Source organism: Mesoplodon densirostris, chromosome 1 (genome assembly GCF_025265405.1).
Source record: "Mesoplodon densirostris isolate mMesDen1 chromosome 1, mMesDen1 primary haplotype, whole genome shotgun sequence".
NCBI classification, from domain to species: domain Eukaryota; kingdom Metazoa; phylum Chordata; class Mammalia; order Artiodactyla; family Ziphiidae; genus Mesoplodon; species Mesoplodon densirostris.
The window spans coordinates 62,202,276-62,274,364 of record NC_082661.1 but is presented as its reverse complement, the minus strand read 5'-3'; positions in this window follow the sequence as shown (position 1 = coordinate 62,274,364).

Sequence of the window (72,089 nt, the reverse complement as noted above, 5' to 3'; positions counted from 1 at the left end):
GTGTTTGAGATTCAAGTTGTTGCAGCATATGTGAGAAGACTCCATTTTTAGTCTTTGTCATATTGAAATCATGCAAATCCAAGCAAGAAATAGCTCCCCTTTAAAATCGGTATCTTTGTAAGTCTTGTTTCTGGTGGTGAGCAGTAAATAACATGATTAAGTTAGCCATGTCCAGCCTATCAATTATAGTTGATATTATAACTAACAGTCATAGGTGAGAAAGACAGTTCTGTTACTGTTTTTACAAGAGATTCTTGGTTTTTCTTCCCTTGACTGAGAATCTTCATTTCATCCTAGAAAATCTTTAAGACACATTGCAAATACTTTTTATATAAAAGCATCACAGGGAAACACAGAGACTTCAGAGGTTTTTCATTTCCCAGAGAGCCGTAGTCAGTTTTTAGAAAGTAAATTGTGTCCCTACCCTTCCCCTCCCTCCAGGTCAGTGCTTCCCCTCCCCCATCCTGATCAATTTAATATGAGTCACTGCCTGGGCTTTCTTCTATGGAATAACATATTCTCTTGGGAGTCAGTTCATGCAAAACACTCCCTGCTGAGAGAGTGGAAATTTACCCATAAGACATTCTTTCAGCAGCAAGACCCTGGAGGAAACCTGATTGGAATGTTTAAAGTCTTGACTTGCCTGTTCTCCTTAACTCTCACCACATTTCTCAGATTAAAAAAAAATACTAAACCACATATTTAAGGTTTATAACACCTGGTGACCACAGACTCAATGAGATATGGTCTAATTTAGAAAGAAAACTGAAAATGAGAAGATTATTTCCAATACTTCTTCTGCTACTCTATATTCTGTTTTCTCTCCTTCCTATTTTGGTTTTTAGTCACTCTGTAGTCGTTCAATAGATCAATGCAAAACTTTGTTCTTTAAACAACTGCCAGATATTCAACAAGTTATGTGCAGCCAAATAGCTATTATTTCACAACATTTTTCTAAACTCAGATGTATTTTCTGTAGTGCAATGACATCGATTTACCACCAAAATAATACATGCATTCATAAATGGCATAAATCATGAGAAAGCTTGGCTGTGATTTCTTTATAAAAAGACTTGAAGCAAGCTCATCTTTGTAATATACACACACATATACATAATAAAATAGAATTAATATTGTAATACAACGTAGTATCTATGCACACATACATGTGTATGCATATGTATATATAATAATCTTTTTTTTTTTTGAAAGAGTAAAGCTAATGATCATGGAAGACTTGGAAAGTAGCCTCGCCCAAGAACTTTGCTTCCCCTCATCATTTACCAGATGATGGTACGGAAAGTTGGAAGGAATATATGTAACATTTCACCCAAGGCAGCTCCCACCTTAGAGAGGGTCTAGACAGAGCTGAAAAGAACTGGCTGACTTGAAAATCACCTGTTTGATGGCCAAAGAGCTGTGGCCCGATGGTCCCTGGGCTAGACATTTTGTCATCTTTTCTCTTTATTGAGAGCATTGTTATCTAGGTTTTGAAAAGTGCACTTATAATACACTTTACTAAATAGTATGTAGAGTTGCATAATGCATGCCTGTGTAAAACCCTGTGAAAAATTTCAAAGTTTGCAAACTGGAAGAATAAGTGAGTGGCTCATTTAATTTATTTTAATCAGTTATATCAGGAAAACGCAATTCTATTGAAGGGAAACCTTTGCAGAAGCAGAGAGGAATTATGTTTTGCGCGCAGAGTACTCTTTTTAAAAAAGACTATATGTGCTGCATAAAAAAAAGCTTAGTAATGTCAATCATCTTGATTTCAAATTCCTTCAGTGCACTCCTTAAACAGTGCAAAAATTATAGAAAGCAAAAGCTATTTCTCTCAAGATTCTGTGCAGCTGTTTTCTGCAATTCTTGAACACTCGATAAAAATGTGTTTTGTGGTTTTTTTTTGCGGTATGTGGGCCTCTCATTGTTGTGGCCTCTCCCGTTGCGAAGCACAGGCTCCGGACGCGCAGGCTCAGCAGCCATGGCTCACGGGCCCAGCCGCTCCGCGGCATGTGGGATCTTCCCAGACTGGGGCACGAACCCGTGTCCCCTGAATCGGCAGGCGGACTCTCAACCACTGCACCACCAGGGAAGCCCATAAAAATGTGTTTCTGAAGGTACTTGTTTGTGAAAGTAAAAATGACTACAATAATGCTCTTAACCTGGTTTAAAATAGATATTCTCACATTATATCTTAAAGAGAGTAACTCACCAGAGGCCCCTTGAGCAAGTAAAATTTTGACTAAATTTAAGTAATGGGATTCCCCCCAATAATTAACATCATAGTATACAAAAGAGTAGCTTCAAAGTTGAGAAGTAGATGGCAACAGTGGAAATGGCAGCCTATTTAAAGGGAATTTGTTAAATTGTTGAAGATATACGCGAGAGGCAGGGAAGAAAATTTTGTAGCAAGTACCACATTTCCAAAGACACATCGAAATGCTGTCCCTGGAGAGAACAGAGATCTCTGTTTTCACAGATTTGGGCAGCTTTAAAAGGAAGTAAATGATTTCAAAAGTAAAAACAAACATGTTTCCTTTCCGCCTAATGTAGGTAAATCAAATGTGAGCTCAATATCGAGTTGAAATCTCTTAAGATACAGTGACTTATAACATGTCCAGATATGATTAACGAAGACCTTTGACTAAAAATGGGAATATAGATGGCTTGTGACAGGTAAATCCCTCTAGTTTCAGTGTGCAAGTTTCCACTGTTTCATATATTCTTAGATTTGGGTCATTTTCTGCTTTGTAACATGGGAACTTGTGTAGATTTCAGTATTATTAGAAATCCCACCAGCAGGTTGAAACTTTGAACAAATATTTCAAGTCTCCTGGAAGAAATGAATAAACTCATGGTACAGTGTCACTTTCATAATACCGGCAGCTCCTAGCTTAGAAATGGACTGCACTCCAGTTCATTGAGAAGTTGATGAGTTTGCATTCAGAATATTTTCCAATTGAAACACTTTCATCATTGTGGCTGGTTTCCTAAGTTAGCAAATAATCAGATTTAACTCACAATGAACCAAAAGAAGGTGTTAATACTAAAGTAGCATTATTTTAAATATACCATTTGACCACTTCTGATACTATAATTGGGGAGAAATATATTTTAATTTTTAAATTAGACTAATGAAAGTAGATACCTCCACCCTACTCCCCTAAAGGGTTGACAAATGACTGAGATTAGGAAGGTACAGCAATCCACCTGGGTCCTAAGAATATGTTTACTCCTGGCAATGCTGCCATTGCAGAAGAACAGGCATTTTAAAAAATGTTATTCATTCCCTATTTATTTTGTATCAGAGAATAAAATGATTGTATATTGGACCACTCATTAGCTGTGTGACCTTGGGCAATTTACTTATTCTCTCTGTGCCTCAAAGGGCAGTTGGGAAAATAAATGAGGTAACTTTTCTAAAGCAAATGTTTGCTCTTTGCCTTGTCCAGTTTCCACACCTCCTCTTCAAGCTCTATCCTTGGTTTTCATTGGAGAATTCTCTTGCCCAGCTCTCATCCAGATGGTGTGAGTGGGGTTCAATCCCCATCCCTGGAGCACGTGACCTAACCCTGCCAATCAGAGTTGGCTGCAGGGATGACTTCAGGGTGACTGTTTCAAGGGTGAGTCACCTACCCAAGCAGGTCCAATAAGATCTCAGAATAATTTTCCCTGGGAATGCTGAGCCATAAATACTTACTTTTCTCTGTTGAGCTTGACTCTTGGAGCTACTCAGTTATCTTCATATATCCCAGTGGTTCTCATTGGCGGGAAGGGAGGGGATATAGCTCACCCTGCATCTCCCACAGGACACTTGGCAATGTCTGGAAATGTTTTTGGTTGTCACAACTCTGGGAGGAAGGGAGCTGCTCTCCTCATCTAGTAAGTAGAGACGAGGGATGCTGCTAAACATCTTACAACGCACAGAACTGCCCCTCACAAGAAAGAATTTTCTGTCCCAAAATGTCAGTAGTGCTGAGATTGCACAACCCTGCTCTAACTACCTGGTTATATCTAAAAACTTCAAAAGAAGCAGAACCAAGAAACAGAGAAAAATTGACTCCTGGTGGTACTGTTTGACCCTGGATCTAATCACAGCTTTTTTGACCTTCTGTCACAGTTAAGATCTTTTTATCTTACCTGATAAGATTGTTAAGCATGGAACATAATGCCTGACATACAGTAGGCACTCAGTACGTGGTTGCTATTTTCATAAAGGTTATCACTCACATGAGAACCAGAACAAGGAATCCAGAATAACAACTTGTTTGTAATCAAATGCTCATGGATCAGATGCCATCTACATAAGAATTACATAATAGTTAGCTCCTTATAGCACACACTTATGCCCTCTGCTGTGCTCTCAATTCATTCCACATTTCTGATTTGTCCTTGAAGAAAAAGGTTGATCCAAAGGATAATGCCATTTTTGTCCAGAATCTACAGTTTTCTCTTGTTCACTTCTCATATTATTTTGAAGTGCAGCATCTGACAGGATACTGAATAATTAAAAGAGAAGAAAAAGTTTCAAGTTTTGTACAGAATCACTATCTTTCTTTTAAAAAATGACTACCAGGGGCTTCCCTAGTGGCGCAGTGGTTGGGAGTCCACCTGCCGATGCAGGCGGTGCGGGTTCGTGCCCCGGTCCGGGAAGATCCCACATGCCGCGGAGCGGCTGGACCCGTGAGCCATGGACGCTGAGTCTGCGCGTCCGGAGCCTGTGCTCTGCAACGGGAGAGGCCACAGCAGTGAGAGGTCCGTGTACCGCAAAAAAAATAAATAATTTTTAAAAATAAAAAATAAAAAATGACTACCAGTCTGTCCCTGTGAACCAAGATGGCAATTTAAAATTGTTTCTTAAAATGAGGTTTAGGGTTAAAGAGGTATTTCATTTATACTCCATATTTTTCTTTTCATTTCTTGTTCTTTTGGATAATTTCATGGAAGTGGACTAGGTGGTATGGATTGCATCCTAAACTTATTGACAACAAAATTTGAAGATCTTTTTGTTTTTGATGTTGCCCCTTCCCCAAAGGTAGATTTAAAAAATAATACGTATATGTATCTATATCTATATCTATCTATCTATCTATCTATCTTATCTATACCATTTGACCAACTCAAAATAATTATCACATTTCTTGATTTCACAATTCTATAGCTTTAAGGGCATAAGTTTCACAGTATTTTCACTCTCTTAACAGTTTGTGCATTTTCTTTCCTCTGTAATTATGAATATATTATACTAAGAGATATTATATAAATGAGACCATTATTCAAAATGAGAATCTTCTCTACTAATAGCATCACTATTTGTAGCATATAAGACTAAATAAATATCTCCCATGAGTGACTAAATGCAAAATAAAAAGTAACCACTCAACTTTAATAGTTTAAAAAATGCTATTAAACATAATGGCTTCTTGACATTCAAGTAGCATTATGTTCTAAGTGATCTTCATTTTTTAAGAACTACTTTATTTTCATTTAAAATATTGATGGCAAATCAAGTTCTCCAGAGTAGGGAACCAGAGGAGCAAGCTTTCCTCGGAAAATTAATTTCTATGGACTCTGGAGTTCCAAGGTGCTATTTTTTTTATTTTGTCTTTGTTTGGTTTTGTTTCTGTGTCTTCCTGAGGCTATGTAATAACACCATATAAATCAATAACCTGAAAAAACTGACGGAGCAAACTTATTTCTGGAGATTTTCTTCAATCCCTGCTGTTGTGTCCTTCTGACCACATCCTGCTTTCCTCCCTTTAACCTTAAGGGGGAGCTCTCATCTCTGTCGAGGACACCAGAAGAACAAAATGGCCCAGTAACACCACCCGTAGAATGAAATTCACTTGAAAGAGATGAGACAGGCAGAGGAGGGAGGAGGGGAAGCGAGCCTTTCAAAGGAAGTAGTGATCCCTTTCCTTTCTTAACCCTCTGTAGAAGATTAGCACTAGAATTAAGCTCTGAGGGAAAAGAAAGCAACAAGAAAGTGCCAGGTATGCCCAGACCTGATTTTAGCCTAGAATTATGTTAAGGACACCTTCAAGGTCTGGCTCTTATCCTACCCCAGTTGATTAGGCTAAAAGGAGAAAACCCTGGATAGGAATAGTGAGTGTGGAGCTGACATTCCCTGTGTTGTATTGCAAGAACATGGTGGTATGTGACCAGGCAAGGATTGGGGATGACAGAGCGGGGAATGGGGAGACAAGGCATAGCTCCCAATTGAGTAATATGTTTAGTTGATTATCGAATGATGTCAGAGCAAAGATCCTAACCTCTGCCTGCTAGACCCTATGCTCTCTGAGGGCAGAACCTGTTGTCTTAGTCCTGACTGTGTTCCCAGTCTCTACCATAGTGCCTGGCACACAACAGAAATACATCCCTCCAACCACTTACCAAGGAAAACGTAACAAAGCCAATACTTGCTTAAAGACTTTGAGCAACTCATCTAGGTTTCCTGGGTTTTAGTTTCCTTATTATCAAAGATGTAAGAGTTAGAGTAAATGATTCTTCTGGTACCTTATAGCCCTGTGAAGCTACAAAATATGCCCCTAAGATTTAAGCATAGCAATCACAAATTTTACAGATGTATGTCCAGAGATATAACAACCAGCCACCTGTTTCTTATACACATCACTTGGAGTCACAGTTGGGAAAAATAAAAAATGTGAAGGTATTTGTCAAATTAAGTTTCTGTCCTATTCAAGGCAATACCAAGGTCCACCCCATACCACCATGAAAGAGATCTCTATTCTGGCTGCCATCCACCTGGAGATAATTTCATCTTGCTGTGGTAAGCAGCATTATTTGTCTGGAACTCTCAGAGATTTCATTCTTGGCTCACTGAACAGCCATATTCGATATTATACAGCAGGAAAAAATTGCCAAACCATAAAAGTCCCATGGAGAACAAGTCCTTTTGAGTGGCATGGCAGCTCAGCCAGACGTGCACAGGTTTTGGAGTCAGATCTACCAGAGCATGAACTCCTAAAGGACACTTGACCTCTTTGAACTATATTCACCTCCTCTGCAGTCTGGTAATGGTTCCTGCCCCATCGAGTTGGGAAGATAAAATGAAACGTTGTATGTGAAATATATGTCCGTAGTTAACACACAATGAATAGTAGCAACTGTTATTGTTTAAGGCCCCTTCAGTTGCTTGGACATATTGAGAAAGAAATGATTTAAAGGATAAAAAAAAAAGTGGATGATGAGCTCTCTTCGGAAGATGGGAAATTGAAAGAACTGAGAAAAACTCTGAATTCAGAGTCAGAAAATCTGGAATACCTCCTCTACTTATAGGGTCATTTTATCTCTCAAACCCAGCTTCCTCTTCTGTAAAACAAGATTAATCATGTGACCCTAGAAAGTACTCTGTAAACTCTAAGGTGCTATTCAAATGTTTAGCGCTAATATTATTATAATGGACAGAATGGTTCAAGGACACACTAATAACACAGGCTTACAGAGCTGTGACATATCTGTGGACAGATGGGAAGCAGTAGCTAAGGATTTGCCACACCGACATTCTGGAACTGTAGAGAGAGTGATTTGTTTAAGTCTCCCTTGGCAATCAGGAAGCAAAGAAAGCAGAATTAGAATTGCAACCAGTTGTAGGTTCTTCCAGAGTAGTGACAGCCTGACCAAGATGGGGTAGAGGAAATTAAAACATGCTTGCATTGTACTCTATTCAGAATTATTTCCTTAGATGTAACCATCACCATCTTTCATTTCAGAAGAAGCTCTTTCTATGATTCTGATGCATTTTATGTCCGTATGCAGATTTAAGAAAGTCACAGAACAGAAGACACTGGGACAGCAAAGAACTTGATTGTCAGCCCCTTTAACCACTTCGCACTGAAATGTGGAATGGCAGAAACAAGCTCCTAGGTATACACTGAATGTATCAAAGTTCACCTCGGAGGTTACTTACAAACCTGTCTTCCTTAGAGATGTCATAAAGTGTTCAAGAATCCACAAATCACTAGTCACAAACCAGTCCTCACCAGCTTTGACTAATCCTGACATTCCCTAGCAAACCGGAGATTGAGACTTGGGGTACTTTTGAGGGGATGAATGACAAGCTGGGAGGAGTTGATGGTCCACTGGAGGGGCAGCTGAGAGCCATTAGGCCTAGCCAGTCATTAATCTCCAGGAAATGCCTGGAGCCAAGGTCGTTATTGCTATTATAAACTAAAAATGAAAATAAAAAAAAGGCACATAGCTCTTTTTTATGGGTGATACAGTTTCAATTGGCACATATTGAACATTTCTAGAGATTTAATTAAGCAATCAGATTGCTTGAGTGGTCTCAATATTCAGTGCCTTTTATAGAGTTCTTTAATGACTATGCATAGAATTATTCTGGATACTTTATGGACCATAGCAAGTGAAGTTTTATGTCTTCCCAGGAATACAGTGAACCTTTCCACCAATGCTCTAGCTTAAACAAAGGTTTTTGTTGTGGCTGTTGTTTTGGGTTAGGGGGATCTTAGACTTGTGTCTGGAAAAGTGTAGCCAAAAGAATTAGCATGAAGATCATTTACTTACCCCAAAAACCATTTGACTTTGCCTCTATGATTCATTCCAGTGAAAAGTAACACCACTATCTAGTGAGGCAAGGAGAGGCAGCACACTTAATACTGTAGCCATTTGTTCATTCACTTTCAAGGGCATAGTGAGATAAACAATATTCTCAGCATGAAGCATATAGCAATGAATAAAATCTATGAGATCCACATCTACACATAGGGCAGCATAGCACAGGGACTAAGGGAACTGGCTTTGGAGCTGACTACCTGGGTTCAAATCTTCACATGTTTACTCGCAAGCTGTGAGACATCAGGCACATTCCTTAAACTCTCTGTTCCTCAGTCTCTTCAACTTTAAAAGAGGGCTAAAATAATTCTTTCCTCGTTGTCTCTTGTAAAGATTTCATGTAACTATACACAAAAGCACTTAGCATCATGCAGAGCATGTAACATGAACTACATAGGTAATAGCTATCATTATTACATCCTTGTGCACAGAAACAAGGTGAAAGGGAACAAATCAATAAACAAGATGTTTGTAAATAGTGATAAGTGGTATCAAAAAATACAACAATACAATGTGATGGGAGTGGGGTTGAATTTGTTGGAACTTTCTTCTCTGACAAGCGACATTTGTGATTAGCCCTGAATTAGTAGGGTCTCTCATGCTGAGATCTGGAGGAGGGCCATTCCCAATGGAGGAAACACCAAATTCAAAAGGCCATGAAGGGGCTTCCCTGGTGGCGCAGTGGTTGAGGGTCCGCCTGCCGATGCAGGGGACACGGGTTCGTGCCCCAGTCCGGGAAGATCCCACTTGCCGTGGAGCGGCTGGGCCCGTGAGCCATGGCTGCTGAGCCTGTGCGTCCGGAGCCTGTGCTCCGCAATGGGAGAGGCCACAACAGTGAGAGGCCCGCGTACCACAAAAAAAAAAAAAAAAAAAAAAAAAAAAGGCCATGAAATGGTATTGAGCTTGGAGTGAGTGATAGAAGAAGACCAGTGTGGCTGGGATGTGCTGGGGATCTGGGGAGATCAGATGAAGTGAAAGAAGTGACAGGGACCAACTCACATAGGGCTATGTAGACAAAGCTAAGGAGAAGAATCTGGTTACATACAAATTATCATCTGGAATCTCTCCAGTACCTTTATGAATATGTCTGGCCATGGATGCACAGCTACTTGACTGCCAGAAACTTAGATACGAATAACTCTAACTTGTAAGGAGTTTAGGTTTCATTTTAAATACATTGAAAACCATGGCAATAGGGGAAGGGAGTAGATGTCTGATAATCAAGTTTTGTGTATCTGAAAGCTACCTCTGAGGGATATGAGGAGAATGAACTGAGTGTGTGGAGGGGTGGAGAAGGAGGGGAGAAGAGTATTTCTGATGAATCAATTTGTGGATTGTGTGATACTGGGCAACTCAATCCACTTCAATGAATTTAGTTCATATTTACTGAATACCTACTGTGTTCGAAGTCTGTGCTGAGTGGGAGAAATACAAAGTTAAGGTCCCTGCCCCAAAAGAGCCTAGATTCAGTGGGGAGACTGGCAATAAGAGTAGTAAATAATTTTACAAGTGCTGGTGATTCTCTGCAAAGGAAAAAAAAAGATCAAATCTACTTGAGGAGAGGAGGGCAAGAAAAGCTTCAGGAAGAAAGTAACACTAGAGGTGAGCCTTGAAATGTAAATAGGTGTAAATGGAAAGCCTCACCAGAGGTTGGTTGGGAACTGCAGGTTGATGAGTGGAGTTGAGACATAGGCTACTCGGACAGAATAATAAAGAGTTCAGCTGCAGAGGTGGGCACAGGTCAGATCCCGAAGAGTTGTAGATACTCCACTAAGGAGTGTGTTCTCCATTCTATCAGAGTTATCGTGTACATGGGGCGTTATTGAAAGGAATCAAGTGTAGAAAGATTATTCTTGGCAGTCTGCACGATGGAGTAGAATGGGGAAGACTGACAAAAGGGATAACGAAAATCATTAATGAACATCAAAATTAGGGTAAGTACAGCGCCGAAAAAGAGATGGGAATGGAGCAAAGAGATTTTAAGGGAAGAGAACCAAATGGACTTAATCTGTAACTGGATCTGCAAAGAATCTCATTGGCTCTGCACGTCAATATTCTTTGGATGAATGAGAGAGTGAATAATTATTTCTAAATTTTATCATTTGGATGGCTGGATAGTTGATCTTGCCTGTTATTAAGACTTGTGAAAATCTTGGAAAAGTGAATGATACAGAAATCCTGCCCTCAACTCTCCTTATCATCTTCTGAGATTCTAGAGGGATTCATATTTATAACAGAGACGTTGATGTCAAAGCCTTAAGTAGGACAGCTAGCTCTGGAAGCTGGAACAGAGTGTGCAGACTCAAGAAAACTTCAGCCTAGCAGCCTAGACAAGACAGAGGAAAGAGGCCTTCTTTCCCTAAACCTCTCTCTGATTTCCTTTTGTATTCTTATGGTTTAGGGATGGGAAATGAGAGCATCTCTTCCCATGCAAGAAGAGGCTCTACCATATTGCCTCCCCAGATGCCTGGAGGATGCTGTGAACTGAATTGTGTCCCCCCACCAAAATGTACATGTTGAAGTCCTAACTCCCAGTTCCTTATTTGGAAATAGGGTCATTGCAGATACAATTAGTTAAGGCAAGGTCATACTGGAGCATGGTGAGCACCTAATCCAATATGGCTAGAGCCCTTATAAAAAGGGAAATTTTGGATACAGAGATAATATAGTGGGAAGGCAATGTGAAGAGACACAGAAAGAAAACGACCACCTACAAGCCAAAGAGACAGGGCTGGAACAGATCCTTCCTTCTTCTCAGAACCAACCTTTCTGACATTTTGATTTTGGACTTCTAGCCTACAGAACTGTTTGAGATAATAAATTTCTTTTGGTTTAACCACCCAGTTTGTGTACTTTGTTATGGCAGCCCTAGCAAACTCATACAGAAGGGATCAGCTAAAAAGCCAGAAAGGTGGGTAGAGGAGGAGAGACAAGTCAAGAGAGATGGCCAGCCCTTCCCCTAGGAAGGAATAGACCCAGTCCTTTCTTATTCTCTTGTTTCCAGGTAGGAAAAGCAATCAAATAAAGACCAGCCCAATGTGGAACTAGGGCTCATTAGAATGCCTCTGAACGTGACCTGTCCATAATAATATTACTAATTACTACTAATATTATATAATAATATTACTCTAGGGCTTTTCATGGAGTTGGAGAGGGTGAGAAAGAGGGCTGCTCAAAACAACTGAGGGAGATCTGTGTTTCCCCTAGTTAGCAGCAGATAACTTGGGAAAGTTTTGAAGAAAAAATACTCTCTTATTCTCAATTTCCTCATCTGTGAAATGAATGGGTTGTCTTGCATGATTCCTAAGTTTCTGGGACTCTAAATTTTCATGATTCCAAGAGACTTCATATTTTACTGGAAACACAAATTACAACATTCCCAAAGAAATCTGGTCATGTACAAAATTACATCTACCATTTCACTTTCCATGAGCCTTTATGAAATATATCTGGCCAAGTAAGTTCTAATTTATAAAGACTGAGACGGGCATGCAGAAAAACATAAATATATTTATAGGCCCACATGTAATTATGAAGTGCTCTAGTCTTCTGAGCAATCATAGTGAGGAATTAGATCATGAATGAACAATTCTTTGTTGGGTACTTCCTGTGTGAAGCACTTAGCTCAGTGTCCTGCACAAGTAGAGCTCAGCACGCACTTGTTAGTGGTAAAAGAATTAACTACTCTTTCTTCTTCTCTTCACAGAGCTTTGCTTGAACCTCTCTTCACGTGGTCTTCACACATCACGTAGAGTGTAAGATTGAGGAACAAGTGGTATCAGGAATGACCTTTGCTCCTTCACAGCACCCTGCAGTTTAACCAACTGTTGAGAAAGTCCACCTTCTTTAATAAAATAGAAGCAGGCCCTCCAGGGTTATACCTGGAATGATGGGGGAAGCTGGTCCCCCCCTGTGAGAGACCCATGAACTTTATGACAATTGCATCCCTCCAGGTGGCCATTGCCATGTACATGAGGGCACATGCTGTACAGGTCTGAAGTCTCAGTAGAGGACTAGAGTTTGGGATTACTGTTGAAAAACCTCCATATTTGCTATTCTTGGGGAGAAGAGGGAAAATGACGGTGAGCATCATTGCCATTATTACTGGGTATCTTTTTCCAGATCAGAGACAGCTATTGTTTTATGAGAGGTTTCAGGTTTCTGCTCTATCATGAGGATACGGTAGAGTCCAGAGACAACAGGACACAATATTAGACACGAAACAACTCTCTTTTAGTTTCAGCTATGTCATTAAGTGACCTGGGGAAAGTCACTTCCCCTTCCTGAGCCTAGGTTTGTGCTTCTCTAAAATGAGGAGATTGAACTCAATCAGAGGTTTTCAGTTTCTCCTTGAGCAGCAGAATACTCACTATATACCATTGACACAGAGGAGTCTCTCAGGTTGAATGGGTGGCCCCCCATTCAGGCTATCTCCTCACTCCCCAAACAATCAGGGCTCCAAGGAAGGGAGTTTGAGTCCCCAGAACCGTAGGATCTCCAACATGCCTTCGGGCACATTGTTGATAATCAGCCCCTTGTTTGTATAGCTGCACCCAGTTTGCAAAGTGATTTCACAAACCCCCTCTCACTTAATCTAGCGTCTAATCATTTTAAGTAAGAGATCAAAAGTGAGAAGTGGTTACATTTCCAGCTTTTAATGCCACAGCGTGTGGACAGCCCAGAAGGTTCGTCAGCTAAAATATTCTGAACAGTGAGATGAATCTTAGAATCCTCAAGCCAGCCTAGGTGCCAGTGCTTTATAAATGTTTGAACAAACCTCTTGTCTGTTCTTGTTTCTTACTGATGTATGAGTAAATGCTATTTTTTAACATTATCATGCAAATTAAATCACAGATCAATATGCCTAGATAAATATAGTAGTAGCAGATAATATACATAATCTAAAAAAAGTTAACTCTAGGAGACCATATTTTTCATATTTTAGGATAACTTTCTTTCATCATATAAAAAATATATGTTCGGGCTTCCCTGGTGGCGCAGTGGTTGAGAGTCCACCTGCCGATGCAGGGGACACGGGTTCGTGCCCCGGTCCGGGAAGATCCCACATGCCGCGGAGCGGCTGGGCCCGTGAGCCATGGCTGCTGAGCCTGCGCATCCGGAGCCTGTGCCCTGCAACGGGAGAGGCCACAACAGTGGGAGGCCCGCGTACCGAAAAAAAAAAAAATTATATATATATATATATATATATATATATATATATATATATATATATATATATTCATGATAAAAAGCACAAAGATAGAAATAAGCAAAAAGAACTTACTAATAATTGCCCCAAGTGGAGATAATTATTGTTACCTATAAGTACACGCATCCCTGTCTTCTTGCAAAATATTAATACTTTAAAATTGGATGATAGTGCACACGCACTTAATCTGCTTTTTTCATCCAAAAATATATGATCATCATTCCAGGTCAAGGAGTACATTTCAAAAACACCATTGCTTTTTCATTGGAATGTGGCTTTCTGATATATGGATAGTCACCATATGTTCAAATAATCACCTATTATTGGAAGTACTGTTTATTTCCAGTTGTTTTCCAATTGCAATGCACATGCTTGTGGTTAAATCTTTGCCTTACTTGAGGAATTGTTGCATCAAAGGGTATGTACATTTTTTTTAAACTTTTGATACATGGAGCCCAAAATGTTGTACCAAATTCATTCTGACCATCTGTGATATGTCAACTTGACTGGCCAAGGAATGTCCAGATTAAACACTGTTTCTGGATGTGTCAGTGAGGGTGTCTCCAGATGAGACTTGCACTTGAATCAATGACTCAGTAAATTACCCTCCCCAATGTATGTGGGTATCATCCAATCAATGGAGGACCTGAATAGAACAGAAAGGAGGGCCAGCCTGAACATCTTCCTGTGGCCTGCTGTGAGTGCCCCTGGCTCTACGTTTGCTGGCCCTGGCTTTCTTTATGACCCATGTTTAAGTTCCTTCTATTGTTTATTCTGTATGTCTCCATGGTCATTGTTATTTGCTCCAGAGTAAACAGCTAGTTTTAGCTCCTGGACTCATCTGATCTCTCATTGGGGCCCAGATGTGCTACATTAATTAACTTTTTCATTCATTCAAGAATCATTTACTCAGCATCTATTATTTCCCAGTCCCTGGTTGTACAAAAATGAATTAAATAAAGTCTTCACCCTTAAGATTTTTACCATCTGCATTAGCTTGCTAGGGCTGCCATAACAAAATACCATGACAGGGTGGCTTAAACAACAGAAATTTTTCTCACAGCTCTGGAAGCTGGAAGTCCAAGACTGAGGTGTCAGCATGGTTGGTATCTGATGAGGCCCCTCTCCTTAGGTTGTAGAAAGCAACCTTCTTGCTGTGTCTTCACATGGTCTTTCCTGAGTGTATGCATGCTCATGGTGCCTCTTCCTCTTCTTGTAAGGACATCAATCCTGTTGGACTAGGGCCCCGCCCTTATGACCTCATTTAACCTTAATTACTTCCTTAAAGGTGTTCTCTTCAAATATAGTCATACTAGGGATTAAGCCTTCAACATATGAATTTTGGGGAGGACACAATACTGTCTATAAGACCGTCTAAGTGAAAAAGTCAAATACATACAGATAATTGCCATATGGTGGACCAAATAGCATAAATGTATTTTGTATATATAGTATTAGAGCTTCTAACCTGTCCAGGTGGGTCTTAAAAGAATAGAGGGAGTGATTCAAGTGGATGAGATGAGGCAGGGAAATCCAGGCAGAGATGATAGTCTTTTTAGAACATGAACATAAAACAGCACAGTTTGCCGGGCAGAGGGCTGAGATACAGAGAGATGGGTTGGGGTATCATGGACTTGGGAGCCATGCTGTGACTTCATGGGAACCCCCGTCCCTCCTTTCACCTCTGTCACAGTCTGTTTCCCATGCTGTAGTCATTGTACCCTCCCTTCTCACTCCAATCAAAAGATTAAAGCCCTGGATCTCAGTCCTAGAAACATTTAAAATACAGTAATAGCCCCTTATCTTTTGTATAACACTTTATAGTACAAAGCACCTTTACTACATCATTTGACCCTTAAAACTGCCCAGTGGAAGAGAAGAAATATTATTATTTCTTATTATGAAACTGAGATTCTAATAATAATAATAATAGTAATAATAATTGACTTGGCCAAGGTCAGAGGGCTGTGTTGGGGTTAGTGTAGGTTTGGTATCCAGAGGGTCTGCACACCGATCTAGTTTCTCTCTTTTACACTACCTGCATTTTTCTCTGCTCTTTGTCTCACATGTCATATTTCTTCAGTAATGCATCTACATTTTGACAGAGCTTTCTGGAAATGATGTGTTAGCCAACAGAAAAAACTCTCCGAGTGGGAATGTTGGACCTGGTTTTTTTGGCTAGGCAGGCCTGTCAAAGTCCATCGAATCACACATTAGCCTCTCAAATGGCCAACAGAGAGCAAAGCCCATGGGGATACTTTGCCAAAAGGAGAGAATTAAAGCACTTCCAAGTCAGGAAATGCCAAGCTAGGCTTTTCTGTGGTGTTAACTTACTGGCCCAAAGTAGACCAAATAGTAATTTACCTACAGCCTAGCCTATTACCCACAATCCTTCACTGGACCTTTGTCAGTGTTGCCAAGGCAACGACTCTCACCACTTTGATAATTTTTAGTTTCAATCACAAACTTCGTATGGAATTGGCTGAAAGTCTGATGCAGCAAAACTTTAAGTCACTGGAATGCAGGAGGAATAAATTCTTTAAGTTTCCAACAAATCTGACACATGAGCCCTTTGAAAAATGCTGCCATTTTGGATGGAAATGTCCCTAAATTCTTTTCTTGTCTCTGTCTTCCTCATGTAATCTATGGAGCCTAATTTAACTGAAGCTTTTCCAGGTGACTCAGGTGTTAGTGGCCTTTCTGAAACACACATCCAACTCCAAGATAAAATCTAAGCTCTTCTAGTTTGGGAAAGTGCCTTCACCATTCCCCCTAATCTACCTTTCTGATCTCATATTCTCTTTCTCTCTGCATACCCTATACTCCAGGAACATGGAAGTAATAATTATTTTTAGAACATTCATAGAACACACCATGTCCTTTCTTATCACTGGGTATTTATACACAGGGTGGCCGTTCTCAACCCTTCATTCTCTTCTCTGCTTAGTATTGAGCCTTGACTGTGGAGCTAGTCTACCACTTCCTACATGAAACCTACCCCAAATCTTTCAAAACCTCCTCCTCACCATAATCCCAAAGTACTTTGCACAAACCCCTTTATTACAAGTATTTACTTGCCTGGCTCCCTCACTTCATCTTTGTGCTACAATGTCTAGTTAGCACTGCCTAATGTAAGGTCTAATATAAGTGCTAAATACATAGTTATTACCACATTATTATTATTACCAAATAAACAAGGATGAAACTCTTATTCATAAATACCATTTACTTGATGTTTACTATGTTCCAGGGACTTTCCATGTATTTCTCACTTAATTCATATAACAACCCAGTAAGTTCAGAACCTGAAATCAAATTCAGCTCTCTTGTCTCCAAAACCCAGGCATTTCTTTTATACTACATGGAACAGCGCATTCTGAACAAATCAACATTTTAAACTAAGAGCAGACTGGTTGTTAATAAATTGGAGAGTGTTTTGTGGCATTGATGCCACACTGCTGTCAGATAGCAAAGGGACAGGGTGGGTTGAATGAGGCCAGGACCAAGGATTTGGATAGATATGAGGGTTTGAGCAGGATTCAGAGGTCAGGAAGGCAATAATGGAGGGTCAAAGGTGGAAAAGGCAAGCAAGTCTTAAAAATCTAGCACCTGGAATTTCTTGGCCATCCAGTGGTTAAGACGGTGCTTTCACTGCTGTGGGCCCAGGTTCAATCCCTGGTCAGGGAACTAAGATCCCACAAGCTGCGAGGCATGGCCAAAATAAATAAATATTTTTTTAAAAAAATCTAGCATCTAGAGAGCAGACCTGTGGTTGCCATGGGGGAGGGTAGTGGGGGAGGGATGGATTGGGAGTTTGGGGTTAGAAGATGCAAACTATTGTATATAGGATGGATAAACAACAAGGTCCTACTGTATAGCACAAGGAACTATATTCTATATCCTGTGATAAACCACACTGGAAAAGAAAATGAAAAAGTATGTATATATACGTATAATTGAACCACTTTGCTAAACAGCAGAAATTAACATAACATTGTAAATCAACTCTACTTCAATAAAATAAATTTTTTAAAAAATCTAACATCTAGAGAAGGAATCCAATATTCAAGTGTTTATAGGGTTAGGAAAGCAACATGATGATTAAAGCAAAACTGACCACTGCCACTGAGAAATCTTTTCTTATTTCTACTGACTCACATGGCACTCTGGGTCTAACTTTGGTTTGACTACTTTTGATAGCAACATATGTGCAAGAAGTATTTTATATCCACCTTACCTCTACTCCAGGAATAACAATAATGCATGTGTGATGAAAACTGGCAGCTGATACTGGACCTCCACTTGGAGACTATCACAGCGCAGAACCAGTGGAAGCATTGGCAGGGTGGATTCCAGGAGGGAGGTGAAGCCCGGTATTTCCAAACAATGTAACTTTTTAAGGGAACCTGGAAAGTTGTATTATTATGTAAATCATCTAAGTTTTAAAAGTCAGAGCCTTATGCTAAAATGTTTAAAGGATTATGGGGGGCCCAGTTAAATCTCAAACTTTATTGGGCCTAAGCCTCAACTGCAGAGCTTGTTAAAACAGATTCTGGGGCCCCATTGCAAGAGCTTCTGATTCAGTGGGTGTCAGTGGGATCTGAAAATGCATTTTTTTCCCCAGTTCGCAGGTGAACTGATGCTGCTGACCCAGGGATCATGTTTAGAACTGCATTGGGCTGGATATGAACGGTACCAACTCCAACATTAGCCAACCTATTTGGCATCTCTGTTCTAGAGATTTAGAGGAGGGAACTGGGAACAGGAGACAGCCAAGCAAATCTTGGTCCCAGGACAGAAGCTGTTGTCTTATACACATTTTAGTGCTTCTCTAGGGAATGTGCTTCAAAATATGGCAGGGGTTAGACATCAGACCTCCAAAGGAGTTCTTATACAATGACCTGAGACTAGGAAGAATTCAAGATGCCAAAAGATGCACGTAGAACTTATTGGAAATCAGAGAACCACAAATGGGATGGAAGTGGAGAAAGTTAAGGACATGACATACTTTGTCTTAGAGAGGTAAAGTCCAAAAGTATCTCACTAACAATTTTTCAGCATAAGACTGGGATTTGGGAGAAAATAGTGGACAGCAGTTCTCTGTTTCCACTGAAACTTGGTTAATATAACCTGAGCATCCAGAACAGCAGGATGGGTTGAAGTAGAAAAAGAATTCCAGCACCTCACAGCTGTAAAGGACAGGCATGGACTGCCATGGGGCCCTGCTGGATTCTTACCATTCAGATCTTTAAAATCAGATAAATAACAGACCCTTTATTCTTTTGACATCTTTATTGGAGTATAATTGCTTTACAATGGTGTGTTAGTTTCTGCTGTATAAAAAAGTGAATCAGCTGTACATATACATATGTCCCCATATCTCCTCCCTCTTGCATCTCCCTCCCACACTCCCTATCCCACCCCTCTAGGTGGTCACAAAGGACCAAGCTGATCTCCCTGTTCTATGTGGCTGCTTCCCACTAGCTATCTATTTTACATTCGGTAGTGCATATATGTCCATGTTACTCTCTCACTTCGTCCCAGCTTACCCTTCCACCTCCATGTGTCCTCAAGTCCATTCTCTACGTCTGCATCTTTATTCCTGTGCTGCCCCTAGGCTTTTCAGAGCCACTTTTTTTTTTTTAGATTCCATATATATGTGTTAGCAAATGGTATTTGTTTTTCCCTTTCTGACTTACTTCACTCTGTATGACAGACTCTAGGTCCATCCACCTCACTGCAAATAACTCAGTTTCATTTCTTTTTATGGCTGAGTAATATTCCATTGTATATATATGTGCCAAATCTTCTTTATCCATTCATCTGTTGATGGACACTTAGGTTGCTTCCATGTCCTGGCTATTGTACATAGAGCTGCAATGAACACTGTGGAACATGACTGTATTTGAATTATGGTTTTCTCAGGGTATATGCCCAGTAGTGGGATTGCTGGGTCATATGGTAGTTCCATTTTTAGTTTTTTAAGGAACCTCCATACTGTTCTCCATAGTGGCTGTATCAGTTTACATTCCCACCAACAGTGTAGGAGGGTTCCCTTTTCTCCACACCCTCTCCAGCACTTATTGTTTCTAGATTTTTTGATGATGGCCATTCTGACAGGTGTGAGATGATATCTCATTGTAGTTTTGATTTGCATTTCTCTAATGATTAATGATGTTGAGCATCCTTTCATGTGTTTGTTGGCAATCTGTATATCTTCTTTGGAGAAATGTCTATTTAGGTCTTCTGCCCATTTTTGGATTGGGTTGTTTGTTTTTTTTTTTTTTGATATTGACCTGCATGAGCTGCTTGTAAATTTTAGAGATTAATCCTTTGTCAGTTGAATCATTTGCAAATATTTTCTCCCATTCTGAGGGTTGTCTTTTCGTCTTGTTTATGGTTTCCCTTGCTGTGCAAAAGCTTTTAAGTTTCATTAGGTCCCATTTGTTTACTTTTGTTTTTATTTCCATTTCTCTAGGAGGTGGGTCAAAAAGGATCTTGCTGTGATTTATGTCATAGAGTGTTCTGCCTCTGTTTCCCTCTAAGAGTTTTATAGTGTCTGATCTTACATTTAAGTCTTTAATCCATTTTGAGTTTATTTTTGTGCATGGTGTTAGGGAGTGTTCTAATTTCATTCTTTTGCATGTAGCTGTCCAGTTTTCCCAGCACCACTTATAGAAGAGGCTGTCTTTTCTCCATTGTATATTCTTGCCTCCTTTATCAAAAATAAGGTGACCATATGTGTGTGGGCTTATCTCTGGGCTTTCTATCCTGTTCCATTGATCTATATTTCCATTTTTGTGCCAGTACCATCCTGTAAATGACAGATTCTTAACACTTTGAGAGACCCACCTCCCTGCCAGTGTTTCTCAAAGTGCAGGACTCAGGCCACTGCTGGTAAAGAAGAAGTTTGGGTGTTGCAGGGACACAGAATTAAGTGACTTTGGGTCACAAAGGGAAAAAGGTATTCCTTTTTCAATTCCCTTTCATTACTTGGTCACATCAAGGAGAAAGCCTCCCCGAGGTTCTGTCTTTCCCAAATCTCTAACACTTACCAGTAACAGAGAATAGTCTTCAGTGGCAGAGCACACAATAGCATTTATGAGGGTTGATTGCCATTGTTTTGTTTCATGGTATTTTTTCTTTGTTTGTTTCCTCTATGGCAAGCAATGTTTTTTTTTTTTTTAAGGTAGCAATAGAAAGTTTCCCTTTTTATGACCGCACTGTGCTGCTTGCAGGATTTTAGTTCCCTAACCAGGGATCGAACCCACGCCCTCAGTAGTTAAAGCACGGGGTCCTAACCACTGGACCGGCAGGGAATTCCCAAAAGTTTCCCTTTAAATAATAAATTTAGGAAGGCAACCTCCAATGAATTATAGTGATCTATCAAGCCAAGGATACTGATGAGTGATGATCATACCCAAAATTCTGCAGGTAGTACATGGAAGGATGATGTTTGGGAAATACTGATCGAATCTAAGCCTCTCCTTTATGAATGAGAAAACTGAAGCTCAGAAAGGTAAAGGACAATGTCAGTTTCACATAGAATTTATAAGTAGAGCTGAGACTAGAGACAGGCTTGGTCAAGATGGGGAATGGGAGGTTGGGGATTGCATCACATGTGTCTAAACCATCCTTTTGTCTAGAAGAGTGCTTGGTCCACCTCAGCTTGTAGCACAGGTAGCTCTGGATAAAATGGGCCATTTTTACCCTAGAACTGTGGTCATCTCTCTGTGTGACTTGACAAATAAGAGCTTCTCTGTCCCATCTCTTAAGTAAACATCTAATGCAGGATGTTACTTAAGCACAGAATGAAGTACTACAAATGCACATATCGCATTAAACTGTAAAAGATCTCAAAATATAAAGGAGATAGAAACCCATATCCTACTGCTACTTCTCACAATCCCCTAATATTAATAATTTAGTGACTAAAAAGCAATCATTGACCTCATCCTGTTTTGAATAAAAAGAAAATAATTAAACTTAGCTTGCAAACATTTTATTTTTTCCTGAATGGACCCTCATGCATAAACTATTGTTTAGCAGTGATCCAAATTATATAATATTTTTATCGAAAGGTAGGCTTATTTCTTCCAAGGCTTTCTTCATTAAAAAAGCAAGAATGCTTCATAATTAACACACCCAAACACCAACTTCAGGGGAGATGACCTTTGATTATGTTGTTTGGAGGCAAATAGGTGTTTCTAAGGACTTAGAGCAGATTAAGTTCTTTAGGAGATATTCATTCTCCTAGAAGTTGGGTTCCAACCATTTTATGATTTATTAATCCCATCTTTCAGAGATCACTAAAGGATGAACTTCAACCCAGGCTTTGTCTAAATAATAATAGATTCCTAATGAATATGGCCACATTAACAGGTTTTTGCTATAAATATATTCAGTGAGATTTGGTCAACGTAAATGTAGTTTAAAAAATTGAGATTATTAACAAACCCTCAAGTTCAGTTCAGTAAAGAACCAAAAGAAAAAAATGCATTTGCAATCAGCCTGCCAGAGATATTACAGAAATGAGTAATTTCTAACCTCTGGTAACTCAAACCTGTAACATCCATCGTATTACACAAATAGATCATTCAGAAAGGTAAAGGTTACCTCCAGAAATAATAGTTGTATAAGGGTGTTCCATTCCCCAGTAAATTAGACACAGCCTCATTCCCACTTTCCATGCTGAACAGAACACTGGAAGAACCTATTAATAGCATCGTTAGTTTCAAGGAGGCAGCTTACATGGAATTTGGATCTTAATGTACAGAAATAGATACTCATTTACTCTCCCAGCAATGCAACAACCTTAATGGAATAATCTTTTCAAAATGAAAACTCTGCCCTAACGAAAGTCCCCTTTCTCACTGAAATAAGAAAGTAAGGCAACAAAGGCAAGTCTCTTCATTTACATAAATGATCTCACGGCCTCACCAGAAATGTATATTTAAGCCTGGGAATTATTTGTTGGAAATGTTCATCTTAAACTACTTGCAGAATACATTTCTCTGTAGATAATACAAAACCAATAGACATTTAAAAAAATTTCTTTCTGAAAATGAAACATAAATATTTATTTTAAAGGATCAACAGGGTAAGTTTTCTGTTGTCTAAGCAAATTTAATACCACCAGGTAAAATAACTGAAGTTAAATAGAATCAGTATATTTAAACTTGTAGTGTGTTAGGATTGATAGCTGAATTTTAGAATAGCAGATTTTTCATGTTTCAGGACCCAATTTTATACTAAACTAATCTGCCCTTGGGAACAGTGTGTGTGTGTGTGTGTGTGTGTGTGTGTGTGTGTGTGTGTGTGTTGTGTATGTGGTGAAGGGATGGCTCTCATCGGGTATCTGAAGGACTTCTTAAGAAAGCATGATGGGATTTGTTCCTCGTGGAATAAATTTACAATGTGACTTCTACACCATGGAATTGTGTAATATGCAGCTGGTGCAACTAAATGTGGTAACCCTGGTCCCAGAAAGGGATGCTTAAGTCTTGATGCTTCAAAGATGGAAACTGACCACCCCAATCTGCATCCATGCACCTTTGCAACGAGACTGTGTAGAATTTCCTACCAAGAGGAGGGGTCTATTTCCTCAATCTTTCAACCTGGGCTGACCTCATGACTTGTTTTACCCATAGAATGTCTCATGGTGATGTTATGTCAATTCCAAGCCTAAGTCTCAAAAACCCTTGCACACTTCCCCTCTTGCTCCTGGAACCCTGTCACCATGACATGAACAAGCTCAAACAGACTGCTGGAGGATGAGGGTCCATAAAGAGGACAGCCAAGCCATTCCAGCAGAGGCCATCCCAGAGCAGCCAGACCTTAGCTGACCTTCAGATGACCACAGTTACAGGAGTGAGCCCTGCCACGATCAGCCTATCCTGGCCTGCTTCAACAGAACCATCCAGCTCATTGATTCAGGGGCAATAACTACTGCTGTTTTAAGACAATATGATGTGGGGTGGTTGTTTATGCAGCAAAATATGTTACTGCCATGATGAATGCTAAGCTATAAAGAGTATTGCTGCTTGAGTTTCACATCAGGCAAATGGATGGATTTTGGAGAATAGAACCTCAGAAGAGACAGGTGTGTCTCTGAAAGGATAAAGTGTAGCACCGAGTAAATAGAGATGCTTTCTCTGAAAAGACCACATGGCTTCGTGGCTTGTGCTGGTACCGGGCCAGTGAGATATAGCAGCAACCTACATGAAGCAACTTTATTCCAGTGTGATCCAGAAGTGCTGGTAGCACAGGGAGGTCCTGTGCTTATTGTACAGCAAGGAGACATAACTGCAGAGAAGAGGTATAGACAACAGGCTCTCCTTGCTTTGGAGTCAAAGTGGGATGGATATCCTCTGTAGGTTGTTCAGTCCCCCAACATTCTCAGGAGGGAAGGGTAATGAGGGCACCCAACTCCCCAAGGGAGCCCACTGGTCTTCTTTTCAATCAGGTAAATGGGACTAAAGCGAGTGTTAAAGTAATTTGGATTAATAAAAATGCCCATACTCCAAATATTGTAGAAGTTCTTACCTGTTACATCAAAATAAAGGATCCCTCTGTGTCTCATTTAACACTGTTGGTCTTGAATCTAATTTGAGTGGTATTAATATTGTTACTCTGCCTTTCTTTTATTAGCATTGGCCTGATATAAATTCGTTAATCTTGTTCTTAAAAGCATGTAATGTAATGTATATTTAAAAGTACATGATAACCAGGCATCACAGACAGAGATTTCCTTCATCTAGAGTGGGGCTGGCATGTCAGCTCTAAATGTTCCATGAGATGTTAATGTACATCCAGGGCTGAAAACTGCTGAGCAAGAGCTCTCCTGTAACCTACCCATAGGGCACCATCTTTAGCGTAGATTTATTTCTCCTCTGTACCACCATTTCCCCCAGGTTTTGTTAAAAGCACCTGGAATTTTACTTTTTTCAGATTTGTTCTTTTTTTTTTTTTTATACTATGCTTCTTATGTTCTGGGAATCCTTTCCATTTAATTTCAGTCTCATTAACAACAATCATTTAGGCATAATTATGAGCTCAGCTGGTTCCTTTGCTCATCAGTATGTCTTGTATTCAACTTACCTTCTATGGAATTTATATGCCAACTGAGATGCTTGCAGTCACGAGAAGCAGACCCCTACCCACTCCCCCACCCCGGCAGTGGTTTGCAGAATGGGGGCATTTTGTATCTCATAACTAGAAGCCTGGACACTGGCCCTTCTAGGTTTTGTTAATTTAGCAACTCTGCCATGTTATCAAGGTGCCAGATGTCCTTCATCTTTCTGCTCTGCCAGGCTCAGCATACCAATGTTTCCCTTTATGGTTTTAAAATGGTGATAGCATTTCCTAGTGTCACTTTCAGATAAACAGCATTTGGGACAGAAAAGATGCCTCCTTACATGGGGCTTAAGGAAAACCTTTTCCAGAAGCACCCTAGCATGATTCCCCTCTCCCATCACTGGCAAGGAGAATGAGATCATTATGGTTGGCTTAACGTAACCATGATTCATCTCTTGTGGCTGGAGAGAGGCTCACCTACTCTGTACATATGCCTGTCTGGTACTGGGATAAAGTCCAAATTCTTTTTTTTTCTTTTAATTTTTTTAAATTTCAGAATAGTTGATTTACAATTTTGTGTTAATTACTCCTATACAGCAAAGTGACTCAGTTATACATATATATGCATTCTTTTTTTTAATGTTCTTTTCCATTATGGTTTATCATAGGATAGTAAATATAGTACTCTGTGCTATACAGTAGGATCTTGTTGTTTATCCATTATATATATAAAAGTTTACATCTGCTAACCCCAAATTCTGTTAGCAAGAAAGAGGGTGAATGACTGTTAATGGTGTTTCCCATCATACATTTAACTTTTTTTTTATTTGTTGTGTTGTATTTCCTCAAAAAAGATGCACAGGTGACAAACTTACTAGGAATTTTTATTTTAGAAAATATCTTTATCCTAAAATGTGAATGATAAGTGTGGAATTCTCAGTTATAAATACTTTCTCACAGAATTTTAAAATCATTGATCTAATTTAGTCAGTGTCTTTAAAATGAGAGGTGTACATGAAAGCAAAAATATGTATGGAATAAAAAACTTCACAAGCAATGTAACAGATAAATGACTAAGTGAAGAAGAAAGTTGCAAATATCAGACAAGAGAACTTTTAAAAATATAGAGGAACAGGGCTTCCTGTGGCACAGTGGTTGAGAGTCCACCTGTCCTCCTGCCGATGTGGGGGACACGGGTTCGTGCCCCAGTCCAGGAGGATCCCACATGCCGTGGAGTGGCTGGGCCCGTGAGCCATGGCCGCTGAGCCTGCGCGTCCGGAGCCTGTGCTCCGCAACAGGAGAGGCCACAACGGTGAGAGGCCCGTGGACCACAAAAAAAAAAAAAAAAAAAAAAAATAGAGAGGAATAATAACAGTGCATATTGTGGCATCTCAGTACCATTTCCCACTACCAAGAACCAAGGATGGCTGGAGAAATAGCTCACTCCTGGTCTGGGACAGAAATGTAAAAGATAAGCCTGAAACATTTTGTTAAATGAGAAAGTAAATAGGACATTAAAGACTACAAAGGTCATATTGAAAGGCTCCTACTGTCCAAATATAGACTAATTTGAATGTGAATAAGAGTACTAAATGCAATGGATTGAAACAATCCATATATTAAAATCTAGCAGTTCACAATGATGCTTAAAAATAAAAAAAAATAAATAAACCAAAAACACTTTGATTAATCATTGGAAGTAGCTAGGGCACAGACAATTTACTCTAAAAATTAATAGTAAAAAAGAAAGTTTAGGGCTTCCCTGGCGGCGCAGCGGTTGGGAGTCCACCTGCCAATGCAGGGGACACGGGTTCGTGCCCCGGTCCGGGAGGATCCCACATTCCGCGGAGCGGCTGGTCCTGTGATCCATGGCGGTTGGGACTGCGCGTCTGGAGCCTGTGCTCCGCAGCGGGGGAGGCCACAAAAGTGAGAGGCCCACATACCGTAAAAAAAAAAAAAGAAAGAAAGTTTAAACATTTATTTTGTCTTTTTAGTACTAACTACACTTCAGGGTAACCCAAAGGTTGATGTGGGGAAGCTTCTAGTTATAGAAATATTTCAGCTAGTAAATGAAGAAAGAATGATTGAGTTGGAGCATCACCATTTTACAATTCTAAGGAAGTAATGGATCTTGACATTGACCATCAACAGCTGACTCACATCACAAAATGAGAATCAGGCTATCAATTCCTTTGACTGAAGAAATTCCTTTTAGCAATTCTTTTACAGTAAATTCCTTACATATGAAACTTCAAGTTGCGAACTTTCAAAGATGCAAACGTGCATTCACATGTCCAATCACGTAGTTAGTTCACGTGTCTGGCGTACATTGTCACGTGCATGCATCCTCTACAAGTGGTTGTGCTTTTGTGTACTTTACTGTACCATACTGTATAGAGTACAGTAGTACAGTATCTTTATTTTTGAGACACAGGACCAAACCAGAACGTAGAACGGTACACAAAGTTTGCAGCAACCATTCAGAATGCAATCCAGTTCTACCATGTCATCTATGATGAGAAAAAAAGAGCTACTACCCAGACACTGGATCGTTTTTTCAAGCGGGTAGACAGAATTGAATCCAGCAAGGAACCAGAACCTGTGCCATCAATGTCAGGCGTGAGTGAAATTGCGGCTTGCACTCCGTCTCCTATTGCTGATGATCCGTCAGCTCTACCATTTCCCACCTCCTCTCCCTCCTCCAGTCAGTAACTCTTCTTGCCTGTTCACTCGATGCCAGCCCTGTATGCCAGCTGTTGTACTGTACTACTGTACTTTTCAAGGTACTGTACTGTGAGATTAAAAATGTTTATTTTTTGTGCTGGTTTTTTATGTATTATTTGTGTGAAAAGTATTATAAATCTATTATAGTACAGTACTGTATAGCCTATTGCATTCGTTGTGTGTCTAGGCTAACTTCGTTGGACTTACAAACAAATTGGACTTACAAACCTCTCTTGGAACGGAACTCACTCATATGTAGGGGACTTAGTGTACATCAGGTCTTCTGGGAGCAATTCTCTTAGATATCCTTCATCTGAGCATGTCTTTACTTCATGTTAATTACTGAACAATATTTTCACTAGATATAGAGTTTCTTTTTTTCCTTCAGCAGTTTAAAATGTGTCACTTCCTTCTGGACTCTTTAGTTGCCAATGAGATATCTGCTGCCATTTGAACCATTGTTCCCTTCTAAGTAATGCATCAGTTTCCTTTTTTTGTTGTTTTTAATTTTCAAATTTTTTATTTTTACACAATTTTTAAAGTTACACTCCATTTACAGTTATAACAAAATATTGGCTATATTCCCCATGTTGTACAATACATCCTTGAGCTTATCTTACACCCAATAGTTTGTACCTACCTCCCACTCTCCCACCTTTATTTTGCCCCTCCCTCACCCCCACTGGTAATCACTAGTTTGTTCTCTACATCTGTGTCTGCTTCTTTTTTGCTATATTCACTAGTTTGTTGTATTTTTTAGATTTCACATATAAGTGTTATCATACAGTATTTGTCTTTCTCTGTCTGAATTATTTCACTTAGCATAATGCCCTCCAAATCCATCCATGTTACTGCAGATGGTAAAATTTTGTTCTTTTTTATGGCTGAGTAGTATTCCATATATATATATATATATATATATATATATATATATATATATCTTACCTTGTTATCCATTCATATGTTGATGGACACTTAGGTTGCTTCCATATCTTAGCAGTTGTACATAATGCTGCTATGAACATTGGAGTGAGTAACTCATCAATTTTCTTCAGTTATTTTCTATTTTTTTTCTGTTTTTATTTTTCATCAATTTTATTATGATGTGTTTTGGCATAGATTTCTTTGGATTTATCCTGTTTGGAACTTGCCACACTTTTTAAATTGATAGATGTGCTTTTTTGGTCAACTTTAGGAAGTTTCAGTCACTTCTCTTCAATTATTTTATCAGCATTGCACTTTTTCTTCTCTCCTCAAACCCTCAAGACACGAATGCTAGACATTTTGGTACTGTCCACTTACACTTTTTAGATTGGATACGTTCTGTTGGTCTATCTTCAAGTTAATTGACTTTTTCCTCTATCATATTTATTCTGCTATTGAGCCCAACCAGTTCATTTTTTATCTTAATTTTTATATTTCTTATTTATAAAATTTTCACTTATTTCTTCTTTTTACCTTACATTTTTTGCTAAGATTGTCTTTCTTTTCATTTTAGCAGTGCTTGCAATTATTCTTGAGGCATTTTTACAATAGTTCTATTAAAGTTTTGTTAGATAATTTCAACTTCTATATTACCATGGTTTAAGGGTCTTTTGATTGTTCTTTCCTGCGCAAGTTAAGATTATCCTGGTTGCTTTGTTTTGTTTTGTGTGTGTGTGCATGCGTTTGTTTTCTGTGCTGGGAAATTTTGGATTGGGTAGGTACTCAGGAGTGATATATACATTAAAAGCACAATTTTGGGGGAGTTTCCTGGTGTTCTAGTGGTTAGGATTCACCATGACCTGGGTTCAATCCCTGGTCAGGGAACTGATCCTGAAAGCTGCGAGGCATGGCCAAAGTTTAAAATACAAAAACAAGAGCAAAAAAGCCCCACAATTTTGAGAACAAACTTTTTTCTTCTAAATTAATACATATTCATTATAGAAGAAATATTTTTAAAAACTAACAAAAGAAAAAATAAAATCGCCTAACCAAATAGAGGTGATCATATTCCTCCATTTATATACTCTCTTTCTCCTCTCTCTCTCTCTCTCTCTCAGTACATCCAAACTTTAATTTCCACATAATTAACTTGATTTTCTAAGGTCAATCTACTCTTTACATCCTCAAATACAGAATTTAATTTTCGGATTGCAATATTTGCTTCCTTTTAATGATCCTTTCCTTGCCCAAGTCCCCCCTCATTTTTTATTGTTGCCTTTACATCTTTTCCTTTCAACTTTTGAATTTATACTGTGACATTTCTCATCCTATTAGCTTCCATATTAGTTTCTGTTCTCCCATAGAGTCCATGTTCTCCTGACATTATTGAGGTTTCCAAGAAAATTCCTAAAATGCTCTTTTGGATCCAGTAGTAAGTCATTTTTCAACAACAGTGCTTCTTCTGAGTTTTGATGTATTGTTTAGCTTACAAAATAATTTTCATAGGGCCTATGTTGTTTTCAATTATACTTCTTTCTCATTCAAATTATAATTGATTTTCTAGAATTGCTGTTCATGATTTTCCCAATAGAGCACAGTTGATATAATATAGCCTCTAAACCATTTCCAGAATCTGCTAGAACTTCATATACACAAGTACATAAATCTATTGTACTTAGAAGGTGAGAGCTATAGAGGTTGAGGGGTGAGGGTTATATCAGTTAGGGTGCTTTGATTGCAAGTAACATAGAGCCTAACTTAAATTAATTTAAACAATAATTGGAAATTTCAGAGATGGCTCAGGTTTCAGGTATAGTAGGATCAGGGCTCTAGATCCATTTTCTGCCTTTCTCTCAGCACCTCCTGCCTCTCTGTAACCACTTTTATCTTCAGCTGGATTTTATTTGTGGCTATGAAATTTCTATACACTTCACTATCCAAAGAAGCTCTTAGTTTCTTTTCTCAATATCATAAAATCAAAGTCTCAGGCTGCACTTATACTGGATCAACTTAAGTAATGTACTTAAGCACTAGGCTATTGGGGGCTGTCATGAGAATCTTCCAGATTTCATCTTTCACACAGTGTTAAGTGGAGTGTGCATCCCACCAAATCTGCACATATAATGGGTGATATCCCTAAGGAGAAAGAGAGGCTGTATATTGAATATCGTGTCCCCTTCCTCTCCCAAAGTTCACTACAAGGAAGTTATTGACACTTGAACCTCTGAGACTCTGAGTCAATGGAATACATGTTCTTCCAGCCACTTCTTACTCATTCAGCACCTTATTTTGGGGAGCTAGTCTCTAAGAATGTGATACACATAATTTATCAGACAGACAGGGTCCCCTGGTTTCATGTAATGAATTGTGGGTATATCTCTTATTGTTTTGCTTAATTCAACTCAATAATCTTAGAACTAGCTGGAAATTCTCTTAGATTCTAACAATAAATTGTCTGGTAGTTTCCATATCAAGTTTGTTGTGGATTTTTCAGAAGCTGAGCCAGGTTCTAGCCATTTCAATCAACTTAAAGAAGTTTAAATTTCACAAAATGTTATTTTATATGCAGCTATTTTATTTATCTTTCTAGTTAATTAGTCCATAAGTAATCTGAGAAACACATTCAAGAAAACAATATTAAAATACCTCCCATGAATGTGAATCATCTGGATAAATAAAAGTATAGGTTAAAACATAAATCAAGACAGTGTAATACAAACAAACAAACAAAAAATGACTAGATCAGTTGCCCTTATTGTTATTGATGGTTACAGAATTTCCTCTAATTGAGCCTCAAATTTTGCTCCAAGCTTCCCAGAAGCCAAAGGAAAAATGGAAACCTAGTGAGTTACATCATTCCCAAATATGAAAGTATACTAGTCCTTGGAAAGACTGAATATTTTTCATGGCACTAAGTGTTAAATGAATATAAACCCTATATACGAGTTCTGAGCATTGTAGTAAAATATCTTCCCTGTCAACATTCCTGCAGGAAATACAATTGTAAGATCCTCATAAATGTTTCTTATAGTGTATTGCAATGTACAATGAAATAATTGAAAATTCTAGTTAAAAATTATTCAATGAAAGACATCCTGTGAGGGACCAAATAATATGTTGCAAGTATGTGGCTGTCTCATAATTTAATTTGATATTAAGACAAAGCTTTAAATACCTTGAAAAATGCTTAGATTCTAAATCCTTTGAATAATCTGTTTATTTCTTCCCTCAAGCTTTTGATGTGTTTTTATGGTCTTTCATTCAACTCTTTCAACAACCTGAAATAATATTCTCATTCCTCTAAATTACATTTCAGGAAGTAGAAGCTCAGAGGAGTGAAATGCTTTGTTGAAGGTCAAACAGACAGTAAAGGGCTTGGCATAGACTCAAACACAGGTGTTCTGATTCCAGATTAACACATTTCATTTGTTAAGTATCTGTTGTGCACTAGTCAGTGCAAGGGCTGGGGATAGATAGTTGAATAAAATGTAATCCCTGCTCTCAGCTGGTAGAAAAAAAAAACAGATACATAAAAACATGATATTCTAGTGAGAGCACCAGAATCACAACTAACTCTGAACAAGAATCGACAGGAAGACACTGGAACTCACGAAAAAAGATACCCCACATCCAAAGACAAAAGAGAAACCACAATGAGATGGTAGGAGGGGTGCAATCCCAATAAAATCAAATCCCATAACTGCTGGGTGGGTGAATCACAAACTGGAGAAAAATTATACCACAGAAGTCCACCCACTGGAGTGAAGGTTCTGAGCCCCACGTCAGGCTTCCCAAACTGGGGGGTCCGGCAACGGCAGGAGGAATTCCCAGAGAATCAAACTTTGAAGGCTAGCAGGATTTGATTGCAGGACTTCAACAAGACTGAGGGAAACAGAGACTCCACTCTTGGAGGGCACACACAAAGTTGTGTGTGCATCAAGACCCAGAAGAAGGAGCAGGGACCCCATAGGAGACCGAACCAGTCCTACCTGCTAATGTTGAAGGGTCTCCTACAGAGGTGGGGAGGTGGCTGTGGCTCACTGTGGGGACAAGGACACTGGCAGCAGAAGTTCTGGGAAGTACTCCTTGGAGTGAACCCTCCCAGAGTCTGCCATTAGCCCCACCAAAGAGCCAGGTAGTCTCCAGTGCTGGGTCACCTTAGGCCAAACAACCAACAGGGAGGGAACCCAGCCCCACCCATCAGCAGACAAGCAGATTAAAGTTTTACTGAACTTTGCCCACCAGAGCAACACCCAGCTCTACCCACCACCAGTCCCTCCCATCAGGAAGCTTGCACAAACCTCTTAGATAGCCTCATCCACCAGAAGACAGACAGCAGAAGCAAGAAGAATTACAATTCTGCAGCCTGTGGAAGGAAAACCACATTCACAGAAAGATAGACAAAACGAAAAGCCAGAGGACTTTGTAACAGATGAAGGAATGACATAAAACCCAAAAAAACTAAATGAAGTGGAGATAGGTAAACTTCCAGAAAAAGAATTCAGAATAATGATAGTGAAGATGATGCAGGACCTTGGAAAAGAATGGAGGCAAAGGTCAAGAAGATGCAAGAAATGTTTAACAAAGACCTAGAATAATTCAAGAACAAGCAAACAGAGATGAACAATACAATAACTGAAATGAAAAACACACTAGAAGGAATCAGTAGCAGAATAACTGAGGCAGCAAATGGATAAATGACCTGGAAGACAGAATGATGGAATTCACTGCAGCGGAACAGAATAAAGAAAAAAGAATGAAAAAAATGGTAATAGGAACATACATATCAATAATTACCTTAAATGTGAATGGATTAAATGCACCAACCAAAAGCCACAGGCTTTGCTGAATACATACAAAAACAAGACCCATATATATGCTGTCTGCAAGAGACCCTCTTCAGACCTAAGGACACGTACAGACTGAAAGTGAGGGGAAGGAAAAAGATATTCCATGCAAATGGAAGTCAAAAGAAAGCTGGAGTAGCTATACTCATATCAGATAAAATAGACTTTAAAATAAAGAAGCTTACAAAAGACCAGGAAGGACACTACATAATGATCAAGGGATCAATCCAAGAAGAAGATATAACAATTATAAATATGTATGCACCCAACATAGGAGCACCTCAATACATAAGGCAAATGCTAAGAGGTATAAGAGAGGAAATTGACAGTAATGCAATAATAGTGGGGGACTTTAACACCTCACTTGCACCAATGGACCGATCATCCAAACAGAAAATTAATAAGGCAAAACAAGCTTTAAATGACACAATAGACCAGATAGAGTTAATTGATATTTATAGGCCATTCCATCTGAAAACAGTAGATTACACTTTCTTCGCAAGGGCACAAGGAATATTCTCCAGGATAAACCACATCTTGGGTCACAAATCAAGCCTTGGTTAATTTAAGAAAATTGAAATCATATCAAACATCTTTTCCAACCACAATGCTATGAGACTAGATATCAATTACAGGAAAAAAATCTGTAAAAAATACAAACACATGGAGGCTAAACAATACACTACTAAATAACCAAGAGATCACTGAAGAAATCAAAGAGGAAATCAAAAAATACCTAGGGACAAATGACAATGAAAACACGACGATCCAAAACCTATGGGATGCAGCAAAAATAGTTCTAATAGTGAAATGTATAGCAATACAATCCTACTTCAAGAAACAAGAAACATCTCAAACAAACAATCTAACCTTATGCCTAAAGGAACCAGAGAAAGAAACAAAAACAAAACCCAAAGTTAGTAGAAGGAAAGAGATCATAAAGATCAGAGCAGAAATAAATGAAATAGAAACAAAGAATAAAATAGCAAAGATCAATGAAACTAAAAAGCTGGTTCTTTGAGAAGATAAACAAAATTGATAAACCTTTAGCCAGACTCATCAAGAAAAAGAGGGAGAGGACTCAAATCAATAAAATTAGAAATGAAAAAGGAGAAGTTACAACAGACACCACAAAAATAGAAAGCATCCTAAGAGACTACTACAAGCAACTCTATGCTAATAAAATGGACAACCAGGAAGAAATGGACAAATTCTTAGGAAGGTATAACTTTCCCAGAGTGAACCAGGAAGAAATAGAAAATATGAACAGACCGATCACAAGTAATGAAATTGAAACTGTGATTAGAGATCTTCTAAGAAACAAAATCCAGGACCAGATGGCTTCACAGATGAATTCTATCAAACATTTAAAGAAGAGCTAAAACCTATCCTTCTCAAACTCCTCCAAAAAATTGCAGAGGAAGGAACACTCCCAAACTCATTCTACAAGGCCACCATCACTCTGATGCCAAACCAGACAGAGATACTACAAAAAAAGAAAATTACAGACCAATATCATTGATGAATATGGATGCAAAAATCCTCAACAAAATACTAGCAAACAGAATCCCACAACACATTAAAAGGATCATACACCACGATCAAGTGGGATTTATCCCAGGGATGCAAGGATTCTTCAAAGTATGCAAATCAATCAATGTGATACACCATATTAACAAACAAAAGAATAAAAACCATATGATCATCTCAATAGATGCAGAAAGAGCTTTTGACAAAATTCAATACCCGTTTATAATAAAAACTCTCCAGAAAGTGGGCATAGAAAGAACCTACCTCAACATAATAAAGGCCATATACAACAAACCCACAGCAAGCATCATTCTCAATGGTGAAAAACTGAAACCATTTCCTCTAAGATCAGGAACAAGACAAGGATGTCCACTCTCGCCACTATTATTCAATATAGTTTTGGAAGTCCTAGCCACAGCAATCACAGAAGAAAAAGAAATAAAAGGAATACAAATTGGAAATGAAGAAGTAAAACTGTCACTGTTGGCAGATGACATGGTACGATACATAGGTAATCTTAAAGATGCCACCAGAAAACTACTAGAGCTAACCAATGAATTTGGTAAATTTGCAGGATAAAAAATTAATGCACAGAATCTCTTGCATTCCTATACACTAACAACAAAAGATCAGAAAGAGAAATTAAGGAAACAATCCCATTCACTACTGCAACAAAAAGAATAAATTACCAAGGAATAAACCTACCTAAGGAGGTAAAAGACCTGTAGTCAGAAAACTATAAGACACTGGTGAAAGAAATCAAAGATTACACAAACAGATGGAGAGATATATCATGTTCTTGGATTGGAAGAATTAATATTTTGAAAATGACCATACTACCCAAAACATTCTACAGATTCAGTGCAATCCCTATCAAATTACCAATGGCATTTTTAACAGAACTAGAACAAAAAAATCTTAAAATTTGTATGGAGGCATAAAAGACCCTGAATAGCCAAAGCAATTTGAGGGAAAAAAACGGAGCTGGAGGAATCAGACTCCCTGACGTCAGGCTATACTACAAAGCTACAGTAATCAAGACAATATGGTGCTGGCACAAAAACAGAAATATAGGTCAATGGAACAGGATAGAAAGCCCAGAGATAAACCCACACACCTATGGTCAACTAATCTATGACAAAGGAGGCAAGGATACACAATGGAGAAAAGACAGTCTCTTCAATAAGTGGTGCTGGGAAAACTGAACAGCTACATGTAAAAGAATGAAATTAGAACACTCCCTAACACCATACACAAAAATAAACTCAAAATGGATTAAAGACCTAAATGTAAGACCGGACATTATAAAACTCTTAGAGGAAAACATAGGAAGAACACACTTTGACATAAATCACATCAAGATCTTTTTTGACCCACCTCTTAGAGTAATGGAAATAAAAACAAAAATAAACAAGTGGGACCTAATGAACCTTAAAAGCTTTGGCATGGCAAAGGAAACTATAAACAAGATGAAAAGACAACCCTCAGAATGGGAGAAAATATTTGCAAGCGAATCAACAGACAAAAGATTCATCTCCAAAATATATAAACAGCTCATGCAGCTTAATATTAAAAAAACAAACAACCCAATCAAAAGATGGGCAGAAGACCTAAATAGACATTTCTCCAAAGAAGACATATAGATGGCCAAGAGGCACATGAAAAGCTGCTCGACATCACCAATTATTAGAGAAATGCAAATCAAAACTACAATGAGGTATCACCTCACACTGGTTAGAATGGGCATCATCAGAAAATCTACAAACAACAAATGCTGGAGAGGGTGTGGAGAAAAGGGAACCCTCTTGCACTGTTGGTGGGAATGTAAACTGATACAGTCACTATGGAGAACAGTGTGGAGGTTCCTTAAAAAACTGAAAATGGAACTACCGTATGACCCAGCAATCCCACTACTGGGCATATACCCTGAGAAAACCATAATTGAAAAATAGTCATGTACCACAATGTTCATTGCGGCTCTGTTTACAATAGCCAGGTCATGGAAGCAACCTAAATGTCCATCGACAGATGAATGGATACAGAAGATGTGGCACTTATATACAATGGAATATTACTCAGCCCTAAAAACAAACGAAATTGGGTCATTTGTAGAGACGTGGATGGACCTAGAGACTGTCATACTGAGTGAAGTAAGTCAGAAAGAGAAAAATGAATTTCGTATATTAATGAATATATGTGGAATCTAGAAAAATGGTGCAGGTGAACTGGTTTGCCAGGTGGAAATAGACACACAGATGTAGAAAAAAACGTATGGACACCAAGTGGGGAAACGGGGGTGGGTGGTGGTGGTGGTGGGATGAATTGGGAGATTGGGATTGACATATATACACAATATGTATAAAATAGATAACTGATAAGAACCTGCTGTATAAAAAATAAAATAAAATAAAGTTCAAAAACATTTTTTAATTAAACAAACAAACAAAAAAAAGATGATATTCTATAACTTAGCCAAAACCCTTTGCTTTCACTATACTAGTACAATACCGGTACTAGTAGAGTAGATGGTTTGGGAATATACAATTGTTGGATAAGAATAAATATTTCTGGACATCTCTTCCAGATCATGTTCTATATTATGTGATACACATGTTAGATTAAAAGGCTGCAAGCATTGAGAGAAACACAGATCAAAGGGACTGGGGGAATTATCATTTTATGGAGTTGCTGAGCCTCTTTTGGAAAAATCAGAAGGAAGAGGGAAGGACATTCCATTTATTCCCAGGATTATAAATATAACTATTCTTGGTCATACTGTGAAATAGCATTTGCTGACAAAATATGGTCCTGATGAGGAAAGACTTTCAAAGCTAGATGTAAATATCTTGGCTCAAATATTTCAAACCCCTAGAAACCATTTTGGTGATGGTGAGACTGGTGGTGATTTCACAGAAAATGATCAAATCATGAGTGTTCTACCTTGGAAATGGTTCAATAGAAACTGGATAACTGTCTGTGAGGAAGCCCAGGGAAGTTGACCATAGCATCAGTCGTTTTCACTCATGGTTAATAAAATCATTTTTCAAATCAAATTTCATGTGAAACTCAATATACAGAACTGATCAAACGGGAACTACCCTGGTTGACTATTGAATCCAATGTAGGGTACAAGGGTCTGACCCACACTGTGTCCCCATCACCTCACTGACCAAGGCTCCAGGTGATCACTGAAGCATTATTTGAAAACTCGTTCTGCAAACTCAAAGGGTCACTGTTCCTAGGAATCTACAAAATAAGACATAATGGTTACTTTCTCTCCAATGGCTACTAAAGAGCATGCTGTTAGCAGTCTTTAGGGAAGTACTAATCATTTACATTTTTTGTATATTGTTCTTTTCAGTGGTTCAAATGCAGACAAAACAGACAGATTCTGGGAGCTCTGATTAAAAAGAAAATAAAAAACAGCTCACAGTAATGACCCCTCCCAAGAAAACACCCAGCAATCTTCCAGCTACAGTAACGGTAATCCCCAACCCACTACAGCATCTACTTGAAATATTGATTCTTCAGTTAGTTCTCCAACTTAAAATTCCAGAGCTGAGAGCTCCCCACCACACAGACACCCCTTTCACAGAATCACATCACAGAGCACAGAGTGTTTCCTTAACATTAAGCTTCCCCAGGCTTTCATTTCAATTAGTCATAAAAAAAGATCAAGAAGGAAAGTATTGTCGGAAAGATTCCAGTCAGTGTTTTATTGCCTGAAACAGTTCTCAGGATTAACCATTGCACAGCAGACAGGAAATTCTGCAGAAAGAGCAATGCTTTTTCCTTACAGATAGGAAGTAAAGAAATCAAAACGTGTTTGCATTAAAAAATCTCATTTGTGGCATTAAAAATTTTTTAACAGGCACCCAATTGATGCCAAGAAGTTATCACAAATCCAACTTTTGCTATCCTTATATTTTCATTTAGGTTCTAAGGGCAACAAAATCCCTTGACATTTATTATCTCCTCTGAATACTAATTATGTCACTACAACTGTGTGTCTGTTAATCTTCCAGAAATAATGTGAGAGTTACTGGGATGCGATAGGAGCAGAATGAAATTAGAAACATATTTTGTGAATTTGTCAAAACTACCAGCTTTCTAAGAGTGGTAAAAGCACACTTCCCAGAATTTTTTCATAAAAGGACAAATTACCACAATGAAGATAAACAATGATTCTTAATACTACACTTCGAGCACAGACAAAGTAGCTAGAGCAAGGCCAGCATTCTGTGGCTTCTTTTATCCTTACCGAAAATTTAGTTCACAGTACCCAGGATTTTCGTCTCAGAGCACCAGGTTCAACTCCAGATAAGACCTGTTTTTAATCATGCTTAACGGACTTGGTTCCTAGGAGAATAAGAATGAAGGTGAAAATCTCCTCTCCAGTAGGGAGGAGAATAAACTTGTTCTGGGGACCAGGACCTAATCCTCCCCTCTGAGGGAAGGAAAATGTTTGTTACTGCACACTGCCACCTCGTTAATCCCAAATATGTCTTAAATGTATGAATGACAATATTGTTATTCTCTGCTCATCCTGGGCTGAAAACAAGAGAATCATGAACTGTCGTGCTTGGAGAAAACTTTGCCATCATCTCCTTCTGCTGCCCATTTTGCAGACGTGGAAACTAAGGCCCGCCAGGTTGCTGAAGGTACACACATGGCCAATAGGGCAGAGGAAGAATGATATTCATATTTATTTCCCAAATTTCTGATCAAGGGTCTTTCCTCTACTGCAGTTGACAAAATCTCACATCTTCTTTAAAACAAAGTTTAGGGATGCTTCAAAGATATCTCCTCCCCCACCTTGGGCCCACTGCAATGGTGCAGAGTCATGTCACCTCTTTCTGGATGCCAGCTGCATGCTCTGGGTGGTGGTGGGGGGTCACCGTGTTCCAGTCTGGCCCACTCTGACATCTCCACACTGCTCTCAACTTTTTCAGCCATGCCCTAAAGGCCTTTTTCTCTCTCCCACCCCTGGCACCCCATTTCATTTCTTTCCTCTATAGCATTGAACTGCTCACACTGTGAGAGCATGCATGCACACACACACACGCACACACCTCATGGCAGTTCACCCATGTGCGACTTTATTTTGGGGTCTGCCTTGGCTGACTCTCCTTCCCACCTCTCTGGCTGGTTCCATTCCATGCCACTGTTACCTCCTGTGACTTCTACCCTTCCCTTCACATCCCACACCCTACACCCTGGATTAGGAATCTCTACTCTGTTTTCCTGTTCCCAGGATTCCACCATTAACCCTGCACTAAACTCTGATACATTATATAAAACACTTATATGGGTTTCCCAGAGTCAGGTGGGCTCAGTTTCTCCCAATCATTTAACTGATGAATATGCAGGCATCATATGAAAACCGTGTCTGCTAACTTACAACTATTGACACAAATAGGTGACAGGTAGCTAGGGAATGTTTAGACAACTTTTGTGCAGCAATTACTCTTCTTTTTTAACTTCATGGATTATTTTGAATACACTGCACCTGTGCTCTTTCTGGTCCTCTCAGAGGAGCAGTATTATGGAACTCAAGAATCCAATACTGAGAGAAAGGTGTTGGGTAAAAGGAAAAATAGCTTTATTGAGGAAGCTGGCGATCACTGGGAGGAGGTAGACTCAAGTCCCAAAGAACCAACTCCCCATTGCCAGTCGGGGGGCAAGAGCTTTTAAAGGGGAATTTCAGGGGTGCACAGGTGGGTGGAGGGGGCTACGTGAAGAATAGCACAGTTAGAACTGACAATCATCTTGAAATTAATTGGTCACGTGGTGGTCTGATCAGTGTCATCTTGATCGTTTTAAGTACAGTTAATCTTCAATGCCAGGGTCGGTTTGTTCCCATTTCCTTGAAGCCAGTCCTCAGAATTATGGCATTTAATGTCATGGCTACAGTCTGGTCATCATGTAGTTAACTTCTTCCACCTGGTGAGGGTTTTGGTATCTACAAAACACCTCCAAGGATATGCCTGAAAATATTACCTACAGCCCATGAGGATGAACTGAAGGTCCTTGATTTTGCTTAATGGCTAAACTATTATTGTCTAGCTTGACTACTTTCCTTTGTTTCTGTATTTCTTCATTTCTCTGATTAAACTTACAGAAGGTCCCCTACATACAAATGAGTTCTGTTCCGAGAGTGTGTTCATAAGTCTAATTTGTTCTTCAGTCCAACAAAGTTAGCCTAGGCACCCAACCAACACAATCAGCTATGTAGTACTGTACTGTAATAGGTTTATAATACTTTTCACACAAGTAATACATAGAAAACAAACAAACACAAAAAATAAAGAAAACATTTTTAATCTCACAGTACAGTACCTAGAAAAGTACAGTAGTACAGTCCAACAGCTGGCATACAGGGGCTGGCATCAAGTGAACAGGCAAGAAGAGTTACTGACTGGAGGAGGGAGAGGAGGTGGAAGATCGTAGGGCTGAAGGATCGTCAGCAATAGGAGACGGAGGGCAAGCTGCAATTTCACTCATGTCTGATGTTCACGGCACAGGTTCTGGTTCCTTGTTTGTTTCAAGTTTATCTACCCGCTTGAAAAAAATGATTCAGAGATGTCTATGTAGTAGCTCTTTTTTTCTCATCCTAGATGACACGGTAGCACTGGATTGTATTCTGAACGGCTGCTGCAACCTTCGTGTACTGTTCTACCTTTAGGTCCTGTGCCTCAAAAACTAACAACGCCTCCTCAAATAAAGAACATCTCCTTGCCATTTCCTGCATTGTGAATCTCTTCAGTTCTTCAGTTACTTCTTCCTCTTGTCTCTCTTCGTCCTTTCTCTGGGCCTCCAATTCCATCACGTCTTCATTAGTCAGCTCCTCGGGTTGTGCAGCAAGGAGTTCAATGAAGATGTCTTCTTGCAGATGTAGCTTGAAATAAAGATACTGTATTACTGTACTCTGTACAGTAGTGTACAGTAAAGTACACAAAATCACAAACACTTGTAGAGGATGCACACATGTGACAATGTACACCAGTCATGTGAACTAACTTATGCGACTGGACATGTGAACGCACGTTCACATCTTTGAAAGTTCGCAACTTGAGAGTTTGTATGTAGGGGACTTATTGTATTCTTTGCTTGGTTTTTCTACAGATGAGAGGCAGGTAGAGGATATGGTGGGGGCAGGTCTGTCCTAGGAAGGCCCCATAGGGTCCTGCTCTGTTACAGCAAAACAGAAACTTTTGACGTAATTCTGCTTCTACCTTTTAAAACCTGGTATTAGGTATGGATAGCCATGTTTTTCTTTAAAGAGTTCTATCACTGGTCTCATAAAACGTTCTATCTGAGAAGAATGAGATTCTTAATTTTGCTTGCAATGAAATATATGAATAAATAAATAGAACACGTTAATATTGTATTGATAGCTATGACTATCTTCTAGAATGGTGAGTTTTATGCCAAGTGCAGCTGGTTGTATTGTAAGTATCTTTTTATATGTCTGTTTCCCACTCTTGATTCCAGGCTAATTGCCTGATTCAGATTGTGTGGCCAGAGCCCAGCATAGTATCTGGCACATGATAAAAACTCAATACTTTTTGAATGAAACATTTATGTAGTCCTAAGCTCTCTGGAAAACTTTGGCTAGGCAGATCTTTCCCCATGAACCACTTTTCCTAATATTTCTTAACAAAAGTCAGTACACATTCAAATTCAAGTCATATTATATTACGAAAGCATATTTGTTTCCTATAACTTCCTTTAGTTGCCTGTGTCTGCCCTCTAATACCAAAACAGAATAACCCTATTCTGCTTTGCTCTTCCAGATATTTAGAGATTGTGGTTACTTCTCTGTCAAATCTGTATTTCTCCAGCCTAAGATTTCCCTATTCTTCAGTCACCTTCAGACACCATCACCAGGCTTTAACTCCTCTAAGCATGCTCTCCAGGTAGTCAATCTCTCACTTAATATGTGCCACCCAGGACTGCCCATGGCATTGACCTCGAACATCTGACCAGATCACAATTCAGAAGGGTTGTCACCTCCTTTGATAATAATGCTATACCTCTGTTAATGAAGCCCAAGTGCATCAACATTTCTAGTAGTCCCTAAATTATTATTATGTATCATGGCCACACCCACTCTTTCCCCATTTCCTGTTTTAAAAAGAGATATTCTTCCCACTGTTTAATATCAATCCCTCCCTTGAATTCCTAATCCCATCTCATTCTACCTTTCCAAGGATTTCACACCATCAGCTACCACCCCCCCTTACTTTCTATACAACCTCTTCCTGTCTATAGTCCCTTCTCAGTAGCTTTAACCATGCTCAAGTCTCTCATCCTAAAAAAGAATATGTATCTTCAATATTATGTTTCCACTCTCACTACTTCTCTAAAATTCTCTTACCAAGGTCACAACTGATATTCATTTTACTAAATCCAGTAGACAATTCTAGCCAAAGAAATCTAGTTTTGATTTCTTTTCTCCTTTTGACACTATTGACAATCTCTCTTTCTGAAAATACTCTCCTCAGCTTCCATGACATTTGTCTTTCCAGTTTTCCTTCTGTCTCTGGCCATGCCTTCCCATTTTCATTTCTGGACTCCTCTTTCTCAACTCATCCTCCAAATGTTTGTGTCCCTGAGGGCTGTACCTTTGGTCTCTTCTCTTCTCTTCTTGCTTCTCCTTGGAAAATGTTATCACCTTCTGTTATTTCAATTACCATCTGAAATCTAATACCTTAAATTCTGTCTCTATTACAGATCTTTCTCCTAAGCTTCAGACTTAAAAAAAAATCAGAATGTACTTCCTACTCATCAGCTCTGTGTGAATATTCCATGAGTCCCTCCAACTCAACATCAGCAAACTGAACTCAGCTCTCTCTACTACTCTCCCCTCCTCTCGTCCTTCGCATCTCCCTGAAAGCCAGGATCAACCGATCAGTCTCCAAGAGGCGGGGGTGAGATGGGGTGTAGACAGATATAACTTGTTGAACTGACTTCACTCATTGAGGTAGAATTAGGTGATGGTTTTATTTCTGCATCATCACTGAAATTAACCATTCCTGGTCAAACGTCCCACCTTTGCTCTTTCTCAGATGGCACTTCAAGCACATTATGTGTCTTATGGACCACTTTCAGTTACAAGAATGACCACCTTGGGTTCTCTGGGCCTCACTTTCAAGTCCAGTCTTTTTAAAATCACAGCTTCAATCTCTCACCCAGTTTCAGTCTTATTCCCCTCCCCTCACCCCATCCCCTCTCACCAACCCTTCCTAAGATGGGTCCTGACCCATGGACCAAGGATCTACAGCAAAGGAGGGAGACAAGCGTGGTCTTCTCCTCTTTCTTTACTTTGTTCTCCTCTTTCTGTGGCTTCTCCCTTCATGTGTTTCACTCCCTTCATCTGAGATATCTTTTTTTTTTTTTTTTTTTTTTGCGGTATGCGGGCCTCTCACTCTTGTGGCCTCTCCCGTTGTGGAGCACAGGCTCCGGACGCACAGGCTCAGCAGCCATGGCTCACGGGCCTAGCCGCTCCACGGCATGTGGGATCCTCCCGGACCGGGGCACGAACCTGTGTCCCCTGCATTGGCAGGCGGACTCTCAACAACTGTGCCACCAGGGAAGCCCCATCTGAGATATCTTTAAGTCACATGGTGACTCTGGGCCATTAGCAACCTTCACAGGGTCTCACTTTTCTCCCCAAAGTGATACAGTTGCAGGAAAATGACCCATAAGGGCCCTTCCAAATCTAATATAGCAAGATTCCCAGCTTCTCTGACACAAATACCAACTCATTTGTCCACAATTGCCTTGATAATTTTTGAACTCTTAAATGTCCTGTTCATCTATAAGCTCATAAAAAACTGTGGACCCATGTTGTTCAATAAAAGCAAGACACAAGGAGACTCTGTCACTAGCCCTGGGAGTTCCAAACAGTAACATTAGTGAACTGTTTTGTTAGCATTCTCGTCTCTTACACCATTGCTGAGGCTAGTGCAGCGTTTTTCATTCCACGTCACAAGTGGATCACATATATTTTTCTTAAATCACAATCATGATTCAGGAAGGTAGGTTTATAGCTTTACAATGTCCTTGGCAGTAATTGCTTCATTTACCCCTGAAATGGTGGCCCATGGTCTCATTGAAACTCTTTTTTTTTTTTTCTTTTAAATTCCTTGACTGTCATGTAATAGTTTGGCTGTTTTGAAACCATCCTCCAGTCTTATAACATATTTATGCTATGGGATTACAAACATGAGAGTGATGTCATTGATCAAACTTTTGTCAGCGGTTGTGTGGTTTCAAATAAGACTCAGTGTCTAAGTGTTTTCTCTAATACCTTAAATCACAACCTCCTGTGTGAAAACATATTTTACTCAAGGTGACAGCAATCACAAATTATAAACTTGTGTGTGCGTGTGCATGAGAAAGACTTACTTTAGTGTAATTTTAACAGGATTAATGATGTACACAATTTAAAAGGACAAATAGTGGTCTCCTACTCCACCATCCTCTATAAATTCAAGATTCCCAGTGATAACATCTTTTAAGTCTTTTAGTGATTTCTTCTGGTATTTGATTTAATATTTCTAAATAACATCTTTATAGCACTCATTCTTGATTGTTCAACTTCAGACATTATCTTTTGGTTTCTGAGTTAAGATATAGGTTTGGATGCCGTGACAGAGACTAAAATGGCAGTGCATTAACATAGAAGCTTATTTTTTTCTTATAAATGCAGAGCATCATGTTAGAAAGACTTTTATTCACCTGATCCAAGATAGCTTGTCACCATGACCGTATTTCATCCAGTGGGACAGGGTAGAAGGGAATGGGAAGCATATGTTTCTACCCCTTAAAGGAACAACCCAGAAAATGTATGTATCAATTTCATTTATATCCATTGTCCAGAACTTGGTGTCATGGCTCCCACAAGGAAGGCTGGAAACCCTGGCCTTTATTCTAGGTAACCACACTGTTGGCTAAGATCCTCTTATTATGTAAGAAAAGAACATATATTGATGGGCAACAATCAGTTTCTTCCACAATTTCCTATTTTGGAAGAAGGGTATTTTACCCTTGTAAACAACAACAACAACACACACACACCAACATACATGTTTCATCCCCATCCTATCACAATTTTGTGTGTTATATAACAATTTGGGTTAAATCAGTATTTGATGTTTACATTATAAAATATTATTTACAACTTAGTCATTTAATATACTTCCTTTCTTGCACATCAGAAAGCATATAGTATCTTAGCAATACCTTTACTTATATTGGTTTGCTATTCCCTCAATAAAGCTTATTTTCTTTAAAAGATAATCATGAATTCCATGGATCTACAGGCTCAACTCATGGCAGCACTGTTCAAAGTGAAAAAGACTGGGATAATTTCATCAGCAAGGTAATGGATAAACGACTATGGTACTCAACTGAATATTAGATAGCATGGAACAGGGATGAAATGCAGCTGCATACAACAATGTGTTTTCCTGGAAATAGAAGACTGAGTTAAAGAAAAGTAAGTCTCAGAAGACTATCAATGTGGTGTATGACACCTATTGATTTGCATGTGTGTAACCATATTTGTGTAGGATGCAAAGGATGAATTGCACTGATCATGGTGTATTGTCCTTTTAATGTGCTATTGAATTCAGTTTGCTAGTATTGTGTTGAAAATTTTGCAACTATATTCATCAGGAATATTGGCCTCTAGCTTTCTCTTCTTGTAGTATCCTTATATGACTTTGGTATCAGGGTAGACTGGCCTTGTAAAAAGAGTTTGGAAATGTAACCTCCTCTTCAATTTTTTTGGAAAAGTTTGAGAAGGATTGGCATTAGTTCTTTCAGTGCTTGGTGGAGTTCATCAGTGAAACCATCTGGACCTGGGCTTTTCTTGGTTGGGAGGGTTTTGATTACTGCTCTAATCTCCTTAGTCATTATTGGTCTGATCAGGTTTTCTATTTCTTCATGATTCAGTCTTTAAGTGGTATATTTCTAGGAATTTATCCATTTCTTATAGGTTGTCCAATTTATTGACATATAATTATTCATAGTAGCCTCTAATGATTATTTGTATTTCTGTGATATCAGCCATAAAGTTTCCTTTTTAATTTATAATTTTGAGTCCTCTTTTTTTCTTGGTTAGTCTAGTTAAAAGTTCTGAATTTGACTATATATTTACCTTTGCCCAGTAAGTTTCATACTTTTATATGTTTTCATGTTGTTCTTTAGCTTCCATTCATTTCAACTTGAAGAACTCCCTATAGCATTTCTTGGAAGGCAGGTCTAATAGTGATGAATATTCTTAACTTTCATTTGTCTGGAAATATCTTTATTCTCCTTCATTTCTGAAGAACAGTTTTTCTGGGCATAGTATTCTTGGTTTGCAGGGGTTTTTTGCTTTTTTTTTTTTTTCCAGCACTTTGAGAATATCATCCCACTCCCTCCTCGTCTCTAAGATTTCTCCAGAGAAATCTACTGATAACCCTAAGGGGGGTTTTCTTTAATCTTTAAGCATCGTTTTCTTGATGCTTTCTTTTAACATTTTGATTATAATGTGTCTTGGAATAATCTTCTTTGGGTTGATGTTGCTTGAATCCTTTGAATTTCCTGTACCTGGATGTCTGTATGTCTCCCAAGATTTGGGATGTTGTCAGCTATTATTTCTTTAAATAAGTTTTCTTCCCCTTTTCTTTTTCTCCTCCTTCTGGGTCTCCCATGATGTAAATGTTTGTTTACTTAGTGATGTCCCATAATTCACACGCATTTTTTCATCCTTTTTTCTTTTTAATCCTCTAACTGCCTAATTTCAAATGATCTGTCCTTGAGTTGTCCATGTTTGGTGACACTCAGGTTATTGGCAGAATTTAGTTCCATGCAGTAATAGAACCAAGGTTCTCATTTCCTTGCTGGCTGTTATCTGGAGACTGCTCTCAACTTCTAGAGGCTGCCTACATTCCTTGGCTCATGGCCACTTCTTTCATCTTTAAACCAGCAACAGTGGGACTAGTCCTTATGATGTTGCATCTTTTCTATCTCTTCTGCCTCCTCTTCTTTTGCCATATCTCTCTCATTGACTCTTTGGCCTTCCTCCTCTGATTGTAAAGACTCATGTAATTATATTTGGCCCATCCAAATAATCCAGAACAATCTCTCAATTTTAAGGTCAGTTGATTAGCAACTTTATTTCCAACTTCAAAGTCCCCTTTGCTATGTGATTATAACATATTCACAGCTTTAATACCAGGGAGTAAAGATCATGGCTTCCATCTTGTTAAGACTAGCCTTCCTCCTAAGAGGTGATTCCTGACTAGACCTGGTGTGAAAGGGAAAATTATGCTGAAGGAGTAGTTCAGGCCTTGCATTTTTCTTCCAGCCCTCTGGAAGCCCCAGGACAGTGGTTTAACCCCTGCCCTCCCCCACAAATCAGTACAGAAGTTAATCTGAGTGGTTAGGACTTCATGCCTCCTTCCTTTTTTCCTCTGTATTTTACAGGTGGGAAGTAAAGGCTCAGGGAGATCGAGTCATTGTTCAAGGTCATAAACACAATTAATGTCAGAGTAATGAAAATATACTTATTCATTCACTTATCCATTCAATAACACTTGCTAAGCCCTACCATGCTAAGTGGTCTAGGGAGACAAACATGAAATAAACCTTGTTTATCCACCTCTCAGGGAGTCTTGTTTGTTTATCTGGGATACAAATGCAATAAACTTGTTTGCATGCTTGATGCTTGTTCAGTAAAATTTCCACACATTTTTACATAGAAATTTGATTTTTCCTAAGAACATCTGCTTCAGCTCCAAGGCAGGGATAGTAGGCCCTGATTCAAACCACGCCTGTGTGCCCTTAGGGAATTAACTTAGTAATAGTATTTACCTGATAAAGTTAGTGGGAGAAGGATTGAGTTGAAACATGCAAATAACTAGGAACCAGGGTGTAACAAGAGCTTAATAAGTGATGACTGTCATCACTTTCATTATTATTTAACCCCCTTGAGCATTAGTTTTACTGTTTATTAAGTGGATACCATAATAAACATCTCATGGAATGATTAAATGCTCACCCTGTACAGTATAGCTATAACACATGTGACCCACAATTTGTACAAACTCACAATTCATCCCCTCACTCCTTCCCTAGAAACCTCACTTACAGACCTACTAATTTCATAGCTTATACCTTCAATAAAACATTCATGGAGGGTCTTTAGTTGAGAAGAAATGTCACAGAGGTCAGGATTTCAGAGTTCTTTAGTGGATTTGAAATTACCCTCCTATGTGACTTTAGGCAAAGTGCTTGGCCTTTCTGATCCTCAGTTTCTTCATCCATGAAGAACAGATTGCTCTAGAAAATAGTCTTTATCCCCTGTTTTGTTTTTAAGTTAACCAGAGAGTTAAACCATTCTCTGGGAATGTAATCTTCTAAAATGCACTAGATTTGCAAACCTCCTTCAACATGCTGTTTTGGAAGTCAGTCTCACTGCTCACTCCATTTTCCTTTTGCGTATGTGGCTGGTTCCCCCGGGGAGATGTTGGAAAAACCAAAGGATGCCACAAAAAACCTGAAGCCAGCTCTCTGAAGCCAGAGACCCAGAGAAGCACTAAACAAACAAGAGGGAGCCAGACGCAAGAGACACAGGTCGCTTCTTATCCAGAGCTGCCACCCCAGGTGGAAGAAGCAAGCTCAGGCTGTCAGAAGAAGCAGTGTGAAGACAAAACCCTAAGACAGATGGTGATGGTAGTAGGAGGTGCCTCTTACTATTCCCCACTATCCAATGATACAGCACCCACCCTTGGAGCTTGGGGTCTCTATGTTAGGACCTGGCAGGCCCCAGTGTTGAGGAAGGCCACAGAGCTACCTATCACATAGAAAGAGGCCAAGAACAGCACTGGGGGATCCAGAAAGAAAAGATTCCAACTGGATCCAGAACCAAGCACAGAGCTAGGCCAGGCATGGGCAGGAGGGGTGGGTTGTCTGTCAATGAGAAGTCAACACTCCCAAAGCAGGGCCAGGTCCTTACTTCTTTTCATTTTGCTAGCAACAGGGACTCTGTTATACTAAGCATTTATTGTCAGGATGCATAGCCAACACAAGAGACTGGGTCACAAAGGAAGCCAGTTTGTTGTCTAAAATTCAAAGCATCACCAATCCTGAGACTTTGCCATTGGTTCTCTCCTTCTATTTATGTCTTCTTGTTCCTCATATCTGACAAACTGGTTTATTTTCTGTATATTCCGAGTGAGGTTTCAAAGGGAGAAAGTCTAGCTGGTCTTGTTAATTACTATCGCCCTTACTTTTCAGGCTCATCTTTATTGTGACCTAATGGCCAGCCTACAAATTGGCGGCCGTCAGATCAAATATTTACTACAAATCCCATAAGAAACAACTCCTTATTCAAGGAAATATTTAGGGGTCACTTGTGGGTGGGACTGATGCCTTTTGAAAGTGGTGGTGAATGGCAGGTGCTGCGATAAGCATGTGTAGTGAACATCCATACAATGAACATCAACCAAGAGACTATACTGGGCCAGTGCCTACTAAGCCCTGGACTCTCAGGAAGTTCTCATTCTGGCCCTCACGGTCCAATCAATGGTGACACCTAGAAGAATTACGATACCACCTAGCATATCACCGGGACTTGAAATCTTGGTTTTATGAGTGACAGGAGGGGAAGGGAAAGAGGAAGTAAATGTCAGGACCTAAAGAGACCTAAAGAGACATTCTGAGAGAATGCATTTCCATCAATTGCTCTGGATGGATTTTTCCTGGGGCCTTCTGGGTTAGCCTTGATGTGGTCTCTGGTGTCACAGTCTGTGCACTCAGATTCATTCCTTCCTGTCCTTGTTTCAGTGGATGATGGTGCCCCAAATAATGCTCAAACTTACAGGGTCATTGTTTGGGAATCAGACAGACCCAGGGTCTCTCTCTGGTTCAGCTGTGTGTACTTGAGAAAGTCAACCTTTCTAGGTCTCCATGTCCTCTACTATAAAATTACACTAAGAAAACCTACCTCATACATTCCTTATGCATGGACCACTATGTTTGAGATCATTCTTTTCATTGCTATTGGTATGTGATTGAATAGTGTTTAACTCTTAAAAGCAGTATTATTCATTCTGTGGCAGGAAATGGATGGGGATTTGGAACAGAGAGTACAAAGGACTTCTAAGACATTGCTTCCAGGGCAGAAATGTGAAGGTAGAAAGGGAATAGTTTCAGGGTCCCTGAGGTCATAGGTTCTAGAACCTGATGATTACACAGCATCCTGGGGACAAGGTGATGCTCTCATGTGAGAGGACCAAGGGTTATAATGTCAGAGTCTAGGTCAGTGTTGACTCAGAGAGTCCTTGGCTGATGTAACTCTGAGGAGGCAGAAAGGTCCTTCCCCAAACACTAGAAAGGGCTTTGTCCAGTATCCTGTTAAATTACTTGGAATGCAGGAACGCAGAGGTGACACTCAGGAAAGAGTTTCCCTTTCCCCTTCCATATGTCTTATCACCAGATGGAATGGCCTGATGCCCAGAGCAGCACAGGGCATTCAGGTAGAAAGGTGTGATGCCTGGAGGACACACGATGATCTTCCATTTTCAAACTGAAAGCCATTTGATAGCTACAAAAGTAATGATAGAAGAAAACAGGGGCTGAGAATGGGTTTATAGTTTGCCACATTTTCTCTCCAGAGTAAACCTCAAGGTTCTGGGATAATTCAAAGTAGGATAAGAAGGGATATTGGCTATTCTACTAATTTGGATATTGTGAGTGCTGTAGACAGCTTTCATAAAATGATATGAACCTTATGCATGTCCCCCAGTAGGGGAAGAGGCTATTGCATTATTATTCTGGGGGGAGTACAAGGATGTGGGCCTGGGAGGGATGGTCCTATGGGCTTTGCACACAGCTGTCCAATGGTTGGAAGCCCATTCACGGACTTGTGGAAGTTTGGCTGTATCAAGTCCACTTAAGAGAGTGAACGATTATCTTGCTTCATTTGGGCTGGGCTGTGGTCATTCTAACATGGACTAACCCAGATGTCTTAGGACTATTAAGGAATCTAGAGTAGAGACTGCAGAGTCAGCTGCATGGCTGTATCTGGGAGTTTGAAGTTAACATGCAGCTTTACCAATAACAAGATGCGACAGAGCATGCTCAGAGCATTGGGGCTGAGTGAGCTGTGAAGGAAAGGTGGTTTCTATGCCATCTGGAAGCTGATAACTTGCCCCCATCCGTTCTAATCTTACCTTGGTACCTAATCCATGACTCGCTCTATGTCTGAAGGTTCATCCTTCTCAAATCCTTTGCCCAAACTTAAGATATGTGTGACAATATTCAGTCTGCAAAAAGGAAAACCATAATGGAGTTAAAGCTCAAATTTTCCTCTGTGCACAGCTGTGCTATTATTAATTTTGGCATTTTGACTTTATTCATGGACCACTTAACACCCCATACAGCAGGATGTTTGGGGTGACTATAATAAAATTCATACAAAGAAAACAATTTAAATGTCAGTCTAATTCATACAGATTAATTTAATTCAAGTATAATTTAGTTTTCTTCAATTTGCATTGCTGAGAGCACTGTTATTTTCTTGGTAAAATAAATTTCTTTCTCACCCTTTCTTAGCTTCACAAGGAAATGGAAAAGATATGATCACCTGGAGCTTCTATTGCCATCGATGGAAAATTCTAGAAGCTGTCAGTTAATGAAATAATTTTTAGTGAATAGGTATTGAATAAAGGAGAAATCGCCTTTTGAAGATAATTTGGAATGTAGAGTTAACATCTGAATTGGGAACATAAGTGAGGAAAAACATGATCCTCATATGTTGACCATGCTGGTGTTAGGTTGAATTCAGCATGTTGTTTGTGACTCTACTGAACAAAGGATATAAGGGGAAAAAAACCTAACATTCATTCTTATCTATTATGTTCCAGGCACTGTGCATGGTATTTTGAGTGTATTATTTTTTTGAGGTTATATTTAAAGTTAACCTCAATGTTTCCTTACTTAAACAATTTCAGCATAAGTAGCATTTGCATCATAGAATGGTAAGATAATGTATGTAGTCAAGCCTTGGTCAGATGTTCATCCTTGATCTAATCAACCATAGATAGGAATGGTTTTATAAGGCAGAAACCCACTGCTAGCGACCCCATCGTGTGCATGGGGGAGGGAAGGGAAGGCGTTCAAAAAAGAAAGAGTGTTGTCATGAGCTGTACAAAAACTTCAAAAGGGACCTTCTAGAGTCAATCTGGACATGGTTCTCTAATCATTAGTTTCCTCATCTATAAAATTGGGATAATAATAAAACCATCTTCTTAGGATCATCATGAAGATTAAGTGAGAAATATAAAGCACTGTAGATAATGCTTTTGCATAACAAACTCTTTCCAGTCACACTTCAACCAGCCAACTCATGAATTTTTTTCAGGTTCCATCTGAGCAATCACCTCTTTTAAAAATCTCTCTGTAAAAAAAAAAAAAAAAAAATCTCTCTGTAACTCCCCAATTCTGGATTGGGTTCCCTAATGATTGTTCACACTTGAGCCTTGTCATGACCCAATATGGTGCTTATCACACTCTAATATAACTGTTTGTTCAATTATCCATCTCCAGAATTGTAATCTGAGTGCATAAGGGCAAGAAATAATGTACTTACATTATTGTTCTGTTGGTTCTATTGGTTCTCATGAGATTCCTCTTCCTGGTTTGTAGATGTCTGTCTTCCTCACAAGGCAGAGAGAGTAATCATCTCTCTCACATCTCTTCTTATGGCATTCAAGATGGTTCTCATGTACTATTCTATCCCCAGTGCTCAGAACAGTGCTAGTTGACAATAGGAACTTAATAAATCTTGTTTAATAATAATGTTGAACCCTTAGCATCATTATCTCATCAACTTGTTATCATGATTTTGTAAATGAAGAAACTGAGTCTTGGAAAAGTTAAGGAACTTAACTCTAATTTACCCCTTGGGTAAATGGGGGAACAGGCTTTGCACCCAGGACCTATGAGTCCAAAAATCATACTTTTCTCACTATGTCACGAGGCCTTATTAGATCAACATCTGTTGAGCATCTTCTCTGTGCTGAGTGCAACACTATATATTTCCATATTATCTTGTTTAGACTCTGCACGTCTTTTGAGGCAGGTGTATCAGTTTGCCATATGATGAAAGTGTGGCTAGAAGAAAAAGTTACATGCCCAAAGTCACAAGGCTAGCAAGTGACAGAACTAAGATCCAGGTCTTCTCTTTCCACAGAGGAACTATCTGTAATCATGCGTCAGGCACCCAACAAGCTCCAACAACCAGACCAGAAAACCCCCAACAATCAGACCCAAAATGAGATTACCAGGCCTAAACGGGTGAAACTTCTTCTCCTGAAATGTTCTGACAGGCTTTGCTGATCGCAGGCTTTTGCCTTGCTTTTCTGACTCCCAAGAAGAGCACAGTGCTGTTCTGGTGAGCTATTTATAGATAACCTGAAATATGTTTAAGGATAGTTCATATGTGCCTATCGCAAAGTATTGTGGGAGTAATTCCTTCTCCAATGGCTAGGGAAAATTCAAGGGGCAAAGGAAAATAAAATAGCTGAAAAAAATACATTGCTTAGGGGTTTGAAATATGCTTATAGATTAATATTTTTCTCTTTCCTCTTCTCTTTTTAATATTTCTATCTAGTAATTGAATGTTCATTAAATTATGTGCCAAAAGGCAATATTTTATTTACATAATAGTCTTTAAGTGATGTGTTATTTTAGAAGTATTCCACAAGCTTCCTTCCTACCCTCTCCTTTTCATCGTTAAAGGAAAGGAAGATTCAGCATCATAGTTTGAGAAATAATGAAGAGCTCTATAGCATTTCTTCTGTGGTCAGTTCTTATCATGCCAAACTGTTTTCTCTTTAGCTAGTAAAATGCAATTAAAAGTTGTAAAATAAGCATTCAGAAACAATAACTATACTATTGTAATCAAAACATCATTGGTTAAGAATGAAATAGTGACTCCAGCTCATAAATGCTAGAAAGATCAAGTATAAAATGTTAAATTAGAATCTAAACCACAATTTCTTTGGTATCTTGTCAAGCATCATGAAGAATAAAATAAAAAAGAAACCACCAAACACTGTCTTCAAATTGTCCCTCAAAAATAAAAGACAGCTCATGTACACACTAAAGTCTTAGAATGCTACAACTCACCAACAGCACAGTGAAGAGGAAAGCACTCTGGAATAGGGTCAAGGAGATCTGGTGTGTTAGTGAGTTCAGGCTGCTATAACAAATACCATAGAATGGGTGGCTTAAACAACAGACATTATTTCTCATGGTGGTGGAAGCTGGAAGTCTGAGATCAGGGTGCCAGCATGGTTGGTTCTCATGAGATCCCTCTTCCTGGTTTGTAGATGACTGTCTTCCTCACAAGGCAGAGAGAGTAATCATCTCTCTCACATCTCTTCTTATAAGGACACTAACCCCATTCATGAGAGTTCCACCCCCATGACCTAATTACCGTCCAAAGGCCCCACCTCCAAACACCATCACATTGGAGACTAGGCTTCAACATATGGATTTTGAAGGGACACAAACATTCAGTCCATAGCAGTTGGGCTCTAGAACCATCTTGAATGCCATTTTGCTCTGTTCCATCCCCCTCTGGGCCCCTATTTCCTCACCTACAAATGCCCTCTTAGATCTCTTAGGGAATGCCAAAGTTCTGAATGCTAAGGGAAGATGATTGGCAAATGAAAGACAAATGGACTCTGAGAAAGAAAGGACAGGGGTTTCCAATACAAGCAGGGAAAGACCCTGGGGCAGATGGGGTTTAAGATGAATGGAAACTCACTCTCCCCAGGAAGGAGGACCAGCATGTGAGGAGTCGACATACAGAGTGCGAGACACGGATCTGGAGGGAGAGCACCAGGAAGTGATCAAAGGAAGTGTTGAAACGAGGATCGAAGAAAGCAATAGGGTCAGGAGAAGAGAGCAGGGGAAAATCACAGATTCCCTTGGCCTTCTCCTCCAATTCACCCTCTACAAAGGCTGCACATACATTTTTCTATCACCCAATTAAGATTATAACACTTCCCTGTGCAGGGTCTTTTAATGACCACCTATTGCCCTCAGTTTTTTTAAAAAAGAAAAACCTACTAAGCTCCTTACCCTTGATTTCAAAATTCAATAATCTCTGAAATTCAAAGTTTATTCATACATATTTGGTAGCAAAACTTGATCTAAACTAAGGTAAGGCTCTTTATTTTCTTTCTTTCTTGGGTGTGACTATTCAGTGTCAGAATAACTAATAGGATTATTACAGGGTGCTGCCCCAGGCCCCACTGGGGATATGTATGATATATACATATAATTACCATATTACATTCTAAATTCTGAAAAATTCTAACTCCAAAAACACATCTGATCCCAAGGATTTTGGATAACAGATTATGGATTTATAGTTTCTTTTCAAGATAAACATTGTCCCCAGTGGTGAGCCCTTGCCAACCTCACCCTCTGCCACTTTACACCCATCTGTCTCACCATGCTATATTCCAGACACATTGAGTCCTCACCATCACCTTATGCTACAGTTTTGCACCCTACTATGGCTCTGCATGAACTTTCCCCACTGAATGGAATATCTGTCTAACTCATCTCTTTATCTAGAAATATACTCTGCACCTTTCAAAGCTCATTCTGAAGGCTTTTTCCTCTGTAAAGCCATCCCTAGCCTGTCCTTGTCTCTGCCCTCTCCTGCATCCTGGGCAGACTTGGCAGCCAGCTCTTCTGTGCACTTGACCACATGTGCAGCAGGAGCCACGTTGATGGTAACCATTTGTTAATACAGGTCAATGTTCCTCCCTTGGTCTGTAGGTTCCTGAGGGGCAGTCCTGCCTTCCTGATCTCTGACCTCAGCACCTGGCACTAGGAATGCCCAGTGAATCATGGCGGGCACTCAGTCAAGAGCAATCCACCAATCTATCACTCCATGAGAAGAGGAACTGACCCTCTGCAGCAAGGTCATTCTGACCCAGGACAAATAAAGAGACAAAGAAGCAAAGGCAAAACTCTCCAATCTTCTGCCCTAAGGCCCAAGAATCATCACTCCCCTCTAAATGTGCTCCAGTCCTGCACCATCTTCTTCCATCTGCCACAACTCCTTCCATCTGCACCAACAGGAGCGACTCCAGGGCACAGAACATTCTACCGTGTTCTCCCCAAAACTGCAGAGATGAAACATCCTTCTCCTCTCCAGGCTTTCCCAAATGAAGACAAAAGCCAAGTTGTCCTTCTACCAGTGGTGCTGGGTGTGCAAATGAAACAGTTCATCAGGACCCCGTAAAGAAAATACTCAGCTACATTTGGGGCCACGATTCTGAGATTCAAATACAGATGGGGTAAATGATATTATTCAGAACAGCAGTGAAATTGGCATACAGCACAAGGCTTGCAAAGGACGTTTACTTATGTTTTCTCATTTATGTAAATTCTCATGATTACCCTGTACGGTAGATATGGTTATTGTGCACAGTTAGTAGATGAGGAAACTGAGGTTCAGAGAAAGTAAGCGTTCGGAGTAAAGGTGCAAAAGTTAATAAAAAAGAAGCTGGGGTTAAAGGTAGATTTATGGCGAAAACACTCAAACGTGAAGGAGAAAGTAGAGCCATAGGCCAAAAAAAGGACTTAAACTTGTCAGAAAAGACTCACATACTAATGGCAGGAAAGGGGGTTATAAGACCATGTGTAGAAGCTTCAGGGCTTGGATTCCAAGAAAGAGAAAACTGTATCTGCATGAGAACTGGCATTAGCAAAAAAAAAAAAAAGAGAGAGAGAGAAAAGAAATAAAGGTGGCTGAGGACTCCATGGCACCACACAGCTGAAGTTGGTGAGACTTGGATTTACCTCAGGTTAAAAGTAATACATGATTATTATAGAGAATTTAGAAAAACTAGAAAAAAATTTTACTTATGAACATTTTTTAAGCCATTCTAAAATTCCATGATATAAAATTGTTTTCAATTCATTTTTATTTTAAAGGAAATATTTTAAAGTGGATGTTATCTGTTAACTTTCTCTTAATCAATGAATGAGAGTGATCATTTCGCTACACCCTCATCAACACCAGATATTATTATTTCATTATAAATATCAGACAATTTGATAGGGAAAGTTTGGAAGGGGAAAATAACCCCTCACTCTTGTTTCATCTACATTTATTTGGTTACTTAGGAAAAATTTTTTTAATTTCCACAGTTATTTATCAACATATTTCACATTTGTCTTTTACCTATTTATGTCCTTTTCCACATATCTGCTGGGGTCCTGGTATTTGTATTCCCAAGTTTATATTTATTAAAAAGTTACCCTTTGTTAAACTTCCTGCAACATTATCTCAGTTTTGTTGACTGTTTTTTAATCTTGGTGATTTTTTTTGATGTATAAAAGGTTTAAATTTTTATGAAGTCAGATCTATCAATCATATACTTAGAGATTTATTCCATCAATTCTAAGCTTAGAAAATTCTCCCCCTCAGGAGGTTTGATAAATATTCACATCTATTTTCTTCCAGATTTTCTAATAGTTAAGGTTTTTAAATGTTTAACTCTTTAATCCATCTGGAATTTATTTTGATGTTTCTAGTGAGGTAAGAAATGTTAAAAATTCTTCTAAAATATAATAAAACACTTAACACCTCACATGTTTAGCTGATATTAGCATAAACCTTGAAGGCCAAGTGGTACCAGCTTCAAAGGCTGCAACTTTCTTAATAGAGTTTAGGATTTCCCCCGTAATAGCACAGCGTACAAAATATACATATGTGCCAGTCATTACTGCAAGTGAGTTATCAGCAAGCAGCACACCCAACATATGGTCTCTTTTTCATTATTAAGAAAAGTAAGTAATAAATAAGAACTGGGGCTCCCACCAATCATTAGCAAATCCTCCAAAGAAAATTAAGCACATATTAGAATCTTTTCCCTAATGGACTTGGGCAATCTCTCCGACTAAATCATTTCACCAAAGAAAACTTCCCTTCCTTCCAATCACGGCCTCTCGTTAAAAGTGAGGCAATGACTCATTTCAAAGAGCACATGCAGAAGAAACCTGAGGATCCGCGTGTGATTTCTCTCCACACTGGGGAACCATTTCTGCCTCTCCCTGCCTTCCAGCACAAAGGCGGCCCCGTCTGGAGCTGCACTGAAAAAGATTCGTGGCTTATTGTCCTGATGGACGCCAGAGTAATGGAATAGCTCTGCACTTCGTCCTGCAAAGGCAGACCAACAAGACATTGTGCTCATGACGGCTCGCATTATAATGGAGAAATATTAGGGGGATATTTCAACAGGCACCCAGAGGAGAAACAGTAGTTATAAGAATGCCACAGACTGCTTCCAAGGAGAGTAAAAGGGACATAAAAAAGGAGGTTGGGTGGGGAGGAGGTGGGAAATGCCTCAGGGAGAAAAAAAAAGTCCACTCAGAGAATATATGTTAATGCAAAGCCTGTTTGCTAGCCTGGCTCTCTAGAGAAGGGCGGTAACGATCCCCGGTATGTGAACTCTGCAATTACAGCATTATTAATTCATGCAGCTCTGCAGACCACACATGGGACTTCATGGTAATTAAGTTACAGATAAAGTCAGGTTAGTTTCCCTCTGAATATAAACAGTTGTGTTCTGTTTAACACACACTCAAGGAAAAACTGGTGTATTTTAACCAAAGAATACTCTCTGGTAAACATATATTTGATGCAGAACCTGTCAGCAATACAATGTTAAAAAAAAAAAAAGTACTGCCTAGCAGTAGATTTAGCAGAGAAGCAGAATGATGCAGACTCAGCCAGCCAACCACTCCATTAGAAAAGAGGGTAGAGAGGCTGGAGGCAAGAGGTTTGATGAAACCCTCCTATGAGGCCTGTATTAGTGAATTGCAAAGGTTCAAGCAGACACTGGGGACAAGGATAAAATTCATTATCATGGTCACCTGGAATGGTCAGAAATGGATTAAACCAAGTCATAACCCCTGAAAAGTGGCATACACTGGACCCTGCAATTTTACTTCCAAGAATTAATTCTAAGTAAATAACCACCTGATGGCTCTTTTTTTGTGTTGACCTGACTGAACCCCAGGGTGCGCAGATATTTGGTTAAACATTACTTCTGAGTGTGTCTGTGAGTGTGTTTCTGGATGAGATTAACATTTGAATTCGTAGACTAAGTAAAGCAGATTGCCCTCCCCAATGTGGGTAAACTTTATCTGATCCACTGAAAGCCTGAATAGAATAAAAGGCTGAGTAAGAAAGAATTCTTTCTCTGTACCTGACTGTCTTTGAGCTGGGACATCAGTCTTCTGCCTTTGGACTCAGAATTGGACTGGGGCACTCTTGGCTCTCCTGGTTCTGAGGCCTTTGGACTCATACTGGATGATGTCATTCACTCTCCTGGGTCTTCAGCTTGCCACCGGCAGACCATGGACTTCTCAGCCTCTGTAATCATTGAGCAAATTCCTCACAATAAGTATCTCTCATGTTGGTTCTGTTTCTCTGGAAAACCAAGACTAATAAAATCATGGATGTGTGCAAAATTTTTGCTACAAAAATGTTCATCACAGTAGTGTTTATGATAGCAAAACTTTGCAATCAACCCGCCTTTTTCACCTAGCACTTTACTGTGAACAAATTTCTGCATCTGTAGATATATTTGTGGACCTCATCTTTCTATTTATTTATTTATTTTTATTTATTTATTTAAATTGAAGCATAGTTGATTTACAATGTTGTGTTAATTTCTGCTGTATAGCAAAGTGATTCAGTTATACATATATACAGTACTTCTTTATATTCTTTTCCATTATTGTTTATCATGGGATATTGAATATAGTTCCCTGTGCTATACAGTAGGACCTTGTTGTTTATCCATTCTATATATAATAGCTCACATCTGCTAACCCCAACTTCTCACTCCATCCTTCCCCTAACCCCCTCCCCATTGGCAACCACAAGTCTGTACTCTATGTGTGGACCTCATCTTGAATGACTGTGGAGTCTTTGATTGATTACTACATCATAATTAGTGTAATCAATATATACAAGGATTTAAGAATGATGTTACATTGTTCTTTATTATGTTCACTAAGTTGAAAAAAGCACATTTTAAACACCATAAATATTGTATGATTCATTTTTATTTTCTGCCACTGAATCTCTCAGAAGTAAGTTCTCCAGCAGTTCCAAGAAAATTCTTATAAATATATTTGTTTTATTACCAATAAAATGCCTAATCACAAGGCATTCTTTATTGCATCTATACTGTCATTTAAATAACCTAACTTTACGCCAGATTCTCTAATTCATGTCCCTAAGTAACCCACATATCAAATATATGTTCAAGGGACACTTCTCAAGATTGTGAAAAATATGTACAGAAGTAAAAGCCATGTAGAGTGTATAGTACACACAAAGAAAATGTTAAGACACAGTGTCAGTTAGTTACCTATTGACTCATAACAAATTATCCCAAAATTTAGTGGCTTAAAGCAACAAACATGTATTATCTCAGTTTCTGTGAGTCAGGAATCCAACCATGTCTCCACAGCGTCCTTTGGCTCTGATCTCTCATAGAGCTTCAACCAAGATGTGGACCAGGCCTGCATTCATCTTAAAACTCAACCAGAAGTTGATCCACTTTAAAGTTCCTTCAAGCAGTTTTTGACAAGAGTCAGTTCCTCATTAAGTGTTGGGCTAAGACCTCTGTTTTTTTGACCTTTAGAGAGCAGTTCACAGCATGGCAGCTGGTTTCACCAGAGTAAGAAAGTAAGAAGGCACAAGAGAAGATATAAGTCAAAAGTCACAAACATTTATAGGTAGGGTTGCCACATTTAGCAAATAAAAATTCATGTCACCCAAAGGAGTGCTAAGAGCAAAAATTTATAGCTGTAAATGTGTACATTAAAATAGAGATCTCAGTACTAGAAAAGGAAGAAATAACTAAACCCAAAGCTAGCAGAAGGACGGAAATAATAAAGATTAGAGCAGAAATCAATGGAACAGAAAATAGAAAAACAATAAAGAAAATCAACAAAAACAGTAGTTGATTCTTTCAGATTAACAAAAGTGACAAAGCTTTAGCTAGATTAACTAATACAAAAAGAGAAAAAGCTTAAATCAGAAATGAAAGAGGGGACATCTCAACCAATTTTACTAAAATAAAAAGGATTATAAGAGAATGCCATGAACAATTATACACCAATAATTCCAATAACTAAATGAAACAAAGTCCTAAAAACATACAACCTACTAGACTGAATCATGAAGAAATACAAAATCTGAACAGATGTATAACTAGTAAGGAGATTAAACTAGTAATCAAATACTCCAAAGAAAGCCTAGGACCATATGGTTTCACCAGTGAATTCTACCAAAAATTTAAAGAAGACTTAACATCCTCCTCAAACTCTTCCAAAAAATTGAAGGGGAGCAAATGCTTCCAAGCCCACTCTTTGAGGCCAGCATTACCCTGATACTAAAGTCAAAAATACTACAAGAGAAAAAAAAAAAAACTATAGACCAATGTCACTGATGAATGTTAATGCCAAATTACTCAACAAAATATTGGTAAATCATATTCAATAGCACATTACAAGGATTTTACACCATGATTAAATGGGATTTATTATTGGAATGCAAAGATGGTTCCGTGTATAAAAATTTATCAGTGTGTGGTCTTCCCTGGTGGTGCAGTGGTTGAGAGTCCGCCTGCCAATGCAGGGGACGCGGGTTCGTGCCCCGGTCCAGGAAGATCTCACATGCCACGGAGCGGCTGGGCCCGTGAGCCATGACCACTGAGCCTGTGCATCTGGAGCCTGTGCTCCAAAACAGGAGAGGCCACAGCAGTGAGCGGCCCGCGTATACCGCAAAAAAAAAAAAAAATTAATCAGTGTAATATATTACATTAACAGAATAAGGGGGGAGGGACAAGTGATCATATCAATTGATACAGAAAAAGCATTTTACAAAATTCAACACCTTTCCATGATTAAAAAAAAACACTCAACAAACTAGTAATAGAAGGAAACTACCCTAACATTATAAAGATCATATATGAAAAATCCATAGCTAAAATCATACGCAAAATAAAATCTTTTTCTCTAAGATCAGGAGCAAAACATGGAAGCCTCTTTTGCTCCTTCTATTCAACATACTATTGGAAGTCATAGCCAGAGCTGTTAGGCAAGAAAAGGTAATAAAAAGCATCCAAATTATAAAGGAAGAAGTAAACAATCTCTGTAGATGGCATAATCTTATGTGTAGAAAACCCTAAAGATTCCACAAAAACACTGCTGGATACAAAATCAACAACAACAAAAAATCAGTTGTGTTTCTATCCACTGACAATGAACAATTTGGAAATGAAATTAAGAAAACAATTTCATTTACAATAGCACCAAAAAGAATAAAATTCCTGGGAATAAAATTAACCAAGGTGAAAGACTTGTTCACTAAAAACTGTGGAACATTTCTGAAAGAATTTTAAAAGACACAAATAAATAGAAAGACATCCACATTCCTGAACTGGAAGATTTAATATTGTTTAATGTCTCTACTACACAAAGCTATCTATATATTTAATGCAATGTCTATCACTTCCCAGTGATATTTTTTGCAGAAATAGAAAATTTTCATCAAAAATAAAAAAATTTTATGCTAAAATTTACATTGAGTCTCAAGAGACTAGCCAAACAATCTTGTAAGAGAAGAACAAAGTTAGAGGTCTCACACTTCCTAACTTCAAATCTTATTACAAAGCCACAGTAATCAAATCAATGTGGTACTGGCATAAAGACAGATATATAGACCAATGGGATAGAATAGAGAGCCAAGAAATAAATCTTCATGTATATAATCAAATAATCTTTAGCAAGGATGCCAAGACCACTCAATGGGAAAAGGACAGTCTTTTCAACAAGTGCTGTTGAGAAAATTGGATATCCACATACAAAAGAGTTAAGTTGGACTCTTACCTTATGTCATGTACAAAAAATTAACTCAAAGTGGATCAAGGACCTAAATGTATGAGCTAAATAACAAAACTCTTAGAAGAAAACATAGGGGAAAGTCTTCATGACATTAGAATTTCCAAGGATTTCTTGGAAATGACACCAAAAGCACATGCAATAAAAGTAAAAATAGATCAACCAGACTACATCAAAACTCAAAACTTCTGTGACTCAAAGGACACAATCAACAGGGGGAAAAATCAATCTACAGAATCAGAGAAAACATATATAAATCACACCTTATCTGGAGTTAATACCCAGAATATATAAAGAACTCCTAAAACAACAACAAAAAATGCAAATGACCCAATTCATGAAAGGGCAAAGGACTTTGGACATTTCTCCAAAGAGGATATACAAATGGCCAAAAAGCATATGAAAAGATGCTCAACATCACTAATCATTAGGGAAATGCAAATCAAAACTACTGTATCACCTCACACTTATTAGGATGACTACCAGAAAAAAAGGTGTTGGTGAGGATGTAGAGAAATAGGAACTTTCGTGGATTGTTGGTAGGCATGTAAAATCATAAAGCCACTATGGAAGATGATATAGAGGTTCCTCAAAAAAATAAAAATAGAATCACTATATGATCCAGCAATCCCATTGTGGGTGTAAAAATATATGGATCTTGAAATGATATTTGCACACCCATGTTCATAGCAGCTATTTACAATAGCTAAGAAGTGGAAGCAAGTGTCCATCAGTGGATAACTGGATAAACAAAATGTGCTGTATACATACAATGAAATGTTTTTCAGCCTTAAAAAGGAAGGAAATTATGACACATGCTACAACATAGAGTGAAATGAAACAGTCACAGAAAAACAAATATAACTTTATGATTCCACTTATATGAGATAATCTAGTGTAGTCAAATTCATAGAAACAGAAAGACTGGTGGTTTCCAGAGGCTAGGAGGAGGAGGGAATAGAAGTTTTCTGTTTAATGAGTATAGACTTTTGGTTTTGTGGTATGAAAAAGTTTGCAGACTGGTTGCATAACAATGTGAATATACTTAACACTACAGAATTATACACTTAAAAATGGTAAAGATGGTAAACTTTATGCTATGCATCTTTTACTAAAATTAAAACTAAAAATTAAAAAATAGGTCACCCAGGTAAAATTAAATTTCAGATAAATACTGACTGAATAATTTTTAGCATAAGTACATCCCAAATCTTGTATGGGACATACTTATACTAAAAATTATTCATTGTTTATCTGAAATTCAAATTTAATTCTTCTATAAGATGCAAAATTGCATAAAATTAGATTTTCACATATGATGAGAAACTAATTATTTGTAAATAGAGTTATTTAAGGGTTACAAAAATCTTTTTTTTTTATAAACTAGAGATGGCAACATTTTTAATTTACTGAAAACTTGAATTTATTATTCTACCATGCCATCTGGATAGAAAATTTATAAGTCCTTTCAGAGAAAGAACATATATATCAGAGGAAGAACTTAAGTAAATAATTGAAATTCCTGTAACTTGTAAAGATCAATTGTCTTCATCCATGAGGTATCAGTATTGTTTCAAATTGGTTAAGATTTTCAGCTGCTGTTATCATTAACTGTTAAAATGTAAATTACTATAAGTTTAAGAATTATAATATCATATGTTGAGGACTCTTGTAAACCCCAGATTGTGTAGCAATACACATTCTATCAAAAATATTCTAGGACATGTTGGGGGTGGGGAACTAGATAAAGGTGGTCAAAAGGTACAAACTTGCAGTTATAATAAGTACTAGGGATGTAACATACAACATGATGACTATAGTGTTAACTATAGTTAACACTGCTATATGGCATATTTGAAGGTTATTAGAGAGGAAATCCTAAAAGTTCTCATCACAAGGAAAAAAAGTTTTATATATTTTCTTTTTTTTGGTTTCTATATGAAGTGGTGGATGTTAACCAAACATTATGGTAATCATTTCACAATATATGCAAGTCAAGTCATTATGCTGTATACCTTAAACTTATACAGTGCTGTATGTCAATTGTATCTCAATAAAACTGAAACTAAAAAAAAATAATATTCCAGGACTCTAGCTTCTAGGAGCTATGTGTTGGCACATAGTAAATGCTCAAATATTTGTTGATGTGTTGAATAAATGTACTGTTTTGTGAATACTGTCACATTCAATTAAATGTCATTTCTAAACAAGCAATCTAAGGTTTAGAAGGGTCAGGTTATTTGCCCAAAGTTACATGCCTACTAAATTTCAGAATTAGGATTAGAGCCCAAGATTTCTCCCATGCCAGAAACCCAGTTAGCTCTTCATCATACACCACATGGCCTTGTGTTTATGAGATCAAATGCCAAAGCCAATGACGATGTAATTCAACACACTCTTCTGTTGGAATTTACTCCTAGAGTGAAATCTCTGTGTTGTCATAGATTTACCTTTTTACTGAAAAGTAGGATTATTTGTGGTAGTTGGGGTTCTTAGCCTCCCTAGTTAGACTATGATGGATGAAAAATGCTTGAGAACCAAACATTTAGAGGCTCAAGTACCTCTGTGTATCTTAGAATCATTTTGCTGTTCCATGTGTAAGTATATATTAAATATTTGTTATATGTTGGCATTGTGATAGTGGCTGAGAAAGACATCCAGAAATATGACCTTTGACTGGGGTGACCATACATCTGGGTTTCCAGGGGCAGTCTGTTTTACACTTGTTGCCCCCTTGTACTTATTTATAGCACCCCCCATTTCATTATCTCAAAAGAGTTCTGGCTTGGATGATAAATTATATGGTCACCTTACCTTTGGTAGAATTTCAAGGGGCTTTCAAACACATTGGTAAAAGTAGAAATATAAAAATTAGAAAAATATTCACAAATTCCTTTCTGTCTATGGTAAGCAGCTTCCATAATGTCTCCCAATGATTCCTGTCTTCTGGTACCCATGTCCATGTGGAATCTCCCCACTTAGAATGTGGGCTGGATTTAGTGACTTGCTTCTAAAGAATGGAATTCAGCAAAAGTTATAAAAATTAAAGAAAATATGGTTTTCAGGGGTCAGTTTGCAACAATTTAGGAGAATCATTCCACCTCACCATAGAGACATGAATACAAATAATATAATCATGATTATTGATAATTCCAAGGCTTATGGGGGAGCACAGTAAACATGTACCTTGTGACACTAGAACTTTTTATTAATTGTCTTTTGCTAGTATAACAAATTACCACAAACTTAGTAGCTTAAAACAACATAAATTTATTATATTACAGTTCTAGAGGTCAGAAGTCTGACACAGTTATCACTGGGCTATAGTCAGGACATGGGCATGGCTACATTTCCTTTCTCAAGACTCTAGGAAATAATCCATTTCCATGCCCTTTCCAGCTTCTAAAGGCCACCTGCATTCCTTGGTTTGTGGCCCCTTCCTCCTTCAAAGCCCACAGTAGTGGGTTGAGTTCTTCCCACATTGCATCACTCTAACTCCTCTTCTGCCTCCTTCTTCCACTTTCAAGGACCTGATTACATTGGGTCCACCCACATAATCCAGGATAATCTTCATATTTTAATGTCAGCTGATTATCGAATTTAATTCCATACAACATGTTAATTCCCCCTTTGTCCTGTAACATAACATATTTACAGGTTCTGGGGACTATAACTTGAACATTTGAGAGGGGGTCACTATTCTGCCTACCACAACTATGTTTTCCAAAGTGTGTTTTGGGGAACACCAGTTCAATGAGATGATATGAGGAAAGGGTTCCATGGGGAAATATGTTTGGGACATGTTGCATATCATAACTCAGTTTTGGAAATTCACAAGAAAGTTTTGCAATGAAGAAATCTGGCCAACTAACTGGAAGATACAACCCATTCTTTTCTCAAAGCAACTGATAACATTCAACAGTTATTCTGGCCTCTGCTTGCCATTAGCTCACTTTGCGATCCTGGTCCAGCCTTGCAACCCTCTCTACTAAATGAAGGGAGGTGGGGCTCAGATATTATCTACTCCACTATTTTGTGTTTCCTAGAATGATGAAAAAGTTTCCTTCCAAACTTGAGATTCTATGAGTCACTTCAGCAAATATTTAACACACATTACTCTGCAGGTAAAAACAGAGTTCAATTTTGGGAATAAAATAATAGTAAAATGAAGCCCTCCTCTCAGGGAGGTAAGTCTCCAGTGAGGGACACAGACATGAAAACAAAAATCTATAATATGCATGATAGGTTCCCTAACAGAGGTACTTACAGAGTGCAGAAGCATCATGGAAGATGGATGGTCAGCTCCATGGAGATGGTGGGAGAGGATGGAATTTGCACTTAAAGGGAAGCAGGAGTTCACCTGAGAGGGAAAGAAAGCGCAAGAGAGAGTCTTAATGAGAGAGTTCTTACTATAATTTAGAAAATGTACTTGCAGCATGCTTTCAGTGGACTCAGTTGGATTCTTCAAGCCAAATGACCAGACCTGGATTCAGATCCAAAAGAAATTATCCTTTCCCATCATTAATATTCACTGGACAATTTCTGCCTGACCTTATCAGAGAGCACTACTTCCTAACATCATCAGGGCCCTTTGGGAAACAGGTAGAAAGAGTCATCCTATTCCAGGAACAGCCTATAGCCTTTCTTTGGCACTAAGAAAATTAACAGGCATGATATATTCAGGCTAAAAAATTTGCACCAAATTATAGACCTTGCTTTGCCTGTCTTAGGGCTTTTTCATGTTTATTTTCAACGAAGGTGTATTATGTTTTTTCTCTGAGCCTTTTGTCAACAGCGTGACAAAGACAGCATGAGTGTTTCTAAATTACCTTTGCCTCTTGCACAACTGGAAGAGAAAGTCATGAAGGTTGGGTATCTGTTCATTAACAAGAATATGGGAGTACATTTATTGCTTTAATCTGGACAAATTTTTTTACCTAGTTCCATTTACCGTCGTCAGATTTTAATGGAAGGCCACCCATATTTAGTTGTTATTGCCATTGCTTCTAAGAATGGAAAGGGCTCAAAAGGGCAATAAGAAAATGTTTTCTTGTATAGAAAACTCAGCAAAATAAATAAATATGAACATAATAATGGTAACGCTTAACCAAAGCATTAGACCTCAAAAGAAGACCTCAAAAGAAGACCTCATATATCTCCATGGAGATGGGGATAAAAATAAAACACGAGGGAGCTAATGACTGTTAAACTGCTGCTTTGTGCAAAGTATTGGGTTAGACTCTTTCCTTGCTTTATTTAATCCCAAGGCATTTCTTTGCATTTCGCCAAACTCCTGTAAATCTATCCCTAGCAAGAGCATCACACAAGTCTGTAAATGCAAATAGGCTCAAACCAATATTAATACTTATAATGTAAACCATGCCTGCCCTTCTGTGCCCTTTCTACTGTATCTCTAGGATGCTGGAGTGTTTCTTCTAATCTCACAACATCCTTCTCAAGCTCTGGGCACTCCAGGAGGCTTGTTGCCCATGAAAACATTTGAAGTCAGCACCTCACCTCAGGCCCCCTCTACTGGCTGCCCTTGGAAGAAAACTGGTGTTTCTGCCAAGCATCTCACCCTATGAAACTCCAAAAATTATCAGCTCTTAAGTGGCCGAAGTAGGCCTTGTTTGCTGCTGTACTCACTATACCACAGCCATGCTAAGCTCCACACAGGAGTATGGGGAATGTCCACCACTATGCATCTCATTTTGACTCCTGGGCCCCAAAGGTTAATCTTCAGGGCCATATGAAAACATCCCCTCAAATTCTGGTCACCATAACCTCCAGTTTAGACACAGCATTGAGACTGAGACCTGATGCTTAAAAGCCATCATCCAACACAGGCTCTATATAATCCTCACCTTTCCCTCCCCACACTCAGGCACCTGCAAAAACCTCTGCTCTCATTTTCCTTGGACCATAATCCCTCATGCCAAGTGATTCCTAGCAGGATAGGTCCATGGATTCATCAGATCACAAAGACATCTATGAATGCCAACTTTTGCTCATATGTGACTCCAGCTATATACGAATAAGACACCTGAGCTTCAGAAAGGTTAATAAATTGACCCGGCTGGTAAAGGTTGTGGTTGAAATTGGAGCCCCAGGTCTACCTAACTCCCAGTTACACCATCTCAGAGAACTCATTAAGCACAGCCCATGTGGTACCCCTGCAAAGAACCTTTAGTTTTATCAAAGTACAGGCCCTTTTATTTTATTTCTGATGGTCAGGGTACATCTCAGGGTTTAATCTAGGTTCTCCATTTAAGATTTGGAGGCCTGAAGTCCAGATACTTCAGGACATGTTCTTTTTTATTATTATTATTGAAGTATAGTTGATTTACAATGTTGTGTTAGTTTCAGGTGTATAACAAAGTGATTCAGATATATATATATTCTTTTCCTTTTAGGCTATTACAAAATATTTAGTATAGTTCTCTGTGCTATACAGTGGATCCTTGTTGGTTATCTATTTTATAAATAGTAGTGTGTATATATTAATCCCAAACTCCTAATTTATCCCTCCCCCACTTTCCCCTTTGGTAACCATAGTTTTGTTTTCTATGTCTGTGGGTCTATTTCTGTTTTGTATATAAGTTCATTCGTATCATTTTCTTAGATTCCACATATAAGCAATATCATATGATATTTGTCTTTCTTTATCTGGCTTACTTCACTTGGTATGATCATCTCTATGTCCACCCATGTTGCTGCAAACGGCATTATTTCATTCTTTCTATGGCTGATTAATATTCCATTCTTTTTAATGGATGAATAATATTCCATTTATATATATATATACCACAGCTTCTTATCCATTCATCTGTCAGTGCACATTTAGGTTGCATCCATGTCTTGGCTATTCTAAATAGTGTTGCAATGGACACTAGGGTACATGTATCTTTTTGAATTATGATTTTCTCTGGATATATACCCAGGAGTGGGATTGCTGGATTATATGGTATCTATCTCTATTTTAGAGGATAAATGTTCTTCGTGATTTCTTTCTTACACATCACCAATTAAGAGGAGACATCCCATGAAGATATCTTGCCTGAGCACTATTTTACAGGGCTCTTCACTTTCTCCCCTAGTGGTTATGTGGAAGCTCTAAACTGTTGGAATTCACATCATCATTGACCAGAGACTCAAACTGTAGTCATCTGTAAATGTTCACGTCTTTTGAACCTTTTGAGAAGAGTGTAGCAAGATGCCTATAACCCACAAGGAGAAAACAAGAAGACATCTCCCAGGTAACAGCAAAGGCAACAGCAACAAGCTGACCTAGCCTATGTCTACTAGGAATGTTGCTAACATGCCTGCAATTGATATGTCAGAAGTTAAATGTTTAATCTGTGAAAAGGAAGTTGTTCTGGGGGAAGATAATTCTTTATCTTCTGTGTAAGCCTTGTTGAAAAATGTATGCTTTCAAGATATCCTAGAGGCATTGCATTGTTTGTTTCCTAGTGGGATTCTTTGGCTTTTAAGACAAAAAGGAAAACTTTCCAATTTTATGAGTGAGGCTTGCCTTTGTTTTCCTCAGAAGCCATGGCTTATTGAAAAGGGAATCCTGAATTCAGCAATGCTGAGAAAAACACTCTTCTCAAATCCAAATTAAAGTCAATTAAGGAAAAACCTGGTACGAAATTAAATGCAAGAAGTCAAGGAGTCCAACCTTAGGGACATAGACCCTGCCTTTGTCAAGATGAGCCCTTGGTAAGTTCTTCTCTATACAAGAATGTCAGCTAGTAAATAGAGAAGGAAATATCAAATTACAAATTCATTTTTCAGCTACTAATGGAATAATTGATTTAGGCAGAGATTATCAATAATACTAAGACCCTTAGGTGAAAGGTTGATGGTGAACTGGATGTTGACCTGATGGCAAAATATCACCCACAGCCTACATGCTGGTCACAAGGGGACTGTCACTTCACAGGGGTGGGATCAAGTGCCACTACCTAATTGCCTCCCAAAGTGATTAAATATGAAGGACACAGTATCATCCATGAAGTGTTCTTAAGAAAACATTTACCTTGGATCTATTCAAATGTGTAGATCTAATTTTCAGTTTATGTAGGACTTAGGAACAAGAAAACTAACACCATGAAGAAGCAATCAGAAAATTCAGAAAGAGAGACTTTTGACAGAACAATAAGCCCCAG